Source organism: Diceros bicornis, chromosome 4 (assembly GCF_020826845.1).
Source record: "Diceros bicornis minor isolate mBicDic1 chromosome 4, mDicBic1.mat.cur, whole genome shotgun sequence".
In the NCBI taxonomy this organism is placed as follows: Eukaryota; Metazoa; Chordata; class Mammalia; order Perissodactyla; family Rhinocerotidae; genus Diceros; species Diceros bicornis.
In genome coordinates, this window is record NC_080743.1 from 86,214,006 (window position 1) to 86,272,202 (window position 58,197).

General features: G+C 53.1%; 1 protein-coding gene across 2 annotated transcripts; it reads right to left on the reverse strand.

Annotated features, from left to right (window-relative positions):
• Positions 1 to 4,705: 4,705 nt before the first annotated feature.
• On the reverse strand, positions 4,706 to 41,858 carry KIAA1614 (KIAA1614 ortholog). Of its 2 annotated transcripts, XM_058539932.1 has the most exons (10): positions 41,298 to 41,858; positions 38,708 to 39,654; positions 37,911 to 37,974; positions 27,446 to 27,589; positions 18,410 to 19,962; positions 16,561 to 16,717; positions 14,602 to 14,860; positions 11,475 to 11,602; positions 10,521 to 10,705; positions 4,706 to 5,945 (listed from the first exon to the last, which is right to left on the reverse strand). In XM_058539932.1, the coding sequence occupies exons 1-10, from the start codon at positions 41,333 to 41,335 to the stop codon at positions 5,752 to 5,754; spliced, it is 3,669 nt and encodes a 1,222-aa protein (XP_058395915.1). In that variant the 5' UTR covers positions 41,336 to 41,858; the 3' UTR covers positions 4,706 to 5,751. The 2 variants fall into 2 exon arrangements, with proteins under 2 accessions (XP_058395915.1, XP_058395916.1); XM_058539933.1 differs by lacking the exons at positions 4,706 to 5,945; positions 10,521 to 10,705; positions 14,602 to 14,860 and having other exon boundaries at positions 11,480 to 11,602.
• Positions 41,859 to 58,197: the final 16,339 nt, after the last annotated feature.

The window sequence follows — 58,197 nt, forward strand, 5'->3', positions numbered from 1 at the left end:
GAGCCTGGGGCTGGGCTTTCTGCTCGCCAGGTGGAGTGGGGCCTCCTGCCTGGGGCTTCCATTGTAGCCCTTGGCACATGGGTTTTCTTTTTTCACAGCTGTAGCTGTCCCCACCTGGGGACATGGCATGCCAAAGGCAGGGCAGGCCTCTCCCCAGTGCCCGGCAACTGGCCAGACCCCTAAGGGCAGCTCCACACTGTGAGTCAGGGCCTGAGCCCAGATTGCAGAAGGACAAGACAAAGGCAGGCCCAGTGGGCAGCCCGGCATCCACAGAAGAGCCCCGGATACCCTGCAGGTCTGGCAGGGCAGCTGTTAAGGCCTGGCTCCATGGACAGAGAATCAGAGCCAATCCCAGCAGCCCCTTCCTCGGGGCCCAGCACTCCGACCTGGCCAAACCCACAGCCTGAGAGCTGGGCAGAGCTGCTTGCCAAGGAGGGCTGTTGCCACATCTAAGCAGGTGCTCTGGCTCTGTAGGAAAGAGGGAAACTTCACAGAAGATGGGGGGGGGGGAGGAGAGAGGGAAGGAGATCTGGTGACAGCTCCATAACCAGCCTGGGGATCTGGGGTGGGGAATGGGCTGGGCAGATGGAGCAGGGAAGTCCAGTTGTTGCCAGGTAAGTTTGGTGGAGGATAAACAAGCATTCTGTGTGAAAAGAGCCACAATAAAGAGCCCTTGGTGCCCGATTCTATGGGACCTAAGGCGAGGGGGCCAAAGTCAGCATGCAGGGTGTCATGGAGTGCTTCCCAGGGCAGGCACCTCTCATATTTTTAAAGGCTGCCAGGGGGCCTGTGGTGGACAAGGGGAAGAGCAGTCCAGCAAGGACACACACATAAGCTTGATGAATGGGTGGGTGGATGCACACAGGGAGTTGGGGCATGGCAGGGTCGCAGACCAACACCCTGAAGCTCCGGCCAATAAATACTCATGTGGGAAGCCGGATGCCCAGAGGCCAGTTTGCAGGACGAGGAAGTCCCATCACGTCACTGCACTTCACTTCTGGGACATGGGCCTCCTCTTGGCGACAGGGATGTAAAATCAAGGATGCCTCTTCCCCCCAGGGGCCAGGCACACAGACCGGCCACCAGCCCTGTAAGGTTCTTCAGCAGCCTGGCAGGCAGCGCGCGGCCCCAGGAGGCCAGAGGCGAATGCGGGGCGGAATGGAGGGTCCGAGGCAGCCTCCTAAGCCTTAGCCCCGAGGACGTGTTCTTTGCTTTCCTTCAGCGCAGGGCCTTCACAACACTTTAAATTACAACTCAGGACACACACACACACACCTGAAAGCAGCGTGTCCCAGACAATATCTACCCTCGCCTTGTGCAAGGTAGTGATATTTTCTTTTTTTTCTTCAAATACTGGTTTCAACCCACAAGATAGATTTTTGTGATCCCCGAGTGCGTTGTGCCTGCAATTCGGAAAGCACTGTTCTGGAAAGTAGTCCGCCGTCCTTCTCCCCTCCCCCGGCGGGGAGTTGGGAGCGCCCACCCCATGGCTCCGGGGAGAAATGGAAGCGAAGCCCGCCCCCCCCCGCCCGCGCGCGGAGGTCGGCGGCGGCCGGCTCAGAGGGGCCTCCCGAGCTGGTGGCGGCGCCCGGGGCCGCCGCTCCGCCCCGCAGTCTGTGCGGTCCGGGGAGGGGGTGCTCCAGGGCCTCCGAGTGACGTGAGTCCCACAAGGTCCCCAGAGGGTGCACAGACGCAGGGTGGAGTCGCAGAGGGCCGAGTTCAAATCCTCCTGCTCTAATTATTTGTTGTGACCTTGGATGAGTGATTTAACCTTTGAGTCTCGGACTCCAGTTTGTAACCCGGAGATAAGTAGTCCCTCTCCCGCAGAACTGCCGTGAGGATTCAGGATTGTGTCCTGAATGTCCCCAACAGAGCTCTGGAATATTTGCGGAACAGGCGGAGCAGCGTGGGGGACGGCACGGCGGCTGCACGTCCCTGAATTCCCAGGTTAACCTTGATTTCCAAAATTCGAGTGGTGCCTGCGGGTCCTCCATCATTCGCGAGATCTCGGGACGCTGCGCCCCCGCCACGCGTGCCAGCCCCTGCGTCGCCTCGTTTCCTCTCCCGTCCCCCGGGCCAGCTCCAGCTCGTCCCCGCAGCGTGTTCGGCGCGGTCGCCGCGCAGTTCTCCAGTCTGTCCCTCTCCCCGCCCCTCACTGCGCGTTCCTCGAGGGCAAAATGAGGATCGTCTTCGTGCCGGCCTCCGCGTCGAGCAGTGTGTCTCGCGTCGGGGGTGGGGGGGATGAGGAGTGGGAGATGGCGGGGAGGGGGGGGGAGGCGTGTAACCCCCCAAGACCCCAGCCCCCGTCAAACCGAGCCGGCGCCGGCTGGACGTCCGAGGCGGGGCAGGGCGCCCGGTGCCCCATCGCCTGTCCCCGGCGGCGCGGAGACGGCGGCAGGGTGAGCGGACAAGGCTGGAAGGCGGGAGCGCAGCCCCGGCCCCGCGCCTCCTGCCGGCGCGGCGGGAACCTCCGGGCGGCCGAGTGGCGGGGAGGGCGCAGCTGGCTCAGAGCCGGCCGCCTGCGACCTGCCCCGACCCGCGGGGCCGCCCCGACTTGCAGGCGACACGCGTCGGAGCAAAGTAGCCTTTTGAGGAAGGCGCGGGCGAGCGGAGCGAGGGCGGGGCGGGCGCGGGGCCGTCGTCCGAGCACAGTCGCCTCCTGGTCGCTGGCCCACGACAGACCTTGGTTCTCCCTCCCAGGGCTCTCGCCTCCCGCAGGCCCCTCGGCCACCGGGAAGACGCGCCCTGAAAAAAATGAAGTCAGAACAGGCCTCCGTCCAGGCCCGCGACTTCTGCTGGTGGTTTCTGAACTTGCTCCCCCACCCCCACTCGCACCCTAAGGATATGGACATGACTGAGGCCAAAGTGGGTGCCACTTTCTGTTCTGTGTAGTCCCCATGTCAGATTCTTGTGTGAAGCGAGGTCTGGACACACAGAATACCATTAAACTGCCGTGGAGTGGACACAGGTTGGCACATGCTGCTTATTTTCTGTGCCTGACGGTCCTTTCTCTTACCTTCCAGTAAGTTCCTCATTTTACAGAACCCTGCAGAGGGGCACCTCCTGGGTAAGCCTCCTTCCCTCAGCTGATCACTGCTGGCTCTCAGGCTCCCTGCCCCAGGCTACCCAGGAGGCGGCTTCTCTGGCTGCACACAAAGGCGGGCGGTAATGTCTGAGTGTCTCCCCTAGACTGTAGCCCGGGGAGGAAGAGCCCCTCTTTCTCATCTCCTTGGCTGCTGCCTGGCACCTGGCCTGGCTCCTAGTTAACACACTAGGTTCTAAGGAAGAGGGTTCTGATGGTCCTGTGGGTAATGTGGATGATGCAGGGCTGGACAGAGCTTTCTGGGTCAGCAGCTCCCCAGGCAGGGCAGATGGGGTCAGAGAGGAGGCTGGGGGAACCAAAGTGTCCCCCCGACACACACACACAAAAGTCAGGGCCCCAGCATCGCTTTAGCCTAGGTATGGAGCGCCTTCTGCCTCCTTGGAATGAGAGCAAGGCTGGTCTACTTCACACACAGTCCAGAGTGCCTCCCTCCCACCCGCTTCTGTCAAGCCTTTTCTGGCGTGGGGTGAGGGGGGCTGCAGGAGGAAGAGTAGCCCCAAGTCAGAGGGGCCAGATCTGTATGCCCTGTCATTGTCGCTGACCGTGGTTTTCTATCTGTGTAAATGAAGACAGTAAACAGGACATAACCGGCAGGACTATTTTAAGGACGAAATAAGATGATGTGTCAAGAGCCTGGCCCCACACCTGGGAGGTAATAGATGCAGCTGCTCTGTACTCCTTGGGTGCCTTTCCCTGTCCTGTCCTGTCCTGTCCTAGCCCGAACGCCCCCACTCTCATTTCTTCCCAGCTGGGGCTGGAAAAGCATGTTGTCCTCACCATACAGAGAAAACCGAAGTGCCTTTTGCCCCTAGAAGCTTTTTTCAACATGAAATTTCCCCCAAGTTTCATGACCTCAAGGCAAGGAACTGGGTTACAGGAGCCACCAGGGTTTCCCCACGCCCGTTGTTTCCTGCTGTGGGGCCATTTCTATGCTTTGGGGGCCCCAGGTGGTCTCTGAGGTGTCCCAGTGCCCTCTTCACACCCTGAAGGCCCAAGAACTTGTTCCACTGGCCCCTCTGCTCACCTGCTAGAGCCTCTCCATTCCTCCCTCATCCCCACCCCAGGGGAGCACAGCTTCCCCATCTGGCCATCCTGGGGGGCTCTGGAGCCCCCCTCACCCTCTAGCTTCCAGCGGCAGTGAAGAGGGGTATTCACTGGCTCCTGCTGACAAGGCCCTAGCCCCAGGGGAACACCCACCCCCCCCCCACACACACAGTGACATTGCCTGCTGAAAGCTGCTGTCACACTCATTTTTACCTGATTCTGCTGAAGGCTGTATGTTTTTTCTCACAGCCTGCACCCATCCAAGTTCTCAAATAGCCCTGAGCTGCCCACTCCGCCCCCAACTGCATCTCCAAGGCCCCTTACTCCATCCTGCCTCCTGCTCCTGAATGCACCTCCCCCGGGCTCCTCCCCCAGACAAACTACTGTCTCTGGAGGCCTCTGTGGCTTTCACCCCACCCTGGGGGCCTCCCCAGCCTCCCCCTCTGGCATGCCCAACACAGCCCACTGCTGTGCCTGTGTCCTTCCTCCCCCCACCACCCCCTGCCACAGCTACTGAAGGTCAAGTGAGTGTCCAGCCCAGAATTTAGCAACTCAGAGTGGGAGAAGCTTCAGCTTTGCTTTTTAATAATTTAAGACTGACACACAGCCATCCATTCCCACAGCGTCCCAACCCTTTGGGCACTGTTCAGGCCTAGAGCGGGGAAGTGCCCAGGCAGGACAGCCCACGCCCACCTGTCCCCTGCTATCTCCCTCCTGGCCACCTCACCCACAGCTGCCGGCAGGGAGTCTGGGCAGAGAGCTTGGGGCTGGGGAGAGCGTGGCACCAGCTGCAGCCCTGTGTCCAAGCCCGACAGGAGAAGGAAGATAGAGGCTGCGGCAGCTCCAGCCTTGCTCTGGGCAGAGGCGGAGGGGAGGGTGGTGAGGGCAGGGCCGGTCTGGCCAGTCCCACTGGCCACAGCTGCACTTCCCTGAAATTGGTCTTGGTTTCATTTTTTTTCCTTCAATCTGATATATCACAAAAATTTCCCAGAAATTCTTAATATTCTGGCTACCAGATAACATCTCCCCGATGTTCTCAAACCAGCCCATGTGTTCTGATTTTAGGTTTGGAATATATGGTCAATGGCTGTAAGGCTGTTACTCCAGGACACTTTGCCCATTTCTGGAAAAGAGCAAAGGTGTCAAATGGGAGCTGGGAGAAATGAGACTGAAAAAGGCAGGCTCGAGGCCAATGTGGCCAAGCACTTTCTTTGGTTCTGGAGTGTGAGAGGCTGGGGGAGCCCGACAGAGAGTGGGATGGGCCCTGGGGGTGAGGCAACACTCAGGGACCCAGCGAATCTCTCTCCTCCCCTGCCAACAAAGGTGCAGAAAGAGGTTGACACCACCTCAGGCATGGAGGGACACCCATACTTTCTTTCCCTAGCTCCGCATAAATCAACATCTTTAAACAAAACACAGGAACAGGCTCCTTTCTCTCCCTAGGGTGGTCCATCACCAAGGCCCTGCCACAGCCCAGGGTTACATGCCACTGTCATCTTCATTTCGGGGAACACAGCAGCTCTGTTGGCACATTCCCAGCCATCCCCCCTGGGGCGGTTCAAGGCTTCCAAGGGGGTGACAGTGAGGTCAAAAGCACCTCTGGGTCACCGTGGGACAGGCCTCTGCCTCAGCACACGGATTGACAAGCTCTCTGCGTGCGCCAGGAGCTCCTTAATGTGAGCCAGGCCCAGCCCCGCAACCTTGGCCCCATTCACCTCAAGGAGCTCATCCCCCACCCCCAGCAGCCCCGAGTACAGCTTGGCCGTGCTCTCGTCAGCCATCGCCTGCACGTAGAACCCTGCAAAGGAAAATGGGAGAACTGAACAAATGAAATCCAAATCAGAGACATGCATCTCTGTGGAATGCCGACCAGGTGAGTGCTCCCTGGGGTTGCGGGGGGCAGATGCTCATACAGGGCACTTCTACACACAAACACACACACACACTCTCTCATAATTTCCACCTCACAACTACAACTAGCTTTACACATAGATACAGTGTGCCTGCCTCTATGGTATAACATTTCCCCATCTCTTCTTTTAAAATGCCCCTAGTATAAATAATGCTTTAAGCTGTTATTATTCATGTGTACCCCAGTGTGAATGAGCTAATCTTATCTTTTTCTGAGATGAGCTTTGATTATAGAATAGGGAAGAGAATAATGTTTAAAAATTAAGAAAAAGACCTACTACATGCCTGGCACTGTGCTAGGGGGGATTCACAAATAGACCAGTTGCTGCCCTCAAGTGGCTGGAGTGGTGGGAAGGTATCAATGGAGTAGCAAACATGGCCGAGGTCAAGTCCAACCCTGGTTTGCTTTACAGTATTGTCTAGAACTAGCCCTGGCCTCAGTCTTCCTCGGATGGGATTCCTCACTTAGGATTTAGAGGCATCTTGGCAAAAGCCCGGGAAACATAAAGATTCTACCCCCATTTAAAGCCATGGCAGCTCACTTTTCCCTTCACACATACCCTCTCCCCGCCAGTGCCCCCGAGAGGCCCGGCCTGGCCAGGAGGACCATTCCCTGGGTCTCTAAGGTGCAGAGTGAGCCGGGGGAGAACCTGTTTCTCCTCTTTTCCCCAAGTCTGACCCTGCGACCCATGTCAGTGGAGCAGGCTCTGTGGAGCCTCAGGCTGGCCAGGCTGGGTTCCCCTGGCCTCTCTTGGCCACGCAGTGCTGGAGAGTCCAGCTGAGGGACCCCTCTTGCCTCAACTTCTGCAGAAAACCTTTCAAACTCCCCGTCAGCTACTTCCACCTGAGAGATGCAAGGAGGCACAGGCTCCTCCAGGGAAAGCTGGGCACCCCACCCTGAGTGAGCACAGTGTCTGAGAGCACAGCCCAGTCTGCTGGAGGACTAAGGGGCGGCCTCTGTGCAGCTGACAACACCTGTCGAAGTCACTGGGGCAGCCAAGCACCCCCTTAACACCCTCACTGCTCCCCAGCCTAGGTTGGCTGCTGGCTCCTGGCTCCTGGCTGGCTCTGAGTTAGAAACATTAAGCAGCTGCCTACACATTACTCTCCACTTCCTCTTCCCAAAATCAGCTTTCTTAGAAGGGACCCAAAAGGGCATCTCATCTGGTTCCTCAGTCTCTGGCTTGAAGCCCTTTAACACATCGTGGGCTAGTGGGAGGTCATCTCTCTGTCCACCTAGGCCCCCAGGAGCTCCCTGGCCCCAATAGAAGTCAGGCTTCGAAGAGCCCACCCTCTGGAATCTGGGTTTGAAAGTGCACTGAAATCTCCTCCAACGCACCTGAAGGTTTGTAGCTCCGGGTCTAGCCAATCCAGGCTTTCGACGCGGTCCCTCTCCCTGGTCTGAGTTACAGAAATCCCTTTCGCTGCTTCTTGGCCAGGCAGAGCCTTTCCTGCGAGGCTGTCTCTTCCTGACATGGTATGTGCGCCGTTAGGCTGCACAGGGCTTTCCTCTCGGCCTGTGCCCTTTTTCCTCTCCTATCTGGTGTTTTAACTGCTTGGGGCCCTGCCTGCATGTTGGTGGCACGGGGAGAGGGCAGGTAAGGAGGGGAGGGGCGGAGCCTGCGGAAATGGCTGCTGTACAGCAGGACATGCGTGGGGAGTGATGGGAAAACCCAAAGAACGCAGCCAGAGCCAGACCAGACACTGACGTCATGCGGGCTATTTTGGGGAGACTCTGGGGTAGGTTTCACAACGGAAAGTTATGATAAAAATATGACAGAAGGGGCCAGCCTGGTGGCGTGGTGGTTGAGTTCACAGGTTCAGATCCCAGGCACAGACCTGCAACCCGGTTGTCAAGCTATGCTGTGGCAGGTGTCCCACATATAAAGTAGAGGAAGATGGGCACGGATGTTAGCCCAGGGCCAGTCTTCCTCAGCAAGAAGAGGAGGATTGGCAACAGAGGTTAGTTCAGGGCTAATCTTCCTCACACACACACAAAAATATGACCGAGAGACTGCTATTGTGGGCATTTACTGTCCGCTGGAAATGGCCTTGGTTAAGGATGGATGGTCTCTGTGTGGTGTTCAATTAGAAGCAGAAGGCAAAGCCTGCTGTCCTCACAGGCTTGTGTAGAATCTATGTGAGAGCCAGCAAGTTAACATCAGCATCTTGACGTTTTAGTGAGGAATGCAAACCAGCCCCTGCCCAGGCCCCTCTGAGGCCGAGGAGAAGTGAAGGAGGAAGGGGACAGACATGGCAACTTGTCCAGCACCAGCCACATCCTGTGGTCCTGTGTGCGTGGGGATCTCTGTGTGACATCCAACGGCCAACTGCAGCAGCAGCAGCAGGGCACCCCCTGGGCAGGACAGGGAAGAGATCGCACCAACCCAGGTGAGGGGTGCCCTGGGGAGCAGGCCAGGGCAGAGCCCAAGAGCCCTTGGTCATTAGAGACCCCTGTCCATCAGGACTCCATGACAGGTGACAGGAGAGGGGCTCCCCCTGCCACAAAGGGGCCTGAAGCACTTTTGGGGAGGAGGGAAGGCAGAGAACAATGCCCGGTTGTGTACGCTCTCACATGGGCAGACGGTGCAGATTGTGCCGGTCCCCGTCTGGAGTTCTGCTCCCCAAATACACGTTCTCTTCCTGAAGAGGGAAGGGCAGAAAAGTGCCAGGCACCTTCCTATGTACCTCTTCGAATGCTCCTTATGACTCTGCCAGGTAAGTTTTATTATCTTCAGATCAGAGAACTGAGGCTCAGAGAGTTAAGGTCACACAGCCAGCAGAGGCGCTGGAGTACAAACCAAACTGTGTCTACCCCCTGCCTCACACTGCCTCCGGGGCCCCCTTTCCCCTCACCTGAGGAGACAGGAAGCCCAAGGAACAGGCGGAGTGGCTAGCAGCCTGCTTTATGCTTTATGATGACCAATATGTGTTCACAAACGCCATCTCCCTGTGAGGAAGACATTGTGTCCTCCTGTCCAGAGTGGGGAGAAACTTGTCTTCTCTTCCTCTCACACTCATGTAAAATCCGTCAGCAAACCGAATCAAAACTACCTTCAAGTCAACCAAATACCAACCACCTCTCACCGTCTCCACAGCCAGCCCAGCCCACGCTGCCACCCTCGCGTCTTTCGTGGATTAGTGAAATAGCTTTATAACTGGTCTCCCTGGTTCCACCTTCGTCCCACCAGGCCCAGTCTCACACAGCAGCCAGTGACCCCGTTAAAAGTGTACATCAGAGCCCGGCAGTCTCTGCTCCCAGCCCCAGCGGCCCCGGTCTCACTCGGCACGAAGGCCAATGCCCCTTCCAAGCTCAGCCCCCTCTCCGGCCCCTCGCTCTGTCCACTCTCGCCCTTACCCCACTTTGTTTGTTTCTCAGTACTTTTCACCACCTGACATATAGAATACATAATAGATAAAAATGGATATTTTTTGTGGCTCTAGCCTGTCTCCCTCACGGGAACGTGGACTCCAGGGACAGGGATTTGTCTGTTCCACTGGCTGCTGTCCCCCAGTCCCTACAGCGCCCAGGAGGTGCTCAATATGCCTTTGTTGAAACAGGAACAGATGCAAGAACTCGCTGCCGTCTGCAAATGTGGCAGCAGGCAGGTTTTTCTCCAGATTAAATAACTGACCTGGGAGATCAAAGCCCAGACTAAACCCTCCTCGGCAGAGGCGCCAGGGCAGGCTTCCGAACATGCGTTTCTGTGTCCGTCTCTCTCTCTCTCTCTCTCTCCCCTCCTGCCCACCCCTAGCAGAGCTGTCTTCCTTCCCCATTCATCTGATCTGGGAAATATCTTTTAGGGTCCCTCATCCTGAGATGGATTCTGGCCCACAGATCTTGGGTAACAGCCTGGGCAAGTCATTTTGCTCCAAAAGACTCACGGGGCAGCCTGAGAACTGGCCGGAGTGCAGAAGGATGTCCAGAGCCCCTCCCTGACCCCGCCAGTGTTGAATCAAGACCTAGTGGGCAACCCAGCCAGGGGCCTGGAGCCAGGATCTGTGTGAACATAACCCTCAGGAGCCAGCACTGAGGGAGGGGCCTGGATGTACAGACAGGCAGGCACGTTCCACGTGGCCAGACACACTCAGCAGCTGGGGGAAGGGAACCATGTAAACATCTCAGCCACATCAAATGGATTGCCGAGGACCAGTGAGCACAAAGAATCTCCCTCTGGCTCTCCATTGAAGAGATGGCCTTCAAGATTCTGATTTCAAGATGTCAGAAGACAGCAGAGGGACAGTGGAGCCAAGTTGCCATGTCTATCCCCTTTCTCCAGCAGCCCCACACCTGGACTCTTCCGAGAGTCCCTGAGGGGAGAATTCCAGTCCTTCTGCTGAGAGGTTCTCTGAGTCCAGAGCTCTCTTGCCCAGCCAAAGACCAGAAATGACCACAGCCAAAGGCACTGCTGTGGTTTGCTAAGGCCCAGGGCTGCAGAGCCCGGAAAGGGGAGGGGCATACCTGAGTCCCGGCGCCCGTTCCCCGAGGCCACACAGAAGCCAAAAGTGCCCTCTGGGGAGCGTTGTAGCTGCAGCTGGCTTGTGCCATCTGGGAACACCTCCACCACGCGGCCCACTGTGCGAGCCAGGCTGGGGGCACCCACGTCCTCTACGCTGAGGGCACGGCGGGGCGGGGCCTTGGCTGGCCTGCGAGGGGACCGGAGACAGAGTGAGGGCACAGAGGGCTGGGCACTGGGGCCCAGCCCCTCCCTGGCTTAAAGATGACTGACGCCTCTCGACTGGCATTGGAGGCTGGGGCTCCACCGGCCTCAACCAGCAAAAGAGCCTGCTGGCGCCGAGACTGGCGGGTTCCCACAGCTGTCTGAGGCTCCTCGGAGCCTGTTGCAGAACCAGAAGCCTCCCCCACACCACCAAGAGCAGTGGTTTTTCATCTTTTTGGGTGCAGAGACCTCTCTAAGAATCTGACAAAAGCTATAATTTTATATGTAATTTCCAGGAATTAACGGACCCCTAGAAGTCCCTCCATGGAGCCCCGGGTAAGAGCAGCTAGCCTAGAGAGTCTCACCAGAGAGGGGGGGATTTCTCTAGGCAGGGTGACAAGTCAAGGGCATCTTTGGGGGTCCCTGTCTCTGGATCTTTAGTTGGGCCAAGGAAGCTCTCTGAACATTCTGATCTCAAGACGTCATTAGATAGTAGACAGAGGAATCAAACCTTCCACTCTACCCCTTCCAGCAACCCCACACCTTCTTGGAGCTTAATCGCACAGGTGAGGGCACTAAGGTGCAGCTCCACAACCCCTGTGGCACCTGAGGCACAGGTAGCTGGCCTCACTTTCCCTTAACAGGGATCCCACCTAGGGCCATGCTGCTGAGGCAGGAAGGAGTTAAGCTTATAGCTCCACTGCAGAGAACTCAACTTTCTGAGTTTATCCTCCAAACCACTTGCCCACTCTCACCTGCCAGCCACACTGTGGTCCCCTGGCTCCCCTACCAGGTAGAGGCTGGACCGGTCCACCTTGCCGCTCAGCAGATAATGGAGATTCTGAAAGGAGGCAGCTTTCCGATGCTGGTGAGAGGGTGACCCCTGGTGGGAAAGGTCCAATATTGCAGGTGAGAAAAGGCACCTGGCAGGGGGTTGACATGACCTGACCCCAACCACACACCTGAGGGCCTTCTAGGAAAGTAATGGTACGAGCTTCTGTCATCACTTCAAAGTGCTCTACAGGAATCACCATAACTTACTCAAGGAGATGGCCCCGCACAGGTGATCTGAAGCTTCAACTGTTTTAAATTTTGGCTGCAATAACAACTTAGTACTATAATACTAATGATCTCAGTGATTAAGAAAATCTAATTTTCTCGTTAAGAAAAAAGTGAAAGTAAGTTAATTATAGGATAATAAACAATTTTAGAGTTAAAATCTTAAATATTATTTTGTGATTCTTTAGTATCCTTTTTACAATCACTTACATTCAAAAATTTTTATCTAAGTACATATGCCCCTTAAAACCTTGTGCATAAAAAGATGGACAAGACAAAGTCCCTCAAGGAGTTCACCCCATGATGGGGGCAGGGATGAGCACAGGGAAGTTGGAAGCTCTAAACACATGTTGTAAGTGCTCAGCTAAAAGCACAGACGATGTGCAGGGAAGCAGAGAGACAGACTTCAGCTTAGGAGGTCTGGGGACACTGGGGAGCTGACACCTGAGCAAGGCTTGAAGCACGAACTCTCCAGATGAAGACAGAGGTGAAGGTGCTCCAGGTAGAAGCAGCAGCGTATGCAAAGACATGGAGAGGCGAGAGAAAGCGTGGTATGTTCTGGAACATACACATGGTCTGGGTGGCTAGGCTGCAGAGATGACGGGCTGGAGCCAGGGGCCAGACCTGGAAGGACCTTATATGGCCTGCTAAGGAGCCACCGAGTGATGTTAATCAGAAGAGTTACAAGATCAGACCTGTGTTCTAGAAACTGACCCAGTGAGGAGGCTGTTCTGAAGGTGGGGTGTGGGAGTGGTGGAGATCGAGGCAGTGAGAAGCAGACTTTCAAACAAATACTACACACGTTTATCGCATTTGGAATCTATGCTCTAAAGCAGTACGGCAGATTATCAAGACACTGAAGAAGGGTCCTGGCCTTGTATCAGAGTTCAAGAAGGCTTCCTGGGAGAAGTCATGTTTAACTTCAGTCAGACCTGAAGGACTAGCAGGAGTTCCCTAGGGAAAGAGAGAGAGAGAGGGGGAAGGGAGGAGAGCCTTCCAGATGCAGGTTCAAAGGTCAAGGAGCCGCAGCCACTAGCAGATGTGGGAGCAGCCAGCATGGTTAGGAGTGAGAACAGGGCCACTGGCCCCTCAGGAGGGCAAAATGAACAGCAACCAGTGCCGCCTCCGCCCACCTCTCACCACACACACACTCAGCAGCACAACAGGAAGCAGTTCACCCTGAGATACATCAGAAATATTGCTGGGTGAGAACTCTTTTTTCAGTTCTTGAACATTTCTTCCTGCTGCTCCGTCCTCCCTGCACTTGCTCCCACCCCTCCTGGGCCAGCTTACTTTCTCTCTTCACCCACTCGGCTGACCTTGTCTGTAACCCCTCTACTACGCTAACGGCGCCATTTCCCTCCAGGGGTTCACAGAGATCGGGGCTCTGATGGCAACACGTCCGGGCACCACGGCTCAGACACATGGGACAAATCTAACTTCATGAGGAAAGTGACTTCCTGGAGCCCAATGTCACTCTGGGCTCTTCTCCCCAGCTTACACTGCTCTGCTTCCATTCATTCACCCAGCACATACTCATCGAGCACCGACCCCGTACCAGGTGCTGCTCCTGGTGCGAGACAACCAATGGAATTTCCATTCGGCCTGCATTCTCTTTTCTACCTCAGCCTGGAAAATGCAAGGCTCCAATGCCCCAAACCACAACCACGGGCTTCCTTCTGTCCAGGGGAGGAGAGGAGGGAACAGAAGAACAAACACAATACCTGGAAACACCTGGAATAGAACAGGGCTTTCAAAACCTAGCTGGGAGTCAGTGCGCTGCTGCTGGTCTATCCTCGAGCACATGGGGAGGGAGACCTTCAGCTCGCTGCCCTGCATTCCCTCCCTCCCTCCCTCCCTCACTGTGTATGGATACTATACTAACCATTGTACAAATATTGGGACTATAAAGATCAAGTGCTGTTCCCTCAAAGAATTCACGCTCCAGGGAGGGGAAACAGATCAAAATCAGTTAAAATATTATGTGACAAGTTCCATGAAGGAGGGGAGCACAGGATGAGATGGGAACACAGAGTAGAGGCCCCCAGCTCAGCCCAAGGAAGGGTTGGCAGTGGCTTCCTGGGGGAGGCAATGCCTAAAGTGTTGATGGATGAGCTGACACTAGCAGGTAGAGAAGGTGGGAGAAACATTTCAAGTGAAGATTCAAAGTCAGACAGCGTGTGACCTGATTACAGAACTGCAAGGAAGCCAAGGGTAACTGGGGCCGAGTGTTAGAAGTAGAGCGATGGGAGACAGAAGCAGCCAGGTCACAGAAATGCTTTGGCAGTGTCACGTGATCTAAACTTTATCCTGAGGGTGATAAGGGACCAATGGCGGATATTCAGCAAGGGGGTGACAAGGCCAGATTTGCACATGGGAGGACCACTCTGGAAGGCACGTGGAGAAAGACACAGCAGAGATGCCAGGCAGGAGGCCCTTGAGGTAATCCAGGTGTGAAGTGATTTGTGCTAGACTAACAGAGTCGCTGTGGCCATGAGAAGGTTCCAGAATGAACTGGAGTAGACTCCAGGACTTGGCAGGGGTGGTAGGATTGAGGGAGGGGAGAGGGAGGAGTCTAGGATAAGCCCAGGCGGGGGCAGCTGGCGGAAGAACAGAAGTGTGGGAGGCTGCCCGCCCCCACTGTGTCCAGGGGAATCCAGGTCTCCGGGGTCAACCGTGGGGATGCCAGCAGCTTCCCTTCCCCACCTTGGGCTCCCTGGGTGGCATCCTCAACACTCCATCCCTCCTTTCACCTTTCATCTCAATGGTGGCTACACCACCAGCAGCCTCACACACCCCTTGGCTGGAGCCCTCAGCACTCACCAGATGCAGGGATTGTAAGGATGGGGATCTCTTCACTTTGGGGGTGCTGGTGTGTGAAGCTGGGCCAGGCGCAGGCGGCGGCAGCTGCTCCACACTGTAGCTGTGGGACTTGCCCAACCTGGGCCGCGTGCCCTGGCCCAGGGCCGAGAAGAACTTTTTCAGCCCCAGGGTGGAGGCGATGCTGCTGCTGCTTTTCCCGTTCCTGTCAGAAGGGGCGGCTGAGGGTGGGCCAGGTCCTGCACTGACCCCTGGTACTGCTCTGAAATGCAAGGGTGGACATGAGGTGGGCAGGAGAGGGCTAGGGGGCCGAGGCCAGGGTGGACTGGACCTCAGGGTGCTGTGGGCCCCAGATGGGCCAGCCCCAATGCCTCCTGGAGGAAGTGACAGCCAGGCTGCAGGAAGAAAGGCTGAGCAGACTTCTGCTGGGTCCTCTGCTTGGGCACCTTTTAGGAAGAAGAGCTCAGACAAGATCCTTGGCATCACATTCAACCACGGGTTCACCCAATCATTCATTCCTTCATTCATTCAGCATTTTTTCAGGACCTCTTCTAGGCTTCTCGCAGGCACTGGCGCATGTGGTAAGCAAGACAGACAAGGTCCTCGCTCTCGGGAGCTTATAAACAAAAACTAGTAAACGAAGGCGGAAAACCGTCAGTGACTGATGAGTAGGGTGAGGCAGAGAGTGACAGGGTGGCCAGCAAAGGTCTCTCCGAGAAGATGATATTTAAAGTGAGAAGTGAATGGCAAGAAGGAGCCAGTCCTGCCAAGCCCGGAGGTGAGAATTCCGGGGCGAGGAAACAGCTGGCGCCACAGCTCTCAGGCAGGGAGAGGCTCGGTGTGTTCCAGAACACAACAGGGCCAGGCCATTAGCACTTGGACAGAATGCGCAAGGGAGAAAGACGTGCCAGATGAGGTCAGATAAGTAGGCGGAGGCCGGATTACATTGAGCTGTAGGCCAAGGTAAGGGGTTCGAATTCTATTTCAAGTGAGAGGAAAAGCCATTGGCGGGGGCAGTTTAAGCAGGAGAAACGACATCCTCTAAGGTTTTAAAAGATACCTTTGACCACTGTGTGAAGAAGGAATTGTAGGGGGCAAGAGGGAGGCAGACAGCAGGTAGGGGTTCTCCAGACAGGAACTGCAGCTGACACCAGGAGAAGCACGGAAAGGGTGGACACGGGAGCTGGGGAGCACTTGCAGTGGATGCGAGTGGGGAGGCAGGAAGAGCAGCCCAGATTTGGGGGTGAGCACCGTGTGGGTGGTGGTGTGTTTGCTGGGAGGACAATCGGGGGACCAGTTTGGTCAGCAGTGATCGAGAGTTCGGTGTGGCAGTGTTGAGTCTGGGGTGCCTCTCACACCCCTGGGTAGAGACGTTGGCGGAAACCGGAGGTACGAATCTGAGCTCTGGGGAGCACACCGGCTGGAGATGGAGACTTGGCTCTCGGTGGCATGTGAAGCCTTGGGCTACATGTCACCAGGAGTGGCGCGCAGTGGAGAAGAGAAAGTCCCAGCCAGAGGACTAACTTTCCAGGGCTGTGAGGCCCCAGAGCGTGGACTCAGACCCTCTAGGCTGCAGGAGAGAATGGCACTGTGAATGCTGGGCTCAGCATTCCTCAGCATCTGGTTGTTTCCAAGCCCCGAGTCAGGAGCGAGTCCCCTCAGACAGACGGCTCCATCCGGGGAGCACCTCGAGGGCTGGGACTGTCTGGTCAGCTGTGCCCAGCACAGCGCCTGGAGCTCGAGGCTCTTCAACGAATGCTCGGTGAATGAATAATCAAGTACGTTAGAACAAAACGGTTCAGAAAAGAGTATTGGGGTGCCGTGCTTGGACATATCTAGGAACCTTCAAGGATTTGGGAGTAGTGAGGTCAGTCACGCTACCACTCCAGGGGGCTCTCTTTCCCCACCCAGCATCCCCAGACCCCCACTCCTGCCGTCAGGGCTCTTGCTCTTGTCACTCACCGGGATGACACGTGTCCTCTGGAACTTGACTCTGTCCTCTGCAGGCCTCCCTCTGGTTCTTGGCTGGACTCAGGCTCCTCTGAGGCCAGGGAGAGGCTGACACCCACGGTGCTGACGGTGCCAGCAGCTGCTGAGCCGAGAAAGCCCTGGAGTCCTCCTGCAACAACCACAGCATCCCTCCGTGTCACTGACCCATCGCCTCAGATCACAGCGGAGGGAGGGGACATTCCCCAAGACAGAGGCAGGAGAGCCAGAGGAAGGTGGGGCGGGACAGGAGCCCCAAGAGAGCGGTGGAGACAGTGGTGAGACACCCACAAGGCAGGGGTGGGGTCTTGTTTACTCTGTAGCCCCATCTCCCCCAGCACAGCACCTGGTACACAGTAGATAATTAGTAAATGTCTGTAAAATGAAGGGGCTGCTTGTGATAAGTCATGTCCCTCCTAATCAAGAGATAGTGGGAGTGGGGGAAATTTTGTATTCCTGGGACAAAAACCACCATCTTGTCGGTTGTGATTTCCTACAGCTTTAACGATAGCCACCATTTTTGGAGCATCTATGATGTGCCAGGCAATGAGTTAAACCCTCTACAGAAATTATGTCACAGTTCCTAGGAGATAGGTTCTGTTATTACCCTCAGGTACAGGGGAGGAGTCTGGGGTGCAGAGGGGTTAAGTGAGTGCCCAGGACCTCCTGGCTAACGAGAGGAGCTTCAGCTGGCCCTCTGCTCCAGGCCAGCCTGAGAAGGTGAAGGCCAGGCTGCCTAGAAAGGGCAGCAGATCTCAGAACAGAAGCCTCGCAGGAAGTGGTCAGTGGCAGCCAGCAGAGCCCACCAGAGAGAAGGCAACCACACCTTAGCACGGTCGGGAGGGAGCGTAGGGTGGGGCCTGCCTCCTCAAGGTTCATGTGAGCAAGGGCTAGAGAGGGACAGTGTCTGTGTCTCCCTGTGCAGTGGAGGGGGTGGTCAGCCCCAGCCACCCTGGGGGGCATCCACATCCTCAGTAAGGTCCATATGGCCTGAGTGAGTGGCTGAGTCGCTCATCTCAGATCACAACATCGGGGATCAGAGCCTAAGGCTGCTCACACCCAGGATTTGCCCACAACATGAGGACGCTTCTAAGGGCAGAGGTGAATCCTACCTCCTTCAGCAGCCTTGCCCGCTGAAACCTACCAACCTGCCCAGCAACGCCAGGGGTCTGGGAGGGCTCTGCCGGCTGGTCATCGTGTCCCCCAGACAGCACGTCTGCCTGGCCACAGAAGGCCTCAAGGGCAGGACTGCTGCTGAATTAGTTCATGCATTCCCCACAGTGCCTGGTACAGGGCCTGGCAGGTAACACATGCTCGGTCAATACTGAATAAATGCACGAGTACATGAAGGAAATGAAGATGTTGAAGGGGCAGGGCCTCAGCCACGTGATTATGAGGCATTTACTGCTCTGAGCAAATAGTAAATCTTGGAGCTGCTGCCTCCTCCTGCTCTGGCGGTAGTCAAACTCCCTAAAGCCCAGGCCTTGAGCAGCCACAGAGCTTGGAGCTTCTATACACACCTCAGGGCTCCCAGCAGTTCCCACCACCGCCTCCCCACGTTCTGCCTCCCCCAGGGGGAGCTGGCTAATCCGCCTCCAGGCTCCTGTTGAATCCTGCATCCAGCCCACACACCCCACAGCTTCCCGGACACCTGCTGCTGCTCGGAGGGGCTCCAACGGAGGGGCTCCAACGGGCTGCTGCGAGTGTGCATGGCTATGTCACCTATCAAGATGAAAGGTAAGTGAAGACTCTGAGTGCCTGGTGGGCCACAGAGCTGGCCTGGGCTCTTTGCTCTAGGACTGCCTTGGACAGGGCAATCCCTTACCATCTCCACAGTCCTCCAGGGGTGCCTCTGGCTCCTTGCTTCGGGGGCCCTTCTCCACCCTGCCCTCAGGGCTGGCTCCTCCCTGGGGCTCCTGCAGCCCCCAAGGCACACTATTGTTACAGCTGTTGGTGGACAGGGCCAGCAGCGGGTGCCTGACTTGGGGGCCGCAGGGCTGGGTCTGTGGAGGGATGAGTTCACAGGTCCTGGGAACTACACTTCTTGAAGGAGGCCGGGGGGTGTTCACAGGCTCTCCCTGGTCCCCTGGCCCTCGGGGCCCAGCCAGGGCTGTATGCCTGTGAGACCCAGGCGAGGTGGTTTTCCTTGAAGACGGGGGGGTTGGCACCCAGCCTTCGTCCGGGAGGGAAGCGGTTGGCTGCTGGGCCTGATTGGGGGCCGAGGGTTCTGCATGACTCTGTTGCAGGGAGGAAGCAGAGGGAGTTTCCAGAGACTCGGGACCCTCTACAACCTGGGCTTGTCTGCCTGGCCCGGAGGACCCCAGCTTCATGCAGGAGGCCACAGCACAGGCTGTCCTGCACTGAGCCCTGGCATCCACCGGGTGAGCCCAGTGACTTCCCAGCCCTGGTCCACGCTGCCCCTGGGACCCCAGGGAAGCCCTCTTAGATTCCAGGACAGGAGGCTTCGAGAAAGCGTCTTCTCTGGGAAACAGAGTCCCCTCAGGTGCATGTCCTCTGCCTTCTTTGCCCTCATCTGAAGCCTCCACGAGGTCAACCCCAGGCGGGCAGTGCCGGGCCTCAGGGCTCCGGGGCAGCTCCATTTCAGCCTTCCGGAACCACCTGTGGCCTCCTCGAGGCCTGAAGCCCCGCAGACGGGCCCTGCTGGGCTGAGAGGTCCCAGCCTCCTCGCTATCGGTCCGGCAGCTGTCCGAGGTGTCCGTGCTGTCCAGGGCAGAGTCCACCTCCTCAGGGCGCACGGGGTCTCCGATGTGTGTCTCCCGGATCCACTGGGTGTGGAGTCCTGGCTGCGCAGGGAGGGGCCTGATGGGGGCGCTCCAGCCCCGAGAGCTAAGGGGCTCCGCCAGCATCCCCTCCGTCCCACAGGCAGCGTGGCGCTCCTGGAGGTGCCTCGGGTCGGGGGCTGCCTTCCCCTGGGCAGGGCGCCGGTCCTCCAGGCAGTGGCCACAGGCTCGGCACTTCCTCTCCCGGCCCCGGGCGGGCGGCGGCGCCGGCAGGGCCCTCCGATCCCGCCCGCCCCCGGGCCTGCGCAGGGCCCCTTCGCCGGCCTCCCTGCGCTGGAAGCCGCCGTTCATGTAGGCGGCGAGGTCGGGCTTGGAGCGCAGCGGGCCCTGCTCGCCCGCCTGCAGCGCGGAGCCCAGCACCTGGCGCTGCCGCTGCTGCAGCCGCTCCAAGTAGCGGGACTCGGCGTCGCGAGCAGACTCATCCTCGAAGCGGACGTGGGACGGGGAGGGGCCCCGCTTCGGCCACTGCCCGCTGCTGGACTCCCCGCTGGAGGAGTCACTAGTGTTCCCATTCTGGAGGTTGTCTCTGCAGGCAAGGGTCATCCTCGGGTCCAGGGCTGGGCTTCTCCCGGCATCTCTGATGGGGAGACAGGAGGAGAGAGGTCACAGGCAGAAGGATGGGGAGGAAGGCACCCTGGGGCACAGTCTCCCACAGTGCTCCTGGTCACTACAACCCCCAAGTTACCCCCAATCAGGTTCCTGGGTGAGTCAGAGAGCAAATCAGAGTAGCTTACCAGGCCATCCTAACCCTGAGACACAGCCCTAAACAAAACCAACACGACCTTCTTCCCTCTTGTCTTTCCCTCTGTTGCCCGGCTCAGCCTGAGTTCAGATGAAACATTACTAAACTCAGGATTGTACAGAAGTAGGATACCCAAGTCCTCACATGTGTGACATGTGTGTGTTTAGGAGAGGAAGTGAGCCTGGCCATCACAGGCATCTGGTAGTGAAGAAGTGTGGCAAGACTGTATTTCCTATAAAGGTTTAATGGGAAGAATGTATTTTAAGTCTCTATGGAGATTGTGTGGGACCCGAAGTCAGCGTTTCTAAGCATTCTTGCTCCCAAAAGTGGCCACTCAGGGTTCCTGGTCTTCTTGCTTAGACAGGAGGTAGGCAGAGTGACACCCGTGTTTCTCCCAGGACTCCCCATCCTGTCTGGCCAACACCCTCTCCGGTACCTGCTCCCCCCAGCCCCTCGCACACTCCCATCCTGAGAAGCTGTGCTACAAAGAGTCTTCACATTTCGTCATCAGCCTGGGCTTCGGGAGGCCCTGTGGCTGATGGTCAAATCCTGCTCAGCCCCAGAAAACATCCCCACAAATCTCACATCAGGGTCCCTGGAGCCAGAAAACCTGAGTTTCAGGCCACTATGCAAACCGACCCAGGCCCATAGGCCATTTCCTACCAGAGGCCACCTAAGTAAGGACCCTCCTTCTCCCTTCCTTTTCCCTGCAGTGGCCTCCCCATCAATCTACTGCTAAATGTTCGGGATTCACATCATTTCTCTCATTTATCACCTCCTTATCACTCACACTGGACCCCTGCAGTGACCTCTTATCCACTGCCTCCTGTCTGTTGGTCCCCCTGGAGCACAGCTTCATCACACCAACCCCCAAGGGGGTGCAGGATCAAGTTCACAGTCTGTGAGGTAAAAACACAGGCCCTCCACATTCCTCCCTGCTTTCTTCTCCAGCTCTGTCCCCTGCCACCTACTTGTAGGGCCTCCAGACTTCCCACCCCATCCACCTCCTGCGGCCCTCCTGCCATCCTTTCCTGGAATCTTCCTTCTTAACCAGCCTGCATTTGAATCCTATTCATTAAATCTTACCTGTTGTATAGATACCATGTATGATGCTTAATTTTATGTGTCAGTTTGGTTGGGCCATGGTGCCCAGGTACTTGGTCAAACATTATTCTGTATGTTTCTGTGAAGATGTTTTGTGGATAAGATTAACATTTAAATTGGTGGACTTTGAAGAAAGCTCCATGCTTCAAAATACCCTCTATGAAGCAGTGGGCCTCACTCAACCAGTTGAAGGCCTTAACAGAACAAAGACTGAGCTCCCCTGAGCAAGAAAGAATTCTACCAGCAGACAGCCTTTGGAATCAAGCTGCAACTCTTCCCTGGGTCCTAAGCTTGCCAGCCTACCCTGCAGATTTCGGACTTATCCAGCCTCCACAATCACGTGAGCCAATTCCTTAAAATAAATCGTTCTCTCTCTCTCTCTCTCTATATATATATATATATGCACATTCTGTTGGTTCTTTCTCTGGAGAACCCTGACTAATACACCATGATAACATCTCCCTCCTCTGAACATCTGTACCACTCATTTGTCATCACAGACCCAGAAGATGTCAGGGCTGGAAGGGACTGCATGACCACATGGCCCCTCCTCATTCCTGCCAAGGAGAGGCCACACAAGACCAGTTCCCAGGCTGACCAGCACCTGAGCAGCTGGGAAAGGCAAGCTGTGGGGATTTTTTCTCCTCATAAGGAGCCACGAAAGTAGAACCAGACACTGACTATGCTGATGGTCCAGTCCCATCTAGAGACAGGGGCCTGGATTTTAGAGACCTGCTACTTCTTTCCAATGACCCAGAAGTGTACCCGTGCAGACGGTTATCCATGCCGGCACACCTTATGTGTTATGTTACTGTTTTTAGCCCTCAAAGTGCCTACTAAGCTTCCCTAACTTTACCCTCCTGCTCCTCCTCCTCTGTCTCCCCAGAGAATTAAACTCTGCTCCAATAGCACGCTGTAAACAGCACGATTTGCTCAAGCTGCCTCGACACTTCAACAACTTATTATAACAAAATGTATGTGAGGATAAGTGGATTTACTAATCCTTCCTCTAACTGGATGCTTCAGTGATTCTGGAAGAAAGATGCCAATGTTCTCAAAAAGGCTGCCTTAACGTGAGTTCCTTCTTTACCAAATTTAAGCTACCCGACAGAAGGACAAATACGGTATGCAGTTAAAAGGAAAGGAGTTCAGATGACAGCAGGAAGAAACCATCCGTGCTTAAGAATCACTGCTAAACATGCCAGCCAGTGGGGCGAGTGGTCACTGAACTGGTTGACTTCTAGAACTATACGTGGCATTTATTGGACTGGACAGTGTGTCTTTTCAGGCTGTTTCTTTCTGCATGGACAAATGGCCTTGCCTGTCTGGCTGAGGTGAACATGACCTGTGCCCTGGGGGTGTCACCAGCCATTCCTAACCCTCCCCCTGCTCTGTGCCTTGACAGCAAAGCCACTGACCAGTCTCACAGCCCTGATGGGGTGGAACGATCTGGATTGCTGATGGCCTGGAGCATGATGTACAGAGGCTACCCTTTGGGATCAGGTGGTGAACTGAGAGGTCGGAGTTAACTTGTCCAAGACTGATTCCCTGCAAGGCTCCCTGGGAACCAGTGATGGCTGAGGGCTTAAGGCCCTCGCTCACCTGTGCCGTGTCAGATAGACTACTTTCAAATCTTTCCCCCAGCCCTCTGATCACACCAGGGGAGAGGCTGGTGCTCGCCCAACTGTGAATGCTGCGCTGGCAGAATAAAGCTGGAGCCAAGGTCCTGCCATGTCGTACTGCGTTGTATTCGAGCCCCCGATTCACCCCAAGGAGGGATGAGACCTCCTAAGTCATGCAGCTTGAAAGCGCCACGGTGCACGCGCTGGGGCCTCCCTGGGTGACCTGCGTGTCCACCAGATATCTGCACTGCCCTGGGATGCAAGGGGCACTGGGGGCCTGCACCCCTGCCCCTCCTCCTGACTCCAGCATTCTCCTCAGTTAGCACTGCTCCAGGAGGAATGTTTATTAAGAAAAAAACTATTGCTAAGCAAATGGATCTGCCTGCTTTGAGATCTGAGCAGACCCTGTGCTTAAAAGGGCTGCTTTGAGGAATACTGAAGAGTTGTCAGTCACCCTGTTTTCTGGAACTCACGTTCAGACAGGGCCAACCTTTCCATCACAACAGCCACAGTGCCCAGGGGCCACAATACTTCCAGGGGCCCAGGAAAATGTTTTATTTTAAAGTCAGAAGAAAATAAATAAACTTTTAAGTCAAAGAAAACATTCTAATATATAATATTAATATATTCACCTTTAAACCAGCATGGTCATAAAACATAATTTTTAATTCTTTTTATGGAGGAAAGGGCCCACAGAGGCAAGAGTATCCAGGGCCTCCAAAAGTCATAATGTGGGCCTGCATTTAGTGAGGGGTTCATAGCTGAGAGGTCAAGCTCCTGATAGGATCACCCGTGGTGAAGATGGTGCAGGGTCTCTGCCTGTCTCAGCACGGCTAGGGAGGCCCCTCTGACCCCCGTGCTGGTGACGTGTTCTGCTGGTGACTGCGAAGTACTGAAGCCCTAAGCCCTTGCCCCTGAGGACCCCACCCACACCTGCGTCTCTTGAGCCTTTCAGGATCTGAGGAAGGGGCTGTAGGCAACCACTCTGGGGGGGTCACTGTCCATGTGGGGTTCCTGGGTCAGCTCTCCAGAGCATTCTGGCCCAGGAAAGGAAGGCTCTAGCCAAAGAAACAGCATCACCTCACCTTCCAGAAACAAGAGGAGCCCCACGGAGCAGAAGGTCTACGCCCACTGCACAGACAGGACACCCTGGCCGGCCAGGCCCACCCAATGCAGGAAAGGCCCCCTGGGAGATGGGGTACACCAGCTTGGACACGACAACCCCTGCGCAGGCCCCAGAGGGCAATGCCTGCTCTGCTGATGGGCGGTGGGCTGCACTTTCCGGGGAGGGAAAAAGAAAGCCCGGCTTGAAAGGCAGTACGTGCCTAATCTAACAAGGGCGTCCAGGTCCCGTCAGCAGCATCAGTGACCTTGACTTTTATATACAAGATGGGGAATTGAGCCAGCCTAGAAGTCATGCCGAAGGTAGAAATAACAGTTTTCTTCTAAAAAGGGAAATAAGGAGAGCTTAATCACATAAGGTACCTTCAACTCAATTACTGAAAGCCAGAGGCCTCCCCCAGCAGTGCTGGAAAAGTGCGTGAAGGCACGGTGAAGATTCTGGAGACACGTGCAGAGCGAATAACGCATTTCAGCAGCAAGCAAATAGCGTACCTGCCAAGCTTCTCAAGGTGAGGCTCCGCAGATGCCCCAACAATCGTCCCCCTTGGGGAGGATTCTGCCTCAGAACCTGGAGTTGAATAGCCTCCATGGGAAGGCCCCTTTCTAGAGGCCCACTTTCTACAACAACGTTGTCCTAACCACACAACCCATGTGACCTACACACGCTCTACAGTCTTAACACAGCCACTATCTGACACAGAACAATAGCACTTCCGGTGTCATCCTCCCAGGCCCTGCATCTTGCTGACATGTTCTGCCCTCCCAGGATTAGGAACACCAACCTAGGTGTACCTGTCCCCAAAAGGCAAGAGCCTGTGCTTCCAGGAGCTGCTCAATTTCTACATTGATTTGCTTCCAGAAAATGCAGCTACGGCTAATTCTTCATCTCCTGGAAAAGCCTGTCTGTTCAGGCTTGCCCCAGCCAACTCCAGTCAGACCAAGGATAAAGACGGCTTTCTGGAGACTGCTCTGTCTGCCCCCGCTCCTCTCTCATCTTTCACTAAGCTGCTTTTTGGAAGGACTGATGCCTCTGGGCTGGAGGGCGGCGCTCCTGCATCTAACCGAGGCCCATGTGGCATCTCCATGTTAACTCGGCAGCGCTCTCCAGGGTGATCTGACAAGCGTAACCTTTAGAAGCATCTGCAGCAAGCCATCTGGTGTTGATTTTCAGCTATACCCTCTGAGGATTCACCAGCGCTGCCAAGTCAAAGTAATTCTTTTCTGGACACAGCAGCTGCTAAAGTGGGTCACCTTGCATTTCTACAGCATTTCTATGGCCAGGGGACAGCCTGCAAAAGAGAACCTACTTTCAGGTTAGTGATTGGGGTTGTTGTGAGCTGCTGATGTGTCTGGAAGAGGAAGTGTCCAAGAGTACATTTACACACTCAAGGCTATTGTGCAGATAGTTTTGCCTATTTTGAGGCTACCAACCCCAACCCTAGTACCTATAGAAAGTGGAAGGGGAGGGTTTCGTGGAAGTGTCAGGCTCTGGGCCCCATATACATGCAGAGAAGAATAGTTAGGATGCTTCAAAGAAGCCATGCCCATTCCTAACTAGTGCCCTCCAGCTAGAGGGAGACAAGGCACAAAATGTGGAAATAAAAGGGTAGCCTGTCTGGCACCTCTTGCCAGGATTTAGGGTCTCCTGAGCCCCCCTCCTAAGGGTCACCATGACAATGAACACAGAGGCAGGCTACAGCCCCCTGCTCATGCTGGAATCATCTCAATGGTGCCATGAAGGTCCTCAGCCTTTAATGAGCAGGCTCGGCATGCCCCATCATAGAGCATGTGGTGCAGTTCCAGATTCCACTGAGAATCCTCGCTCCCTCTAGTGCCACGTGGTGATGGAGACCGGCTGACCTAGCATGCCCACCATGCCAAACAAGCCACAGGCCTTGTCGGCTGCACAGATGGTCCTGCTTGGGACAGGTACAATGTGGCATGTGCTGGCAACCAGATCTCAGGCCCAGGTGCACCAGCTCTGGTGTGGTGAACTCCATGTCTAAGTGGTTCCTTGAGGTGCACCGTACACGGAACAGGCACAATGATGGGGATGGTATGTCGCTCAGGGAGCAGCCACATATGTGGTGTGCTGGTCTGAACATCCTTGAACTTGTTCTTTTCCTATCTCTTCATCCCTGATGAGCTCACCCTCACCCATGGCTCCAGCATCATGAAATCAGGGTAATGCCCAAACCTGCAGTTCTAACCTCTCTCCTCCTCTACAGAGCCTGATCCCAGCTGCCAGATAAGCATCTCCAGAGGATGTTCCATGGGCAAGCCCTCCAAAGCCTGACACGGCACCTAGACTTCACCCCTTGGCTAAGGCCCCACCAAACCTCTAGACACCAGGTCAGAACCCCGGGCTCCATCCTGGATGCCTCCCCTTCTCATATTTCCCACATCCAGTTAATTAAATGATTGACAGTAAGAGGTAACACTTATATGGTACTCACTATGTGCCAGGCACTGTTCTCAAAAATTTACGTGTATTAACTCATATAACCCTCACGACAACCCTGTAAGACAGGCACTATTATAATTCCCATTTTGCAGATGAGGAAACCGAGGCACAGAGACTTCCCCAAAGGCAAGAGCTAGTAAGCGGCAGAGCCAAAATTCAAACTCAGTGGTCTGGTTCCAGAGTCTTCACCACGTCTCTGCCTCATTGAGCCTGCTTGCTTCTGGCTCTTGGTAATCTCTTGCCTCCACACCCTCCTCCCTATCACACCTCACCAGGACCATGGTGCAGCCTTCTCACCGTCCCCAGATCCAACAGGTCCCTGCAGACAGAACGGCTTCACGGAAATGCAAATGCGATCATGCTCCCACCTGCTTAAAATCGTTCAGCAGCTCCCCACTATTATGGGAGACATCCAAATTGCTCAGCAGGCCTGGAGGCTCCAGGACTGGCCTCCACTGAGCGCTCTGGCCTTCACACCATGCACGCCGGCATGTCCTCACACGGCAGCCTGGCCAAACACCTGAGCGCTGGGCTCCTGCTCATGGTTTCTGTCCCTGCCTTCCTCATCTGCCCAGTGAATATCTACGTCTCCTTCAAGCCCTAACTGAGAAGCCTCGTTCTCTCGAGAGCCTCCCCCATCCTTTTCAAGCAGAGTCATAGGTCTCCTGCTCTGCGTGCACATTTTTCCTCTCCTACACCACAGTCCACAGCACTGTATTGATCCGTTTGCCAGTTTTCTCCCTGGAGACTGTGACCTCTGTCCCCCCAGGGAACTCAGATTTTGTCTCATTCATCTTTCAGTCCTCAATGCCTGACACTCAGTAGGCCCTCAGTGAAGGTGTGTTGACTGAACGAATGAATGAAGGCAAGTGCCTAACATGGGAGAAACGCACACACGGACAGAAGGGAGGAGTGAGCAGCGGCATTTTGGCTAGACCCCATCTCCCCTCCCTGCCCCCTTCCCTGCACAGCCCTCCCCGGCTGGCCTGGCCCAGGCCCCACTCACCGGCTGCCCTGGGCAATGGTGGGCACAATATCGTGGCTGGCACGGAGGGGCCGGGTCCTGGCCTTCATGCGGGCACGCTGCAGCAGATGTTTGGCTTCCTCATGCCTGGGGCTCAGCACGGGCTCCGGCTTGGGCCCAAAGGTCCTGCAGGGTGGCACACAGGCCAGAGCGGGCGGGGGAGGGATTAGAAGAAAATAACACGGATTAGGAGGGTTTTAACAGTGTTGAGCATGGCTCTGCCAGAAAGAGCCCTGCGTGTGCAGCCTTCCTTGTCCAGCTCCCACACAGAGGGTACCCGGCCTGGGGCCTGGGAAATGGCCCTGAGCAACTCTGGACGGGGCCGGGGAGCTGGCCCACCTTGGACATCTGCTCAGGGACTGAAGGCAGAGACCCCAGGAGGATCTAGAAAAGGATAGGGGAATCTCCAGACTATTCTATTCTTCCCTCCCTGGGCAGACAGCGGGATTTATCTGGAAGGAGGGGGAGAACAGGGCCTGGGGTTGTGGGGCTGGGCCTGTGCCCGGCCAGATGGTCTTTACACGCATCACCTCCCTCTCTCCTTCTGTCTCCCTCTGCACCCACACATACCCACTCAAGCACAAGGCACCACCCCGAGCTCCCACCACAGACACAAGGAATCAGGGCTCTGCCCATCACAGTTCTGCTCCTTTGAGGAAATGACGTTTCTATAAATCCTGGTGTTTTCTTGCCTCAATCCCAATCCAAACCCGTCAGGCATCAGTTCAAGGCTGAGGGAAATTAAGCTGGACCCACACCAAGTCAGCAAATGGCTTGATTTTCATAATAATAAGGGTCCTCTGCCGGCCCTCACCACCTACCAGATGTGCTGCCTCCCCGGCCAGTCAGGAGCTGCAGAAAATGACAGCAGCCCTTTTTCAAAGCTGTCTCCGAGACAGTGACATACAGCCAGCAGCGGGCCACAGCAACAACAGCAGCCCCCAACCTCCCACCGACAAGACGTTTCTCTCCTGGAGCTCCCCCCGCCCAGCCAGGCGGGCGAGGGCAGGTGTTCTCTCCACTTGACAGATGAGGGTGTTCCGGAGCAGAGAGAACATTTGGCACGTTGCTCAAGGTCGAACATCAATTGAGAGCAGAGCAGACGACAGCTAGGCCCACTGCCTCCAGCATCCGTCCCACATCCCCCCCCTCCCCTCCCCGGGTCCCAAAACAGGCTGAGGATGTTTGTGGCTGGAGTCAGACACACTCTGATGTGACTTCAGCATCCCCCACGGCTGCCCCTGCCCTCATTGTCACATACACTGGGCTGTCCGTACCAGGGAGGGTCCACAGAAAGAGAACTCAGGCAGGGAGAGGCTTAGCCAGGCTTAGATCTCAGACTGCAGCCCCCCCCACTCCCATGCCTTACCCACCCCATATGTCACCTGGAGAAAGGTGCCTTGTACTGACAGGGGGAAGGTACCAAGTAGTTTTCTGGGTGACAGAGATGTGAGTGGAAATGGCACAACTCTGAAGCCTTCTTAGGACATCCTTGGACAAGCTCTGCACAGACAATGATTTTTCTTTTTTCTTTTCTTTTCTTTTTTTTTTTTTGGTGAGAAAGATTGGCCCTGAGCTAACATCTGTGCCAGTCTTCCTCTACTTTTTTGTATATGGGACACCGCCACAGCATGGCTTGATGAGCAGTGCGTAGGTCCGCACCCAGGATCCGAGCCCACAAACCCTGGGCCGCCGAAGCAGAGCACACGAACTTAACCGCTACGCCACTGGGCTGGCCCCTCTGCACAGAGGATGATTTTTTCTTTCTTTTTTTGCACTCATTATTTGCACCTAACCCAGCTTTGGGGCCCAAGGGGAAAAAAAAGAACTGCTAGAATAAAGGCACCATCTGTGCCTATGAATGCTGGCAGGGCCCAAGCACAGTTTTGGAACCAGGAGGGCTTTGCTGGAGGATGTGAAAGAGACTCTCCAGGCCTGCTGCCCTGTGGAGCCTCCTTTGGCAGGAGAGGCCTCCCTTTGCACACTTCCTGAGCCGGCCGCTCCTCCAATGCACCGCTGAGAGCAGCTGTGCTCCCTGGGGCTCCTGCTCTGACAGCAGAGACAATGAGGCTACCGGCCCGGAGAGACGCCCCTGCAGCCTCGGGCCTCTGGCTGCCAGCCCGCACGCTTGGGAGCCTTCCGGTGACAGCTGTGCTTCCCCGGCTGTCGGAGGGCATTTGTCACAAGACCTGGTGGGCAGGCAGGAGGGCCCCCAGGCAGCTGGCCAGATGCTGCCACGATCAACCTTGCCCCCAGGTTTTTAAGCCATTTTCCAGCTTTGCTGTTTCCCTTCTGCTCCCTCTCCTTGGAACTGTTAACTTTTTTTTTTTCCTCCTCAGCTGCCCTGCTTTGGTTCCTGGCAGACAAAGCTGGTTTCTCCACTGATGAGAAAAAGCAGGGCTTTCTAGGCGCCTGGAGGCATCCAGGCAGTAACAGTCTGAGCAGGGAGGAGGGTGCAGCCGCCTTTCCAGATGGCAGCCAAGGTCCGCAGGCCAGGCAACTCCTAGTCATGGTGCACGCTGACCAGCCCTGAGGGGAGGCGGTCTTTCTCCCAAGGGGCAGGGGGCAGGCAGGTGCAGGGCTGTGGGACGCTGAGTCTGTCCCAGTTTAACCGTCCACCTCCCATCGCTGCATCATACTGGTCCCCCCAAGGGGCGCCAACCTGCCAGGCAGAAGGGTTCAGCCTCTTCCATCTGAGGGAGGCATTCCAGTCTAATCTGACTCTGGCCTCTGCCAAGGGCACACAGCCCTGGAGCAACCCTTCCCATCATGGACTATAACCCACGATCCTAGCTTCCACAATTCTCTGGAAATTTCCTGGGAGAGTTGGGGCAGTCAGTGCACCGGTAGGCAAAGGCAATTCCACCTAAGAATAGACAGCTTTTGTCACTCACTTGAAAGCTTGCACATCTGGGCCTCATCAGGTCAGTGGCTGGGGCATAGGGATCAAGTGGCTGAGTGCTTTTCTTCCCTGGGCCTCAGTTTCCCCATCTGTAAACAGTGGGAGTTAGAGAGGGGAGAGGACTCACTGCTACCCTATGAGTCTGGGTCTTTGACCAGGTAGTCTGGTGTACCACAAGGCAGGGTGGGGTATTTTAAGGTCCTCTCCCTGACGGGTTCACACTACAGATGTTTGGCCCTCAAAGAGCAGCAAATTGTACAAAGAGCTAATTGTTGGGGACAACTAGCATCCATTTGAGTATTCTGGCCCTTCCCTCTGCCCCACACCAACCAGCATCCTAAATTGCTTCCCAAGAACAAAGGGCCGCGTGTGTCCCCCCACCTCCCATCTCTCATTCTGAGCCAGTTTCCTAGCTCTGACCTCAGCTCCCCTCCCAGCCCAGCAGGCTGAGGTCTCCAGTCAGGACAACCGCCACTCCTCTCCTAGCCAGGGAGGTCAAGGGGACAGAGTGGCCTCTTTCTGCAGCCATCATAATCTTGGATTAAAATAATAAGCTCTAGCAAGTCTGGGTTTAACCCTTTCATCCCAGGAACAGGAACTAGGGAAATAATTTGGACTGTAAAGAGATCTGACATTTCCCAGATTCCAGGATGCAGCAGGTAGAGGAAAACACAGGGTACAGAACATATATAAATCTTTTTGCCTAGCTTTTGTTCCAAGCTGTTTTTTGTACATATACAGATATTTTTGTATATTGTAAAGCTTTTTGATGACCAAGGAGAGAGCTCTCTTGCTCCCATCTTGGGTGTAGTTTCCTGACTGAGAGGGAGAGGAAAGGCAGGCCGAATGGATTCTGGATGGCATGCTCCGTGAGGGCGGGGACCTTGCCTTGGGCTCACTCTCACAGGTGCCTTCTCCCCAGGGTCGCAGGACACTGACAGGACAGAGCCTAGAGCAGTGGTAAAAGCATGGTTCAGGGGCAGCCTGCCCGGTTCTGACTCTGGACTGCCACTTACTAGCTGTGTCACCTGCCAGTTACTTCGAGGTGAAGCCTCAGTTTCCTCACCTGCTAAATGAGGGCTCAGTTGTTAACTGAGACTGAGCCCCTTAAGAGAGCTTAGCACAGAGTTGGGCACTTGCTGAGACCCAGTCAATGTTAGCATTTATTATTATTATTGCTTTTAGGGTCGCACCGTTATTTTGTTAAGTCATTCTCACCCCCTCACTGAGCAAAGGATGGACTCCCTGAACACGAACTAAATCACCTGCTGGAGAGATCCCCTTGTCGTCTGCAAGGGGAAGGCATGTTTGGAAGTGACAAACCATCCTGAAGCTAGCGAGGGCTAGACTTTGAGTGCTCTAGACTTTGAGAAGCCTTTGACAGGGCTCACAGAAAAGGCAATTTCCAGGGGCCTGCCCCGTGGCGTAGCGGTTAAGCGCGCGCGCTCTGCTGCTGGGGGCCTGGGTTTGGATCCCGGGCGCGCACCGAGGCACCGCTTGTCAGGCCATGCTGTGGTGGCGTCCCATATAAAGTGGAGGAAGACAGGCACGGATGTTAGCCCAGGGCCAGTCTTCCTCAGCAAAAACGAGGAGGATTGGCATGGATATTAGCTCAGGGCTGATCTTCCCCACAAAAAAAAAAAGGCGATTTCCATAGTTTCCATAGGATGGGGGGTGGAGGAGGCTGTGCAGTAGCAGAGGGAAGGAAGCTACTGCCTGGACAATAAACGGGCGCTGCTCTCAACAGAGAAGGCAGAGCAGCATCCTTAAGATTGGCTGCCGTGGGAGACGCCTCATTTAACACCTTTAAAAGGATCTGGGTGGATGCGTGCAGAGCTTCCCTGAGACATCGACCTCCCGGGATAGCAGAGCGGCTCTGTCCTTGCCTTCCTTAAGAAAGCTAACAAACTCCCTGATGGGCTGCCCCTCCAGTCAGCACTGCCTGGTCCCGGCGTGTGGAGGCAGGTGTCCAAGACATCCCCGGATCAGGGGAGAGGGCTCAACTCTGGAGGCCAGGGAGGGGGGCTGCCTCTTTGTGAATTTCAGCCCGACTCCCCCAGATGAATAGCCTTGGTAAATTAGCTTTCTTGAGCCTCTTTATTCATAAAGATTGGGACCATAATGAGATTTTCGTGTGTGGGGCATATGTGAGTGTGACAATGACATGCATGAAAGTTCCAGGCGGCACCAGCTAAGAGGTAGGCCTTCAAGTGTTAGCATCCTTCTTTCTCCACCTAGGATTTAGAACGCTAGGTACTTTGGGAGCACTGTAAGTATTTGAAAACACTGTTGAGTGGTTCCATTTAATGTTTTCTTTTTAGCTTTAGTTCTGGTGGGTCTGGGAGTGGTAAGGGGGTGTTCCCTTGTGTCTGTACATCTGAGTCAGCGGGCAGGATGGGGAAGGGCCAGGGATGAGCAGGGCAGGCAGCGGCTCAGCCGTTCTTCGTTACACCCTTGCCTTGGGGGGCCCTCAGGTACACCTAACGCCCTGAGAATCCTGGGGAGTTTCTTCTCCCATGCTCACCCCCAGGACTCATCATGACCCCAATACTAGAGGCCCAGGAGATCCAGAATCTGACCAGCGAGCCAGAATGAGCCCCACGCCCTCACCAGGCTACACATGTACCAGGCCACAGGCCGTAGCGAGGACCCAGCGCTGCCAGGAGATGAGGTCATCCTACCGTGGAGGGAGCAGGTGTGGCCAGAGGAAGAAGTTAATGTCTCTCCATTTCCTCCTGCCTTACTCAAAATCTAAATTCCAAGGCTCTCTATACAAGGCCTCAGCCTGCCTGCCCACCCTGTATCCTGATCGTATCATCCACGCATTCCACCCCAGCCCTCTCCCACGCATTTCTGCAGGTCTTACCCCCCTTGGCATGTCCTCTCCTGTTTGCATCCAGACCCTATCAAGCCCACGCAGGCGTCCAGCCCTTGGAGAGCCCTCACTTACACTTGCACACGAGCGCCTCTTTTCTGAGGGCCTGTTCCATGCTGATCCTCGGCAGGCCCCGGGGCCCCGAGACAAGAACAGCACAGTTCTTGCCCCCAAGGAGTTCCCAGAAGGAGGTCCACCAGCAACAGCTATGGCCGAGGCTCATGGAGGCAGAGGGGGCAGTGAAAGCAAAAATGGGAATCCCATCTGAAGTTACACGCAGTGGTCGGTTCACAGGAAAGTCTCCCAAAATGCTGGTTATGAGATTAAGTTTTAAAAGCCTGAGATTTTCTCCCAGCTGTGGCCTGACCACTTGAGCCACAGGCCAGGCCTCTGAAATTCTTGAGGGTTCACTGCCTGCCTCTCCTTTAAATTGGAGTCTACAAACTCCTTTGGGGCTGTGAGTTTTGACCTCTAGCAACCCAACAGGGGCCTGAAAATTGGGACCCACCAAAGTGTGAGCTGCTGCAGGCTGGCCCTCTGCTCCCTCTCTTCTCATGAAGAGGTGTGCACACTGGGGTCCAGGAGACCCTCTAAGCCTCAGCTTCTGTATCTACAAATGGGCACGATTCCCCAACAGGGATGGGGCGAGTCAGCAGCCCAGGAAATCCTCTGACATTGTTTCATCATTAGAGCACAAACGAAACACAGCCCCAGACCCCCTCTCCTCTCCACTTCCCCACAATAATTACAGCCCTGCAGACACACTCCAGGGTCTGAGGCCCCCAAGATCACACACACAAGGTCCTGATTTGAACCAGAGCGGGCCTGGGTCACACAGCACTAACTCTTCAACCAGACTGCCAAGGAAGGCCCTCGGGCCCGGGGGCCCGCCCTGGCGCCTGCAGCAACCCAACGCTGAGTGCTTTTTGCACGCCTTGCATGCCCGACTTCCTTTGGGTGTGGGGCCTGGAGTGAGCACGGCATTGACTGCTGCTGCTCCTCTGGTTTCACACGCTTTTTGCACAAGCTGGGTTAATTTGGGATCCTAAGGCAATCTGTAATCCTGACATGCTCTCTCAGAGCCTCGACAAGGAAGAGGCCGAGCTGGTCCTGGCCACTCTACAGAAAGGGGACGGGACACCCCAGGGCTGCTAAGAATGGATGTGGGCAGAGACCACCCTGGGCAGGGTGCCCCACTTCACTTTCCTCCCCTCTCCCATCTCTAATGAGTCCTGCGCCCAGACACAGCCCACGAACAAGGTCGCTGACAGCCTTGGCCCCCATCTGCCCTCTCTGAAGTGCCTACCTCTCACCTTATCCTCTCCCCCCAAATCAAAACCCCATTTCCTGAATCATCTCAACAGTGACCTAGCAGAGAAACCAGCTTATCCTGGGGAGCTGTTACCTACCCTGCTTTGCCTCTACCTGAGACCACCAGGCCAGCAGAAGCAGATCTCCAGATCCCTAACTCAAGGAGTGGCCTGTGGGGCACAGAAAGGACAGCTTGTGGCAGTGTGGCATAATGGTTACCACACAGTGCTTGGAGCCAAGCAGCTCTGAGTGTGACTCTTGGCTCCAATACTTAATATTGTATGTTATAACCCTGGGCAAGTCACTTAACCTCTTCCCAGAGGGGTCTCTGTCAGCGAAACAGGAACAATCGATACAGTTAGTTATTAGGACACAGTGAGAATGCGGGTACAGCACTCAGCATGGTACCCGGGCAGGAAGATGGCAGTGCTGGCGTGGTCTTCTGGGGGAAAGGAGATTCTGGTCCTCTAGGACTCAGTGGAGGGGACAACCCTGGGGTCAGGGGAGGGAGGTCTCCTCCATATCTGACCCTTAGCATTTAGGGTCCCGGGGCATTTCTGGTGTTCCCTCGGCATCTCGGGGGTCTCACCTCCATGGCCAACTGTGACTACCCCCTACAAGCAGGGCCAGCCCCCTAGTTGCACAGTGACTACTGTCTTGGGCTGTGCGGTCATCATCCTTTCATGAGCTTCTTGTCTTTTCACCACGCAGAGCAGTAACAATTGTGGACATAATTAAATACATGTTGGGTTAACTTGGTCAAAATGGTTATTTGATTGCAACACTGAACTGCCCTGATACTAAACTTGACTGAATGTGAAGCAAGACCTTTTACACCTCAAACCCTGAGAAGATCTGAGGGGCTTCCTGCCAGAGCATGTCCTGACTGATGTGCTGGCCCCTTCAGGATAGCCATCACGATGGGCAGCCGCAGTCTCAGACACTCTGCTGTCCAGGTGCTAAGCCCCTCAGCACGGGCACTAAATCCCCGGACCCTGGTCCCATGTGGCACTCCTGGGGCACACAGCGGAGAGAAGCATGCCTTATTTCAGAGGTCTCTTGGGAAGTTCAGCTATACGGAAGTGGCATCAATAAAGCCATCCTGCTTCAGGGAGAGAGGGAACCCTGCAGTGTCTTAGGGACCACTTTACTACCTGCTCAGGAGCCTCAGGAACAGAGCCAAATGAGGAGCCCTGTCTGAGGTGGTCTGGAGACACAGCTAACCTTTCTCCCACCCTTGAACTAGATATGTTCTCTGGCCCTGGTGCCCACTCAGCAGGGGCCTGACTGTGGATCGCCAATAGAGGTCAACAGGGCACTCTGAATGACCTTCCACACAAACCAGAGGACAAAGTTTTCCCCATGCCAGCTCTATGCTCAGATGCATGCTGGGCAGAGTCCTAAAGCTCACTAAGGCACCTTCTCTCTCTCTCTCTCTCCACACACACACACACACACACACTCACCCATCGTATGTACACGCAGCACACTATACACATACACGCACACACCCACACATCCTACACCTGCACACACATACCCCACCTGAACCCTGAAATGCTGCAGAAGGCCTGGCAGGTAAACAGGAGTCCAGAAATCCCCATCTTGAGGATTCTACACTAATGCCGTCTCCTCACCAGACTGAGGGAAAGTCCCTCCCTGCCCCAAGGTTGAGGTTCTCCTCCTTTAAAATGGATGTTTTTATTACTTATTATCCAACATGTGAGTCAGGAGCTTTGGCGTCTCCTTTCAGGAGTGACCTCTGGACAAAACCCCCAGTGGTGGCCTCTTGCAGCTGAGCCTCTCTCCCACCCGGGGATGAAGGGGTGGGAGGGGTAGCGGGAAGGAGCAGCTGCAGGAAGAGGAGCATCGTCTCCGCAGGACAAGCCGCCTCCTCTGCGGGCTCCCCAGGGAAGGGGGGGATAGGCTGCCACTGAGGACACGTCCTTTCTGCAGTCACACTCCTCCACACTGGCAGCGCTAGGTGGAGACATGAGGAAGAAGCTGAAAACAGTGGCCATGGAGGAGGAGAGACCCCTGACCAAAGGGGAGGCCACTATGATCCCCAATCATGAATAATGAGAGATAAAGGAGCCAGACAGCACCTCTCTACCAGGCCCTTGGCCAAAGCCACTGGGAAGGCAAGTAGCCGAGCGGAGGCTGAATCGCCCAAATCTGTGCAGCCCTTGCTTTGTGAAAGCAGGACTGGGGGGCCCTGTCCACGTTTTCTGGAAGGTAGGTCAAAAACTGAGCAGAATTTATGGAGGGAGTGGCCTGATAATAGGGAGCGACCTCTGCCCTCAACAGAAACCACGAGACCCACAGGAGGGTGACATCACACTACAGCAAGGGAAATGAACCTCTCTTAGCCTCGTGTGCCAGGAGCCCAGCAATGCTGAGGCTGGGCCAACCTCTCAGCAGGCACCACTGGCGGCAGCTCAGGCTCAGATGGCCCCTCACCCCCACCGTGAGTGTGTCCTGCCCGGTCAGGACACTGCCCATGTTGGAAGGCGGCCCCACTGCCCCTGCCCAGCCCAGTGTGCCCACTTTCCTGAGGCGTTGGTGGAGGGGCTAGAGCAGAGTCTGGGAGACATCGTGGTGAGGAGGGAGGAGGTGAAGTCCTCTACACGACCCCAGCACATTCTCTTGATTGGGAAAGGAATTGGTGCAGTAAAAGCTTTGCATTCCTATACTTTCCCTAAGGATTTGCACAACCATTATCTCGTTTAGCCTCACAACAGTCCTGTGAAGTAAACTACGCAGACACTATTTGGCCCACTTTAAAGATACAGAGAGGAGCCGGCCCGGTGGCGCAAGCAGTTAAGTGCGTGCGCTCCGCTACGGCAGCCCGGGGTTCGCCAGTTCGGATCCCGGGCGCACACCAACGCACCACTTGGCAAGCCATGCTGTGGCGGCGTCCCATATAAAGTGGAGGAAGATGGGCATGGATGTTAGCCCAGGGCCAGTCCTCCTCGGCAAAAAAAAAAGAGGAGGATTGGCAGATGTTAGCACAGGGCTGATCTTCCTCACAAAAAAAATAATAATAATAAAGATACAGAGACAGAGGCCAGGCAGGGAAATGACTCCCAAGAACGCAGCGCAGGTCGTTTGCAATTCTCTTTGCCCCATGCCTCTGCACCCCAGGGTTTTGCTCAAGTAGCAGGCAGGCACCAGCCTGGGTGCCGGGCCCCATCTACATGGTCTCAGGGATGACGATCCATAGATCCCGCTGCCCACCGTCTCTGATGCAGGGGTCTGCCTGCCCTCTTGCTGCCTCCAGGTCTACTGTCCCGACGCTGGGAGAACGAAGGGAGACGGCAACAAGGGAGGGAGAGAAAATGTGCGCTCTGAGCTCTTACCTGTTCTGGTCCAAGTCCTGCAGGGAGATGCCCGAGTCCCAGTCCACGTCACCTGCTGGTCGCTCTAGGACCCAAAACAGAAGCAGAGATTAGGGCAGAGCCAGTAACTGGGCTCTCAGCTGCCACTTAATGAATATCAAGGAGAAAGTTTTCTCCAGAAGCCATTCACTCCCCAGATAAATCCCATCCCCTGCCTGCATCTCGGCCTGAGAGGTGGAGGCACAGCCTGTCACGGTGACTGCTGGCGGCCATCGCCATGGGCTGAGAGGCCTGCATGGGTCTTCCCAGGCATGGGGTGAGGAATGAGCTTTTGAAATGGGGAAGAAGGACGAGAAAGAAGGCTGTCTCTCAGGCCTGAACCCTCACACATCCCAACAGTGCTACCTGAGCTCTGCCTACCTGACAGGATCCTCTGTGGGGAGGGGCTCCTACCAAGAGGGCAATGAGGTCCGCTGGGGGGTGAGGGCATGTCATCTGAGGGAGATGCAAAAAGCCACTCTTGAAAGGGCTAAAGCCACAGGGAAGAAGTCATGGTAGCCTCCACCCCAAGCACAGAAAGGTGGCCTCTCATTGGTCTCGGGGGTCATTGGGGTCTTCAGCAGACTGGGTAGTTGTAAGGTGGTAAAGAATCTAAGTCAAAGCCGAGAATAAGAGGACATCCTGATGATTCTGGTGACAGGCAGCTGTGCTCGCCCCCCTTTCCCACCCCACCCCTCTGTGGGTACCTCCTCCCCCCTTTCTCCTCCTGGACTCCCTCCCACTTCCCCCACCACCCAGACCTACGGAGTGAGCCTCACCTGGTACAGCTCTGCCCCAGGATGGAGTCCAGGCTGGGATTCCCACCTTGGGGGGGCCCTGCCCCCCAACACTTAGCATCTCCTGCAGCAGAAGGCGGTTCCTCTCCACCCGGTCAGACAGGGACAAGGCACTGCACCCAGGACCCAGAGCCCCCAGGTCTCCAGCTCTCCAGAGCCCCCCCAGCAGGTCTGGGCTGGGGACAAAGTGCTCCTCACAGGTCAGAGACAAGCTGTCCAGGTCTCCCCCTGTGACCAGACCATCCTGAGGCAGATATGACCTTCCTTTCCTCAGGTTGGGCATGTGGGTGATTTTGTTACAAGGACCGGGGCCCCCAGGCCGGCCTGGAGTGACTCTGTGGACGGGGCTCTCTTGCAGAGAGCCAGGCCCTGGCAGTAGACTTCTCTCGTGGTCAGGCAGTGTCCATACTGCTTCTGGAGGCCATGGGCTCCTCCCGTTCCAGCACTCGAGCCCAGGGGCAGGTGACCTGGGAAGCCTGGGGCCCCCATTCCTGGCAGGTTCTTCCTCACTGACACCGCTGTCCAGCTGCCCATCGATCAGGTTCTGAGCATGGAGGACCACCACAGCATCTGGCAGGTAAGACCCCTCTGACGGAGTCCTAGCTCCACCCACCTTGACTCGTCTAGATTTGGCTTTCTTGGGTGATGGCCGCTCGTGGGAAGTGAGGCAGGGGCTCGCCCCCTGTTTGCCTGCTGTCATCTTTTCCTTCAAGGCCCTCACCTTGGATTCCAGCACGGATGGGCCTTGGAGCTGTATCCCCGATACCCTGGGAGCCTGCAGAGCCATCAGGCTGGGTGTTCTGTCTTCCTGAAGACAGGGCCAGGGTCTTGGGAGGTGTCCGTTATCCGGCTGTGGCTCAGGGCCACTTCCCTCCACATCTGGGGTCACCTCCACGGAGCTGGCTGTTCTGCTCCCTATTTTGAGCCCTCTGGAGGAGAAAACAGACAGAGCTCCTGAGACCCAGGACCTGGCTAGCTCCAACAACCTCCTGGGTCCCCAAAGTGCCTTGGTATTGGGGGCAGAGCAGGGGATGCCCTCTAGATAATGTGAAAGCACTCTGCAAAGTACAAACCATTGGATGGCACAAATAAGTTATTACTGAGCTTTTTCTTCCAAGTCTGAGTAGTGTTCTAGTTTTTCTAACCCCATTTTACAGATGGGGCACAACGAAGCTTCAAACAACAAGTAATTCTCTGCCAAATGTGGACCGGAGTGAAAATGGGGGCGAGATTTCCCAATCCCTGGCCTCTTGCTCTGCTGACAAGTGGTTCAGGGGAGGAGGTCAACATCTGCTAACAGCCAACAAGCTCCTCCCTTTCCAAGGGGAGCCGATGCAGATGATGGACTTCAGGAAGATACCACACAGGATCCGAGCCTCCAGCAGAGGTGTCCCCCTGTGCACAAGCCGCAGGACCGCAGCATGGGGCTGTCTGTGCTCAAAGGGTGGCCGTGGTCAGTCACGAGCTCCCCTCAGCACCGGCTCCATGCCAAGCAGGCCTGCAAGTGCTTTCAAACACACTCTCAATCCTCACACAATTGCCAGAACCGGATTATTTTCCTCATTTTTACAGAGAGAAAAACTGAGGCACAGAGAGATTAGGCCACACAGGTGCAAAGGGGAGGCCCAGTTTGGAATGCAAAGCTTCTCCTTCCAAGGCCGGGCTCTCCCACAGCACTCAGTGATCACTACCCCACTCCCATTATTCTGCAGACGAGAATATCCCGTCTAAAGAGGTTAAGTGACCTGACAGAATTACACAGCTCCTTGGTGACACGGCTGATGTCAGTGTCCTCACAGCGAATTAAAGTGAGCACAGGATTTTATTCACCAGGTTGTTCTGTGCACACATACATGCCACAGTGTCTTAATATTATCCTGCTATCTAGAAAATGCTCCTTAAGCGTCATATCTAGATATATCTCACTTCAAGTAAACTGCATGTACAAAAATCCACATTACAAATTAGAAGTTAACTATTCACTTCCTATATAGACTAAAGATTCACCATAGAATTCTCTTAAATGGAAGTCCCTCTATAGTCGTTTACCACAATTCAGTTTATACATGTTTCAGGAATGCACATATTTCATAAAGCAAAATACACACATACTGCAAAGTGTCACATCAGTTTTAAGCCAGTGAAGTTTAAAGACTATCTTTAGGAGGACAAGATCACTCACTCTACCAGTTACTCTAGAATTTACCAACTTTCTCTTTGCAGCTCAGCCACTGATTTCTCTCTGCTAAAGTTCAATCCAGAAAGCAGGGAATTAGATTGTAATAGAAGCAATTTCAGTCAAATTAAAAGAACTTTCTGACTGGGAAAGCTCGGGAACAGCATTCCAGAGATAATCCGTCTCCGGAGCCCTTAAGGAATGAGAGCCTTCCATGGCGGGACTTGGGGCACAGTCTTCCGGGCTGATTGGAGCCGCCTGATTCCAGGGCCCAAGGACTGTATTTGCTGTAACTCAGAAAAGCTGAAATGAAGATGGACGTGCGGGGCGGGCCTCCCCCGCGACCCTTCCGAGCCCCGCTCTGCGCTCCCGCCCCCTCGCCTCCCCCGTACTCACTGAGGGCCGCCGCCGGCAGGGTCGGCCGCCGCCTCCATGCCCTGCAGCCCTCGGGGAGGCGAGGCGCTCCTCTAGCCCTGTCTGCCTCCCGGGCCCGCGGCAGGCGGTCGGGGGCTCCGGGAGTGCGGCGCGCAGGTCTCGCCCCGAGGGGCGCGCCCGGCCCGGGGTCCGGGGAAGGGCTCCCGGCTCTGCGGGGCCGCGGCCTCCCTCCGGGTCGAGGCGGGGAGCGGGGTCGGGGGGCCGGGCGCGGGCCGGGAAGGAAGTGGCATCGGCTGCTAGTTCACGGCTTTGCCATTAACGGGGGAGAGGCCAAGCCGGGCGCCTTCCTGGGCCGGGAAGGGAGGAGAGGGAGCGGAGAGGGCGGGAAGGAGGGGAGCGGAAGGGGCTGGAGAAGCGGGACCTGCCCCCGGCCCCCCTCCGCCGCAGGCCGCGGGTCCCGTCGCCGCCCGGACGCCCGAGCCCAGCGGAGCCGCTTCTCTCGGCGGCGAGGGAGCGCGCGCCCCCCGGACGTCAAAGGGGCGGCAGGGAAAGCGAGGCCCCGGCCCGAGTGTGGGGACGACGGGGCCGCGGGGCCCCGCGCGGGGACTCGGGGCGCTCGGGGGTGAGGCCGCCTTCCGGGCCGCGGCCCGACCCCTGGCGGGGGAGCGCGGGCTGCAGGGCGAGGGCGCGCCGGGTCAGTCGCGTCCGCCCGGCCAGCGCCGGCCGGGGAGGCTGCGGGGAGCGCAAGCCAAGGAAACACCGCGTTCTTGCTGAGCTTCACCGGGACCGCGTAACTCGACACCCGGTGGGGGGGGGGAGGCGGAGGAGGCTCGGCCATCGGTGGGGGAAGCGGAGGAATGCCCTTTGTGTAGACAACTTTTCCAGAGGAGTCGGGCGCCCTCTCCGAGGTGCCACCCCAACGGCCTAGGGCGCCGTTTCCTCCGAGGTCAAGGTCATTCGTTTCCGCTTTCCACAGGCGCGAGGGTACGCCGGAGTGGAGGTGGGTTCCCTCTCCCGCCCTGCTAAAGGAAGAGCCCGGTGCCTGCACGGCCAGCCGCCTTGGGTAGGGACTGGTTCTCAGGGTCCTGGGGACTCTTCTGGAGACCTTGTCACCTTTTCCAGACCTGGGGAAGCAGCCACAAAGGGCTTGACCTGCAGCTGTGGCCCAAACCAACGGAGTTTTCTTTCTGTTTCCACCCAGAGGGAGGTGATGGAGCCGCACCTATTTCCAAATTTATTTTTGCGCAAAGGACGAGAAACAATCAGAGTTAGGACCCAGGAGATTCCGGAAATCTCTACAAAGGGAAAGTACCCATTCATCTTTCCTTCGGCCTGCCAGATTCACTTTCCAGCATGGGCTGCTTTCGCATTTGTGCTTGAGCACGGCAGTCACCATCTAGATGACAGGCACAGCAAGAGGAAGGAGCACACAGTGTGCTGAGTGCTGTGTAGCCAGGTGGAGGGAAGGACGGTGTGCAGAGGAGGCCGTCTCTTGAGGGAGTAGGAGTTCACCTGGGGAAGGTTGGGGCCTCTGGGCAGGGCAAGAGCATCCAGGCCTGAGAGCAGCTCTTGGGGGAGCTGTGCCTAGATTGGCCTTGGGCTAATTTAGGAACCTGAGAGATTATCTCAGGCCAACCCTCTGTGTTACAGAACAAGCCCAAGATCACACAGCTCTCTGCCAGGTCGTCTCCGGAGTCTGGGGCCAGTGCTCTTGCAGTTAATCTCCACACTCCATATTCCCAGAGCAAGCACTTCCTTCAACAGGACACTGACGCTGTTTATTAGTACTGAGCACTTCATAATACAGTACCGTACCACGAGGAGGGCGTGCTGTCACCCGGCCTGGGGGTGTTGGGCTAAGAGCTATTGGTTCCTCATCTCATATGGCAACTGCAACAGATGGGTACTGTTTACTGTCTCCTTTTTCCAGATGAGGAAGCTGAGTCAGGTGGTCTGCCCAAGGTCACAGAGCTAGTAAGTGGCAGACCTTCTAGAGTCCAGGACCCTCATGTCAGCCACACTGCACAGTGCTGTCGCCAGCATTCTGTGCATTCAACATGGAATGATGTAGTTTAAAAAATCAAAATAATTGTGAAGTGCTGTAATAGTCAAAATACACTGCCGTGGTGGTCTGGCTCTTCCTTTCTGGATCCTTCCTGCCTGCCTTATTCCTGCCGTCCAAGGTAAAATCCTGTGCACTTCGCAAGACTCCTTCCTCTCCGTGTGCAATGTCAAACCTAACAACAAGGATATGTTACTATTATTGGGGACCACGTGTGAGCTAAGGTACTCCACACAGGATCTTTTAGATCTCTACAACAACCCTGCAAAGTGAGTATAGTGTCTCCCCACTTTACGGATAAGGAAATCGGGGTACAGAGAGGTTAAGGGACTTCCCCAAGGCCGCACAGCTAGTATAGTCACAATCTGAACCCAATCCTGCCTGGCTCCAAGATCTCCTGCCTTGCTTCCTCCTTTCAGAGGCGTCTCGGAGCTCAGACTCTCAGAGGTGACTTCTCCCTGACTCCTGCTCCCACCCCTTCCGCCAGAAGTTAATGATCTGTAAGGCAAGTTTCTGAAAGTTCCAGCAAAAGCTTAATGTTTAAAGGAAACCTGCCCCCCAACCTTTTAAGATGCAAATAATCACCTTCAGTTTACTCATTAAATTTGTTATTTTACACTTAATATAGGGGGATGGGGTGTCACATCTATATAGAGGCTTTAAAAGCCACCTGTCCTAAAAATACCAATAAGCAAATCCTCAGAATACTATTAAGTTATCACGACATTCACATGTCTGAGGGCCCTTTTCATTCATCTGGATTCTGTTGGGTTCAGCAAATATCTGCTGAGCTCCTAGTATGTGCTAGGCTCTGGCGAGACCAAATATAATCCCGTAGACCCTGTCCTTGAGGAATTTCTGGTCAAGCAGGGCCAGGGGAGGGGCCGGCACATAAACTTCCTGGGTAAGTGCTCCCATCGAGGTAGGGGTAGGCTGGGGGTGTAGGTCGGCTCACAGGAACGGCGGGATTGAAGTGCGTGTTGGGTAGAGGGGATATCACAGAGAGCCAGATCTTGGAGAAGGAGCAGGAATTAGCCAGACAGAGGAGGAGGGGTGGGAGAAGGCATTTCGGATGGAGAAATCAGCATAAACACAGGCATAGATGTGGAACTGCCTGGTTTCAGTGTTACTAAGCATAAAAGTTAAACTGGGAGAGGCAAGGGGAGGGCCAAGGTGCAGAGCAGGGCTGGTGTGGCCTGGTTGAGGGCCTCTGGGGTCCAGGTGAGGAAACTGGATTCCATTCTGTGAAGTGGAGAGTCCCTCAAAGGTGGCTCAGTCCGTAAGCATGGAACTTGTCTGGGCTGGGGAACTACCTCATGTCCTTATGTATCAGACTCTTTCATTGCCATCTTTTGGAGAGAAATCTAGGAGGAACACAAATACGTGGTAAGTAGCAATCACATAGTTCCCTTCCTCCATTTGGACAACTAGGGAAACCCACCATCCCAAGAAGCCTCCTTCCACTTAGCCCGGATGAAAACACAAGCCTCACCCCTCCTCCCCATCTGCCCCCAGCGTGCTCTGATCACTCAGCTGGAAAAAGGAGCCATGAGGGATGTAGAAATTGGGTTACACTTAGGATGAAGGGATAGATGAGAGAAAGTCCAAGGTCACAGCGTTAGAGCCAGATGGGGCGGGAAGGGGGTGGGAGGGACACCTCTGCCATCCCTTCACTGTACTGCCTGAAGGAGCTTATCCAACTGGAAACCCAAATTTCCTGGTCGCTCCTGTCCTGGTCATGGGGCACATGGTCCGAGGAGCATATGGGGGCAACAGATCCCGGCAGCAGCTCCTGGGGACACCGTTCGCGGCCCCAGGGCCCTCTCAGGCCCTCATCCTTTCTTTCCAGCAGAGGCCCAAGGAGCAATGGGACTGGTCTCCCATGCGCCTGCCTCTCCCCTACTTAGAACCCTCCCACGACTTCCCAAGGGCTGGTCTGCCCTGTGCCTGTGTAGACTCTCCTGGGATGGGGACGCCGGTGAAAGGCTGATTCTGAGGTCTCACTCGTGGAGATTCTGATTCTTTAGGCTGGAGTAAGGCCCGGGAATCTGTTTCCTAATAAGTTGCCCAAGTGATTTGGAGGCCTAGTCAGTTTTGAGAAGCACAAGTCCTGGGGTTAAAACTCAGACTCCTTCGTATGGCGCTCAGGTCCCCCCAGCCTCAGCTCTCACCACCCGACAGCATATCCTGCATGTCCACCATATTCAGTTGCTTCTAGTGCCCCCGACTGATTCATGTCTCCTTGCCTTCGCCCAGGCTTTCCTTCAGCCTGAAACGCCCTGCTTCACTCTGCATACACATACCAATTTGGCTGTCTCCTGCCAGACCTTCCACACTCAGCACAAACATCGCCTCCCCAGGGAAGCCTTCCCCAACACCCTCACAGTCCTCCTAACCTGGGTCGGAGCCGCCGGGGCCCGCTTCTGCCAGAGCACTTATCACACTGAGTTGTCAACATCTGACACTTCACAGAGCACTTCCTGATCCGTATCTGTGTCCCTGGCCCCTAACATGCCTGCCACATAAAAGGTATTGACTAAATGCCAGATGGTTAAATGAAAGAAAAAAATTCCTATCAGGTAAGGATCCCTAAGAGGAGAAGAGAGGGCCACTGCCTGCTAAGAGGATCAAGGTCATTTCCAAGAGTTTTGGTTCATTCACTCAGTACAGCCAGTCCTGCCCCAGGACTGCACCCAGGCTTCCTGACTGACTCCCATCTCCCCCCGACGCCCAGGCCTCCTTGCCCCTGCCCCTCCTCCCTCTTCCCAGAATGGTCATTGATCACAGACAGTGGTGTGGACCTCGTACTTCAATTCTGTGTGAGCCTGGAGATTTGGAGGTAAAATAGCTTCAGAAGAAGAAATGGATGGGGGAGGGGAGAGAAGATAATGAGAGAGAAGCGTGCAAAAACAGGCAGGGAGAGGACACAGAGATACACACAGTCACGCAACATGACAACTGGGCACCTTCAGAGAGCAGCCACCTTGTTTCCTTGTTGTGCCTCTCTGCACACTCCAGCACGCACGTAAACACTCACGTGTGAACACGTGTATGCCGTGCTCTCCCATGCCACACACACCTGAATTGACTAAGTCTCAAGGAGAATGGAAGTGTGGTTCTTACCTGGTCAGGGTCAGCCGGCACCGCTCCCCCCGGCTGGCAGGCAGGGAGCCCACTGGGAGGGGACAGGGACTCCAGACTTCACTGCCTCAGAGGCCCACTCACCCCGTAACTAGCCTGAGCCTGCTAGGCATCTGTTCCCATGCCCGAGTCCAAACTGCAGCTTTTCGTCTCGTAATCCTAATCACAGGGAAATGACTGGGATTAGGAAAATATTTTAATGCTCTCCCTCCTACTCTGCCCTGCCTGCTCTGTGGGAGGCCGTCACCAATACAAGGAGAGGACACCTGACTTTAACCTGTCTGTCGATAATCTCTGTTATCGCGGCCAAGTCATTTTCTCATCTACAAAGCAAGAGCAGATTCAGGGAGAAAGATATTGGAGGATCACTGAGACATGATGTCACGTTTGTGACGGTTTTTGATCTTGAGAAAAGACAGAAAGTGCTCAGTGCTATATTAATGATTTGCTTAAGACATATGAGAGACTATGAAAAAATAAATTAGTATAATCCTCACACTTTTAGTTCAGTTAAAAATTACAGTTCTTCAATGGAAGCTAGAGAGGTATTTGAGAAAATTCAAAACTGTACCTAGAAGTAGAGTCTTCCTTAATATGATAAAAATATCTTTCTCAAATCTAACAGGTAACAGCAAACACACTACAAAATGGTGAAAGCGCAGGGTAGTCCTACCAAAATTAGGGACTGCACAAGAACACTTTACATAACCATATTCATTTAACAATGGTTTATAAGTTCTGAAGTATTATTTCAGATAAATGTTAATATCAGATAATTTTAATAATTATTAAAAAGGAGTATAATTAATATGTATAATATACATATAATACATTTCATAATTTTTTAAAAATGTAGCAGCTATATGAAAAGGAACCCACTCCACCATGTACATGAAAAAAGACCTAAGTAAATGGAGAAATATTTACTCAGTGCTCCTGACACTTATTGTTATTATGAAGATGAAAATTTTCCTTCAATTTAAATATTTAAATGTAATTTCAGTCAGGATTCCATATATAGGCAAAAACATTCAAGAGAAAAATTTTGTAAAAGAAGAATTAAGAGAGGGAACTTATTCTACAAAATATAAAATTGTATTATAAGGTTATAATAATTAAAATAGAGAGAAACTAATGCAAAAATAAACAACCAGATCAACGTAATGAAGGGGAGGAAGACTATCCTCTGCCCACTCTGGGTCCTTTCTGGCTGGGCTACAAATCAAATTGACTCATGAGACCGAATAGGAGGAGAAAATCAAACAAAGTTTAATAACATGTATGCACGGGAGATACGAGGGAAACTGAGTTTCTCCACAAATGGCAGAGGTTTTCGCCTTAAATAGCATATTTAGATAGACAAAGGAGGATGCTGGGGTAGTGGTTTGGGATTTCAGAGGGGAAGAAGACAATTCACGTGGAAATGGAAATACAAATGTTTGTCAGACAACTCTTTACAGGGCCACCTATAGAGAACGTGGCTGGAGAGACAGAATTTTTGATAAGATGGGTTTGTTGGTGCCTTTCTTATCGCATCTATTTTACATTATACTACAGCCATCATATAGTAGTGGCTCCTTCCTGGAACAGGCCTTCTATGTTAAATTCTTTAGGTAGTTTGAGAGGGGAAGGTCAAATGTACTTCAGAGAAAATAATCAAGGTAAAGAGACATATTTTGAGGTGGCCAATTTTGGTCTCCCACAGTAACATAATGGATAGTATAAAAACAGACCCTAAACTTTCTTCGTCTGATAAAAGGTATTTACAAAAAAACATATTGAACACTTTTCCGGAGTTTGGGAACAAGGAAGGATGTCCAGTATCACCACTTCTATTCAGTGTTATAGTGGAAGTCCTATCCAGTGCAATAAAGCTAGAAAAAGAAAAAAAAAAAGTATAAGTAATGGAAGAAATAAAATTATTATTTGCAGATTACATGATTACAGAAAAATCCAAAAGAAAATACAAACTCTTAAAATTAAGAAGTAAATTTAGCAAGGCTTCTGGCCACAAAATCAATATATAAAAATCTATTATATTTCTATATACTTAGCAACAAACAAGTAAAAAGTGAAACATAAAACAGTACCATGAATAAAAGCATCAAAAAATATCAAATGCCTAGGAATAAATCTTACAAAAGGTTATTAGCAAGACTTCTACATTGAAAATTACAAAACATGATTGAGACAAATTAAAGAAGATATAAATAAGGGCAGGGATATACCATGTTCTTAGATTAGAAGACTCAATATTGTTAAAGTGTCAAGGCCTCCATAATTGATCTATGTGTTTCTTTTAGTTTGCAAAGGCTATGGTAACAAAGTACCACAAGCTAGGGGGCTTACCAAACAAAAATTTGTTGTTTCACAGTTCTGGAGGCCAGAAGTCTGAAATTAAGGTGTAAGCAGGGTCATGCTCCATGGGAAGTTATTTGGGGAGGATATGTTTCAGGCTTCTCTCCTAGCTTCTGGTAGTTGGCTTGTGGCAGCACAACTCCAATCTTCACATGGCCTTCTCACTGTGTGCATGTCTGTGTCTACATTTCCTCTTCTTCTAAGGACACCAGTCGTATTGGATTAGGGACTCACCCTACTCCAGTATGACTTCATTTTAACTAATTACATCTACAACAATCCTATTTCCGAATAAGTTCATCTCATTCTGAGGCACTGAGGGTTAGAACTTCAACAAAAGAGTTTTTGGAGACACAGCTTAACCTGTAACAGTATTCACTACATTCCAATCTAAATTACAACAAGTTTTCTTTCTGGTAGAAAGTGACAAGCTGATTCTGAAGTTTATACAGATATGTAAAGGATATGAAATAGTCAAGACAATCTTAAAAAAGAAGAACAATGCTGGAGGACTTGTGCTAGCAGATGTCAAGACTTATAATAAAATTACTCTAATTCAGACAGTGTGGTATTGGTGAAAGGAGAGACAAATAGAATAGAGTGTCCAGAAACAGACTCACACTTTGACATTATGAAGCAAAAGTCTGAAGTGTGTTGATAGCACCTGACAAAACAATGTCTTGCTTAAGATCTATGCTGAGGAGATAAAAAATGAGGACAAAGATTTGAGTAAAAGGAAGTTCATTCAGCATTATTTATAGTAGCAAAATATTGGAACAACCCAAATGACCAACTAGAAAAGAAATTATGGTACCTCTATAAGGTGAGCATTATGTAGCCATCAGAAGTAAACTTTATCTTGAAATGTGTAATTAGGAATATTCTCATGCAATAATGTTAAGCAAAAAAAATATGAAACAGAATTTGCAGTTTAATCTTAAGTATATAAAACATATGTGAATCAGCAAATATCTACATTTATAGTTATCTATCTGTATATAAAATAAGACAGAAAAGATATCAAAATGTTCACCTCTGAATTTGGGGATTTGGGTAGTTTTTTTTCTTTATACTTTTTGATATTTTAGTTCAATGTTCTATCTTCATAAACAGAAAAGAATTCATTATAATAAATTATAAAAATAATTCAGAGAAAAACTTTCTTTCCAAGAGTATCAATATTCTCTCTGCCACTTAATTTTGTAGGGCAACTTAGCACTGCCTTCCCTCTGTAGAACTCAAATAAAAGAAGTGGCTCTTCAAAATGGATATGATTTAATCAAATTCACAACCAATATTATGATTATTTTTATTTTTACTTAAGACCTGACTGTTTTTAAGTTCACCAGCTCAGTAAGCATCTTCCCTGCTTTTGGAGATTGTCCTCTGCAGGGAACAGGGTTATAATCTCCTGGACATCAGGGAGATAGAACTGGGCAAACAGTACCCCACACTGAGTAGAGACAGAAAGTCAGTAAAATATATCTCAGCCCTCTGAGTCTGACCTCTATGCCTGGGTGGGGTGGGAGTTAGATATTATAGTTAATAACTATTTTATTCAATAACTTATTTTCTTTCTTATTGTCCATCTCTCCTTCCAAAATGTAAGCTTCATGAGGGCAAGGACTCTCTTCGTATTTATCAGTGTATCTCCAGCCCCTAGAACAGCGCTGTTTAATAGGGTGGCCACACACTGGGTTTCAAAGTGGTAGTACAAGACGAGAATGTAAAAATCTCACTAAAATTTTTTATATTGATTACATGTTGAAATGATAATATTTTGGATATATTGGGTTAAATAAAATATATTATTATATATTTGTATGTGACTACTCTAGGTAATTTATTATGTATTTTTAGAGTGTCACTATTATATGTAATTTGAAATTATATATGTGGCTTGCATTATATTTCTACTGGACAGCTCTGCCCTAGAATATTGCCTAGCATATAGTAGGCACTCAATAAATATTTATTGAATGGATTAATAATAATAATTATTATTATTATTATTATAGCTAACGTTTCCTGAATGTTAATATGCCAAGACTATGCCAAGTGCTTTGCATGCTTCATTTCATGGAATTCTCTCAATAATGCTCTTCAGTAAGAACTCACATTTCTAGATGAAGACCTAAGGCGTAGAAAGGTCAAGTAACCTACACTATAGTAGGTGGTAGAGTCAGGATTCACACCCAGAGCGAGTAAGTGGTGGAGGCCAAATGGAACCGCTGCCTGCCTCCAAGGACCACACACATAACCACTTTTCTCTACTGAGTTCCTGAGTCTCCATGAAGCCTCGCAGGTAACTCCAGGGCCTGCACATGCAGCCACGTGGCTTAAAACGAATGCAAATTCTGTGGAGGTTTATTAATAAAAAATAATGTTAAAAAGCGGCAATGTTGCTCATTCTGGTTCTGAATGAGTCTTTCCTTTATATAAGAACAGTGACAGGGGCCGGCCGGTGGTGTAGCGGTTAAGTGCGCGCTCTCCGCTGCTGGCGGCCCGGGTTCGGATCCCGGGCGCGCACCGAAGCACCGCTTGTCTGGCCATGCTGTGGCGGTGTCCCATATAAAGTGGAGAAAGATGGGCACGGATGTTAGCCCAGGGCAGGTCTTCCTCAGCAAAAAGAGGAGGATTGGCATTGATGTTAGCTCAGGGCTGATCTTCCTCAACAACAACAACAAAAAAACAGCTATAATCTGTGCAACTGTATAGATATTGCCCCCTGCCCCAGGGGCCAGGGCGGGGGCTGCGGGATTCAGGGCACTCAGGCCTCTCCCTCTTTGTCACTCAGCCCCTCCTGGATCTGCCTCTTCCCTCAGCTTCCAGGACCTCGCCCTTTCCTGGTTATCCTCACTCTTCTCTAACTGCTCCTTCACGGCTCCTCTTCCTGCCCCTGGTCTGTCCCCTGGAGCTCTGCCCCCCATTCTTACATTGTGCAGACTCCCAGCATCTAAACCCAAGACATCCGTGCCATCCACCCCCATATGCTGAAGACCCCCACTCTACACCTTCATGAGGCTGCCCTCTGCTGAGCTCCAGACCTGGAGCCCAACTATATTTATTCAACAGACGGTTATAAAGTTCCTACTATGTGCTACATAACTGGGTGGAGGACACCTCCCCCTGTTCAGACACTTCAACTGGTCATGTTAGGAACTGAACAGACCACCTTTCCCTTCTCTGAACCATCTCCCAGAGAACAGCGTCATCAACCACCCAAGCCAGCAACCTGACAGACTCCCTCTCCCTCGCCCTCCAAGACAGCGATGCTGCCCTGTTCCATCTCTTGGAGCCACCCCCTCTCCTGTCTCCGCTGCCTCTACCTCAGTCCAGAGCGCCAGGATCCCCATCACAGAACTGAACCTGCCTTCTTCCTGGCCTCCCTGCTCCAATCCCTTCTCTTTACAGCTGCTGGTGATCTTTCTAAAACCCAAATCCCATCACGCCTTCCGGCTTATAGTCCTCGTGACCAGTGAAATGTGGTCCATGACTTTGGCTCTCAGCACTGAAAGCTCCTCAACCCACCTTCTTCAGTTTCTCTGGTCTCATCTCCTCCCACATCCTGTATCCACCCCACGCTCCACTCACATCGCTCCACTCCACGTGTCCACGTTCTGTGAACATGTCTGTACTTCCCACCCGGGAGGTCCTTCCATCCTCACCTGGGGGACCCTCATGATCACCCCCAGGCAGAGCAAAATACCTCTTCCCTGTGGCCCAACACCACTCACTGTGTGCAGCACCTTCTGGATGGGTTTCTTTCTCTGTCTCTTCCACGAGTCCATAAACTCTTTGCAGCAGTTAAAGCCTAACTTTGGAATCAGCTGACTTTGCATATGTTACTTAGTGTAATTCACAAGGCAACCCTAAGAGCTGATATTATCATCCCCATTTTGTAGATGAGTAAACCAAGGCTCAGAGAGGCTAACTACTTTGCCCAAGTTTCCCCAGCTGGTAAGCAGTGGTCCCAGGATTCAGAGGTGGTCACCTGCCTCCAAAGGGTGTTGGTGACTAGACAGGGGTCTTGTCAAGGGGTGGCATGACCAACCAGTCTCTGTTAAGAGAGGCTGTTTTGTTCATGCGGCCCATCTACTCCAATATCACCTCTCTCTTCTCTGTTAATGGGAACTGAAATAAGCCCTGGATCAGCCCAATGTTTCCCTCCTTACCTTTAACAACCAAAGGCACCTTTAACAACCAAAGGCACCTAAGCTCAGGTAAGCTGCCCCCCACCCCCCCGGTCCATTTCCTTACACTACAGCCTCCAAGAGGTCACAGATTGTCTGAGGACTGGTTTAGTCGAGGGTTAAGCTCAGGTCTGGTATGAGCTTGATCAAGTGAGATGAGGATAATGAGTGGAAATGCGTTTTACTTGTTGAAGAAACTCTCTAAGGAGGTTTTCACTCAGGACGATGCACTGGGGTCTTGGGTTGTGGGCATCTCTCCCCACACGGCTCCCCTGTCACGTCCACAGGGACAGGAGTTAAACACTACCATCTGCCTCTGTTGTGAAAGGCAGGTACCAGCGTGTGCATTAGAGCAGCACTTCACATTCTTTAAATCATCTCCCAAGTCAGATTTTGCAGAGGAAGAAGCTGAGACCCAAGGAGGTCTAGGAATTTGCCCACAGTTACAAGGCTGGTGAGTGACCCGGCCCCTAGCCCCACTCCAGGCCTGGAAACCACATTTCTGGCTGTGTTATAGCAGGGACTAGCCTTCCAGAGAGAGTCCCACACATGGCCCCACCAATGTGCTCTCACATGGGCACCCCCCAAGAATGCTTCCCTCTCAAATCAGAGCTCCCCCACCCCACCCCCGCTAATGCTCAGAGCAAAACAAGGCTTGCCCTGGGGGTGGTCACCTTGGGCACAGAGGACAGTTGCTCACTGTGGCCCCTCCCACACTCTGGGGGGCAGGCGGGGAGGGAGGAAGGTCTTGCTTTGCCAGTGGAGGTCTAACCTGGCCAATCAGAGTGGCTCAGCGTTGGGTGGGAAAGGGTCTCCCCAGAGTCTCAGAAGCTGCTTGAGCAGAGGGGAAAGACAGTACATCTCAGCTGAATGGAAGGCAGCGCTATTGCTCTGGAAATCCCCCCTCTTCATTTTTCTATATTTTTTGTGTCCTTTCTCTCTCTAGGTGCCTGAGGCTGCTCTCAAAAGGGAACCTAGTACGTGTTTATCTACTGTTGGCAGCCCCTTGAACACTCTTCAAGCAAGTGGGAAAATCAGCATGGAGCCCCCAACCCCTCTCTGTCAGCTGGGGGTGCCACTCATCAAGCAATCAGGTCCTCTCTTCCTCCTGAAGATGTCGTCCCCGCCTTGGTGGGGACAGGCACCTGGGAGCCCTCACCAGCAGCTGCAGACAGATAGTCTCCAACTGGCCCAGGCCACGAGATGCTGGCTGGCAGGGGCGCCCACCAGGGGAGCCAGACTGCAGGGCCCAGGGGAGCCTGCTTTTGCTTGTGTGGAAGGTGCCCTCGAGGCTTTTCTGCTGCAGACTGGCTCCCTAGATCTGTGAGTATCCAGGGCCTCTGGGAGCCAAGCCCTTTCTAGCCCCCAGGCTGTGCAATGCCTCGTCCTGGGGGTTCCTGCCTCCTGTTCCCTCCTGCCCCCACCAGCCTGGGTGGTTTAGCTGAAGACACACATAAGCCTCAGAAGCAGCCTCTCTCTGGGCAGAATTCCCTCCACTTCCGTGGTCCATTGAAAAGTTATTTCCTGGATTAAACTAAGGTACATGGTGGATGAGGTATGGAGGGAGAAACCCAAATTTGAAAAGTCCAGGATTAGACCCTGGCAAGCTGGTTTCAGCTCTGGCTAGGCCACATCTACTTGTGGGACCAAGTGCTGGTCACTCCATGGACTTCAGTTTCTTCATCTAAAAATGGTGGACTGGACTAACAGGTCCCAAACTAAGTTCCTCAGAACCCCAGAGTCCCATGAGGTACTAATAGGTCTCTGGTGAAAAAGAGAATTCAGTCCAATAAGTTTGGGAGATAGAACATGCCATCTCACCCTCCTGGCAGGTCATCAAGCCCAAAGGCATTTGAAAGGCTCGGGGAAGTCCTGAAGGAAAACTAAACTAAACTAAACTAAACCAGTCTACCTTGTTTAACCCTGCCTTTCTCAAAAGTAATTGACTACAGAAGCCATTTCCCTCAAAATAGCAATTAACATCCTGGGAAACACAGTTAGGGACAACATGGACCAGACAACCTCTCAGGTTCCTTCTTGCCGGAAAGTCGAGGCCCCTCGACCCAGGGGGAGGAGCAGGCAGCCACTGCACTGCAAGTTCCAAGATCCCACAGAAAGGGCAAGGCTGCAAGCAGAAAAGGCTCCCTCAGGAGGCAAGTGGCAGCCCATCCCAGCCTTATTTTATTTTTTTAGAAAGTCTAGTGCTATGAGGAGTTAGAGACCAAAAATGGGGAAACTTAAAAATCTCAGTTTCCACTCAGATTCTTTGTCAATTTGATTAAGTCGATTCACTTTAAAACCAACAGCCTCAGTCTGCCCATCTGTGAAAAGGGAGAACTAGACTTGGTTGGCACTCACTCAACATCAACCCACAGAAGTTCCCAACCAGGGGTCCCCAGACACCTAATGGGGAGGGTAGCGTAAGCTATTTCCAATATTTAAAGAAGTCTAATGAAAAATACATGTTTACCATGAGAAGTGTCTTTGCTTTTGACTGGTATTGTATCAACTCAGTGTGACAACATCGGTTGTCACGGGCACAAGGATTATTATGCAATGAATATGGTTGGCTTGTTGGACAAAATCTTTACAAACTTAGGGTCCGTGGAAGTAATGAAAGGATCAGCTGGTAATGAAAAGATAAGGAGCTACTGACTCAAGCGGTTGGGTCCAAAACCACTTTAAAAGTGCTGTGGAGGAGAGTAAAGGGGTGGATGGGATCCGGGGGAGGTTAGGGTGTTCCAAGGGAAGATGCTGCCCCAAGGAGCCCCTGGGGGACATCTGGGGTTGTGTGCAGAAGCATGTGTCTAATGTGTAAAGCTGCTGTGACACAGTGGCCCTTGTCAGAGCACACTGCGGAAGGGTCTCAGTGGGCTGAGACACAGTGTAGAGCGCAGCCTTGACTGAGCAAAGGAGAGCAGAGCCCTCCGAGTCCCCAGGAGGCCAGTGGGCTCAGGGATCAGGCCAAAGTGGATTGTATACAACTTCTTAGAAAGCCTTCTGGGAATACCTGTTCTGAGGGTTTTCAAGCACTTGAAAGCTCTGATTTTTATATGTGCAAAGTCCTGCCCTATGGGGCCTCACGTCACCCGTTCATAAACAGCCACATCTGGAAAGGTTCTTTGTATTGTTCATGGCTGTTTACTTTTCCCTCCAACATTCTTTTCACCCAGAATTGCCTCTCTAGTCTCCTACTCCCTTGCCCCCCCTTGGGCCTGTGCCCCAACTTCCGGCTCCATTTGGGCAGCAGCATTGGGAACTGGGCCCTGCAGGCTTGTCTCTGCCCTCTAGGAGAGCAGTGGTGAAAACCACAGTTGGTAGATCCCTATACGTCACCAAAAAAAGTGGTTAGCTTTTTCTAATTCTTCACTATGGAGCATCGAACACAAAAACATCTTTCTCTTGCTAATAATATCTCTTGCTAAGAGTTAGGCCAGCTCTACGAAGATTTAGAGGAAACAAGGTGGAAACGAGGTGGATTCCACCTGCCCCAGGACCTACACCAGGCTGCTGGCTTTAGCTAACTGGCTAAAGCTGAACAGGAATGTTCTCTAGGGTATTGAGAACAAAGCATTTCAGTGTGTGTGTGTGTTTAAATTATATCAAATGACCTAATAAATAAATGCCTAATTTAGGGTGAAGGAGTTAGCCATTAATTAAAGTGTAAGGGAAAACATGAAAGACTTTGAAATGGATCAAAAAGATTATTGGGTGTACTGTCTAGAGCATCCTTCCAGATTATCTGAGCTATTTTTACACTTCTATAAGTTGTAGAAAAACTAATAGTAATGCAAATGATTTTTGCATGGAAATGCCAATTGTAGGGGCTGGCCCCGTGGTGTAGTGGTTAAGTTCAGCATGCTCTGCTTTGGTGGCCCAGGTTTGTGGGTTTGGATCTCAGATGCAGACCTACACCACTCATCAGTCATGCTGTGGCAGCAACCCACATACAAAATAGAGGAAGATTGGCAGAGACGCTAGCTCAGAGCTAATATTCCTCAACAACAACAACAACAACAAAAGCCAATTGTATTTGGTGGAATTGCCCCATGATTATTGACCAGATTTGCTGATTTTGCATTTGCTTGTAAATTTTTCTCAGCATTCTGGATGTCTACATATTGGTCTGCATTTTGGATTCTCTTTTGAACGGGTTGTAACATTTTACTGGTTCTCTCATTAATTAATGACTTAAATAAAATCTCTGACACGTTCACTTTATAGCTATAGGAGAGGCATGATTATGCCCTCTTTTAAAAATTATCTTTTGATGCATCCACAGAGAAAGGACCATGTGAGGACACAGCGAGAGGGCAGCCATCTGCAAGCCAAGGAGAGAGGCCTCAGGAGAAACCAAATCTGCTGACACCTTGATCTTGAACTACCAGCCTCCAGAACAATGAGAAACCAATTTCTGTTGTTTAAGCCACCCAGTGTGTGGTAGTTTGTTATTGTCGCCCTAGCTGACTAGACAATATACCCAATGTGTTTATCCATTCACCTGGTGATGGACATTTGATTGTTTTCAGTTGTTGGCAATTATGAATAAAGCTGCTATTAACATTCACATGCAAAAAATTATCTTTTAACTAATTTATTCATCTTATATTTCTTAGTGTACACCAGGCATTATAGTTGACACTGAGGATAGAAAAATAGTATCCTTGCCCTTGAGAACAGTCTAGAATGGAGGGTAAGATTTGGGGCAGAGGGTAGAGATTGACAAGTGACCAGAATTAATAAAGATAAGGAGTACTCCAGTGGGGGTACGGCGGAATATAAGAATGGGGGCATGTTAGCCTTCTTGAAGGAGTGAAGAAGTAGTGCTTGCTGGCACTGCCTAGGCAGGTGAAGGGCAGGAGGGGAGAATTGTCTGGAGAATCAGCCTGATACACGGAGGCAGAAAGACATGCCTTCTTGGAGGTTCCATTCTGAGGACGGATAGAGATGAGGGTGAGCTAGCAGACGGAGGTCAGGGCCTCGTGTCATACAGTATATAGGACAGATTGTAGGTGACATTTAAAATCATATAAGAGAGTAAAATTTTTGGCTTCTCATATCTCCTGGCACACCTGGGGAAACAAATACCCTGGTCTGAGAAGTGACTGATGATTTTGAGTCACTGATGAAATAACATGGTTGGATGTATGTTTAAAAAACAAACAAA

What these genes read in the sequence shown, in the direction of transcription:
- KIAA1614 (XM_058539932.1), bottom strand. Translation starts at nt 41,335, where the DNA reads ATGGAGGCGGCGGCCGACCCTGCCGGCGGCGGCCCTCA. An exon ending in CCTGGAGGACTGTGGAGATG is followed by an intron (nt 16,718 to 18,409) that starts GTAAGGGATTGC and finishes TGGTTGTTGCAG; the next exon opens with GAGGACTCCAGGGCTTTCTC. An exon ending in GACCACAGTGTGGCTGGCAG is followed by an intron (nt 10,706 to 11,474) that starts GTGAGAGTGGGC and finishes GTCCCCTCGCAG; the next exon opens with GCCAGCCAAGGCCCCGCCCC.